This window comes from Pinus tabuliformis, chromosome 2_2, assembly GCF_031772625.1.
Source record: "Pinus tabuliformis cultivar Carrire ecotype Pingquan chromosome 2_2, CPIR1, whole genome shotgun sequence".
NCBI lineage: Eukaryota > Viridiplantae > Streptophyta > Pinopsida > Pinales > Pinaceae > Pinus > Pinus tabuliformis.
This window is the reverse complement of record NC_142300.1, coordinates 803,898,966-803,950,640: the sequence shown is the minus strand read 5'-3', so window position 1 is coordinate 803,950,640 and position 51,675 is coordinate 803,898,966. Positions and strand designations below refer to the sequence as shown.

Below are 51,675 nucleotides of genomic sequence, written 5' to 3'. Positions count from 1 at the left end.
CATCTCGTATGAGGGTGCACCTGCCCAGCTCGGGCAAGGAACTTGGTTGGCACACGGAGGTGTTGCCTATTTGTAAAATTGGCTGAGTATGAAACTTGGTGTTTTCCAAGTATACTTGTAAAGCCTTGTAAACATTGTAGAGCTTAATAATATATTGTATTCGGGTAGACTCATTGACCAGGGATTTGCCCCTCCCTTTATACTGTGCAATTGTGTTCTTCATGTATAATTGCTGATGATAATGAATGTGTATGGGTGTTCATTGGTATAAAGGAAACATAATAATACTTGGTTGAGAAAACAAACTAAGTAGACTAATGGTTAGGCGTAGTCCATGAACATAAGTATTGGTGAAAAGAAAGTGTTCGATGGCACCGCACCTAGCCAGTATGGCTGAAAGACTATTGTAGGGCTGGGGGCGTGACACGCAGGGTTCACATGTCTCTCGCACCATGTTGGGCATGGAACACGCCCCTTGATACCTACACGATGGGCAAGCCACCGATGGAAGGCGCGCGAGCGACCCTTGTTGCGTGCTTGGATAAAAGAGGTGACCATGGGCGGACGAGTTAGGATGCGGGCAGGTGTGCGACGAGTGGCGACGAGTGTAATCAGCGAGGTGTTGGAGCCGACCCATGGGTGCCACGGTGCACACGAAGGGACGCGATGGTTCGTTGGAATGGGGCATGTCGAGGTTATGTGGCAGGTCAGCTGGGCATGCATGTTGATGGAGCCGACCCTTTTTATCCTCGAGAGACACGGCCCTTGGGTGAAAGGATGCGTATAAGTAAGGAGGATGACGTTCGATGAAGGGACATCGAACTCAGACTTCCACATCGCAGAACAAGTGCGAAGGAAGGAGTTGGGCGAAAACGGAAGGAAGAGAAGGACACAGGTAAGAGGGCCACACCAGCGGGCAGATTACAGAGGGCGGGTCGGGCTTGGTAGTGCGGATAGGCAAAGTGGGGCGGGTTACCATCTTGGTAAGTAGGCCGCACTGCATGTGGGCCATGCGCCCTCACTGTGGACCGCACCGACAGGCAGAGTTTGGGCGCTGCGGAAGGGAAAGTCGGGCGAACAGGTTCCCAGTTCAGGTGTGGAGTTGTGTCGTGCAGGCCGCGGGCCAGTGTAGCACGACCACACGACACGACAGGTTGAAAGAATAATTGAAGAAGATAAATTTATGGTAAGTTATTTTCACTGCATTGTTAAGAACACTTATTGGAAAATTGACCGAGTTTTGAAGTAGGCGCAGACCGTGTACTCAAGTATTGGTAAAAGCAAAAAGTACGGCGGTGCCACACCCGCTTATGCATGGTTGAAATATGACCACTAGGATAGGAGCGTGACATGGGGTCTCCCAGTCCCTCCTCAACAAAGGTTGCCAAATTGTGGGGAACCCGGGGATTCCATGTCTCGCCTTGTCGAAAGCATCCCAAGTGCGGGAAATTTGGGGTTTCAATGTCTCCTCGCGATGGAAATCGCCCCAGGTGTAGTAAACTTGGTGTACATCAAGCCTGCAACCTCACATCAAGAAAAAGTCTCGGTTGGTGGAAATAATGAAATTTTCTTCATTGGTAAAGGATCTCGCTAAGGATCAAAGGTTGGAGTCTCTTCTAGAGCTAGTCCACCATGGACTATCAAAAGTTGAAAGAAGGACAAAGTGTCGGGGAACGAAGCACTGAAGAAACAAAGTGCAGAGAGGAGGAAGGACTCGACTTGTGCTTGGGGGATATTATTGTCAAGGGTCTAGGGCTTCAAAATGACCAATAAGAAGCTTACGAAAGGGTTTTCCTCTCTGAGAGAGAGAGAGGTTTTTCCCTGGCAGATAGCCAACATCTTGTTTTCTTGTTCTTATGTTTTTGGCACCAGTTTGATGAAAGTAAACAAACATGCATTAATAAGAAGAGAAGAATATTAAGATAACACAATAAATTGCAAAAGAGCTTCACAAATTGTTATCAAGTCTAGAAGAATCCCGCTATACCCCATTGCCCCAGATTCTTCAACGCGATATCGCAGCTAAGGTGACACATCAAGGAAAGGGAATCTCAAGAACATCCGCAAGGTTGAAGCGTCAAGCCAAGAAGTCTCAATCAAATCAAGTTTAGAAGGTCTACCATCTATCATTCATCATGGAAGACTACAAAGCAAGAAGAAACGCCTTGTATAAAGGCACCTACAAGAAGAACAAATAAAAGAGGGACCTACGTCAAGCTACACCATCTTGAAGAATGAAAGGAACTACAAGTCAAGTCATCAAGCAAGTCCATTTGAAGAAACCAAGTTGAACAACATCAAGATCTAAGGAAGGCAAGCCATCAAGTCTTCAAGAAGAAAGCAAGTTCACTACATCTCAAACTCTATCAAGTAAGTATATGTCCCCTTCTGAGTATACCTCAGTGTCTTTTTGCAAGGAAAGTAACAAATTGGTTGGGACCACTACATGCCCAAAGTCCAACGGTTTGGATGCCAAGAGTATGGATGCTACAAAAGGGATTGTCCTAAACTTAAGAAGGACAAAAACAACAAGAGACAAAGGGAAGAATCTCATGTAACTAAAGAAGTGAAAGAAGATGACAAGAAGAAAAAGAAGGAAGATCCTCCTATGATTAAGTCAACCTCTTTCAAAGGGGGTAGAGGTCTCATTGGGGGTCCCATTTATGGGATTCAAGACAGGATGATATACAGGGGAGAGCAGATAAAGCAAGAAAGGATACACCAATCGAGGAGAACTATCAAATAAAGTCGTGATGATAAAAGCATAATCAAGATGAGGTATGTATGCATCAAAGTTTAAGTCATGTCATCATATATATTGATTGGGTCATGGGAAAAATTCTAGAATAAGAGGATCTATTTCGCCAACGACATGCTCAGAGGCATGTGCTATAGTGGAGTAAAGGTCAATCAATCCAATAAGAAGCAAATGAATAACATCGCGGTCACAAAGAATAACTATTTGACAAGATTCCTCAACATCTCTCGAAAGAAGGCACGACAACTCTGACAAAGGAAGAAAAAGATAAAGGACCCTTGACACCTACGAAGGCCTTGGAGATAGTAAGGTGCAGATAACCAATTCAACTCTACAAATATGTCATGATGAATTCATGAAGGGCCACTAATTCAAAGTACGAGAACAAGCGAGTACAACTAAGCATCCATGTGATAAGTGTTATGAAGGATAGACAAGGTGACAAAGGAGTAGCTAGACGAAAAATAGGACCTGATATATATTAAGAAGGCCACTTTCCACAAAGGGAGCAATGACATGAAAAACTAGGGGGGAATGTGATCGATGGCCGGTACCCTGCCAAGAAGAAGTTCAAACAAAACTTCATGACATCGAAGGAAAGAAGGAGATCAAGCGGCTGAAGGACCCATGAAAAAGATGTTGTTGATGAATGGACAAGTCCCTAGCTAAGAGGAAGTTCTAACAAGTTCCCAACTACAAAGGAGCTTGGGCAAGTTCCTTGTCAGAGGAAACTTGGGCATGTCTTCCCCAATCAAGGGGAAGAGATAGACACACCATTATTGTCTTCACTTGGCAAGAAATAACGGGAGGATTGGGAAATCATTTGGCATCTGATGCTCTTTGAGGATGTGTAGGTCACCCAAGACAAGAGTAGGCAAGAGGAGAGATATTCTTTGAGGGCTAGGAAACCAAGAAAGGAATTGTCCTGGAAGGTCATACTCAGGGAACACCTGGGTGAGTATGTACCTTTAGAGACAAAGACCAAGGTGTTTATAAGCCATTGGCCTCGCTAACATTGTGCTTTGATCTTATGAGAGATAAAGCTGTTAGTCAAGGCCTTGCTATGAACAATGTTGGCTAATATGATGCTATAACAGATGGGTTTCCAATCCGGTTTCTCTTATGTGAATTATTGAAGATTCAAAAATAGCCAAACACCTTGTAATGATTTACGAATACCTCCCTAGTTAAGAGGGGGTGTTGGAGAAAGTGTAACTGGGTTCGGTCTTCATAAATGTACTTTTGATATTTGTATTTATTCAAGAAAATAAATAAATAAATTAATTAATTAATTAATTAATATATATATATATATATTATATTTTTCATTGCGTTTCTTGCTCATTGAAATAGGCCTAGCACATGTTAAAGTGTTATAAAGAGTCAAAAGAAAATGTTGAAGACCTTAAGGGCATGTTACCCGAGGTATATTTATGTATTAGAGTCAAAGATATTCCTACCCTCGTGCCGTCGTTCGGGTCGTGCGCCCATTCAAACCCCAAATTTCCTTGGGGCGGGCTGGGTCATCTCATGCCGTCCCGTGTGGGGGGGTGTGTGGGCACACGTGGGCGTGCCGAAAATGCTAAGTCATGACTACTCGTGTGCCTTCTTTGTTCGGGCCGTGCACACATGGAAACCCCAAATTCCATTCGGGCGGTTCGGGTCGTGTCGTGTGTGGGTGCCCGTGCAAATGTGTTCGGGTGAGTCGAGTCGGGTCGGGACATGTCGTGTCATGCATGGGTGCTTGGGAACATGTGGTTGTGCAAAAAATGTTAGGGCGTGACCACTCCTGTGCCTCCTACATGTTCGCGCGACCCGTTTTCTCGATGCTCTGGCATACCTTCGATTGGGCGGGTCGATCGTGCCGTGCGTGGGTGCTTGGGCACATGTGGCAGTGCCAAAAATGCTAAGTCATTACCCCCCATGTGCCTTCAACACGTTCGTGCGGCCCGTTTGCTCGATGTTGCCTTGTGCCTTCGTTCAAGTCGCGCACCCATGGAAACCCCAAATTTCGTACGGGTTGTGCATACAAGGAAACCCCAAATTTTGTTCGGGTCGGGCCGTGTCGTGTCATGTGTGGGTGCCTGTGCAAACGCGTTCGGGCGGGTCGGGTCGACTCGCACAAGGCCAGTCGGGCCGTGTTGTGCCGTGTGTGGGTGCCTACGCACATGTGGCCATGCCAAAAATGCTAAGTCGTGACCGCCGGTGTGTCTTCTGCACGTTCGTGTGGCCCATTTGCCTCATGCTCCCCTGTGCCTTCGTTCGGGTTGTGCGCCCACAGAAACCCCAAAATTTCGTTTCAGTCGTGCGCCCATGGAAACCCAAAATTTCGTTTGGGCGGGTTGGGACGTGTCATGTGTGGGTGCCCGTGCAAACGGATCAGGTCAGGTCGGGTCGTGTCATGCTGTGCCGTTTGACGACACCCAGAGCACATGTGGCGATATAAAAAATGCTAAGTTGTGACCAAGGTTGGGCTTTGTGCACGATCGTGTTGCCCGTTTGCCCGAATCTCCCTTGTGACTTCATTTTGGTCGTGTGTCGGAGCCCATGTAAACTCATTCGAGCGGTTCATTTTCCATGTAAACACTCATTCAGGCAATTCGTTTGAGGGTGCCCGTGTGAACTTGTTATGGCAGGTCGGGCGAGGTCATCCATGCAAAAATGTTCGGGCGGGTCGGGCGAGGGTGTCCGTGCAAACCCGTTCGGGTGGGTCATTTAGGCAGGTTGGGTGAGGGCGTCCGTGCAAACTCGTTCGGATGGGTTGGGCAAGGGCATCCATGAAAACCTGCTCGAGCGGGTCGTTCGACCGAGGGCGTCCGTGCAAACTCGTTCGGGCGGGTCGGGCGAGGGCGTCCGTGTCAACTCGTTCAGGTGGGTCATTTGAGGGCGTCCGTGTGAACTCGTTCAGGCGGGTCATTTGAGGGTGTCTGTGTGAACTCGTTTGGGCGGGTCGTTCAGGCGAGGGCACGCCCAGGCGAACGAGCACGTATCAAAAATGCTAAGTTGTGACCTGAGGTTGGCTTTGTGCACGCTCATGCAGCTCATTTGCCCAGCTCTCCCTTGTCGCTTTGTTTCGGTTATGCGGGCGGCCACGCAAATTTGTTTGGGTTGGTCGTTTGAGGGCGTGTGAACTCGTTCGGGCGGGTTTTTCGGGTGAGGGCATGCTCAGGAAAACAAGCCCGTATCAAAAATGCTAAGTTGTGACCCGAGGTTGGCTTTGTGCACGTTCGTGCAGCTCATTTTCCCGGCTCTCTCATGTCGCTTCGTTTCGGTCGTTCGGGCACCCATGAAAAATCATTCGAGCGGGTTGTTTGAGGGCGTTTGTGTGAACTCGTTCGGGCGGGTCATTTGGGCGTGGGTGCACACGAGTGAATGAGCCCGTATCAAAAAATGCTAAGATGTGACCCGAGGTTGGCTTTATGCACGTTCGTGCAGCTCGTTTGCCCGGCTCTCGCTTGTCGCTTCGTTTCGATCATTTGGGCGGGTCCTTTGAGGGCATTTGTGTGAACTCGTTCGGGTGGGTCATTCGGGAGACGACGCGCCCGGGTGAACGAAACCGTATCAAAAAATGCTAAGTTGTGACCCGAGGTTGGCTTTGTGCACGTTCATTCAGCTCATTTGCCTTACTCTCCCTTGTCGCTTCATTTTGGTTGTTCCGGCGACCAAGCAAAATCGTTCGGGCGGGTCGTTTGAGGGCTCCCATGTGAACTCGTTCAGGTGGGTTGTTCGGGCGAGGGCGCACCCGAGCGAACGATCCCGTATCAAAAAATGCTAAGTTGTGACCCGAGGTTGGCTTTGTGCACCGTCGTGTAGCTCGTTTGCCCGGCTCTCCCTTGTCGCTTCGTTTTGGTTGTTCGGGCACCCATGCAAAATCGTTCGGGTGGGTCGTTTGAGGGCATCCATGTGAACTCATTCGAGCAGTTGATTCGAGTGAGGGTGCGCCCGGGAAAACGAGCCCGTATCAAAAAATTCTAAGTTGTGACCCGAGGTTGGCTTTGTGCACATTCGTGTAGCTCGTTTTCCTGGCTCTCCCTTGTCACTTCGTTTCGGTCGTTCGGGCGGGTCGTTTTAGGGCATCTATGTGAACTCGCTCGGGCAGGTCATTCGAGCGAGGGCGTGCCGTGAAAACGAGCCCGTATCAAAAATGCTAAGATGTGACCCGAGGTTGGCTTTTTGCACGTTCGTGCAGCTCTTTTGCCCAGCACTCCCTTGTTGCTTCGTTTCGGTTGTTCGGGCACCCATGCAAAATCGTTCAGGCGGGTCGTTTGAGGGCGTCTGTGTGAACTCATTCGTGTGGGTCGATTGGGCGAGGGCATGCACAGGCAAACGAGCCTGTGTCAAAAAATGCTAAGTTGTGACCCAATGTTGGCTTTGTGCACGTTCGTGCAGCTCGTTTTCTCGGCTCTCCCTTGTCACTTCGTTTCGGTCGTGTGGGTGTCCATGCAAAATCGTTCGGGTGGGTCATTTGAGGGCGTCCGTGTGAACTCGTTCAGGCGGGTCGATCGGGTGAGGGCGCGCCCGGGCAAATGAGCCTATATCAAAAAATGCTAAGTTGTGACCCGAGGTTGGCTTTGTGCATGTTCGTGCAGCACTTTTGCCCGGCTCTCCCTTGTCGCTTCGTTTCGGTCGTTCGGGCGCTCATGCAAAATCGTTCGAGCACGTCGTTTGAGGGCATTCGTGTGAACTCGTTCGGGCGGGTCGTTCGAGCAAGGGCATGCTTGGGCGAACGTGCCCGTATCAAAAAATGCTAAGTTGTGACCCGAGGTTGGCTTTGTGCACGTTTGTGCAGTGCTTTTGCCCGGCTCTCCCTTGTCGCTTCGTTTTGGTCGTTCGGGCGCCCATGCGAAATCGTTCGGGTGGGTCGTTTGAGGGCGTCCGTGTGAACTCATTGGGCAGGGTCGTTCAGGCGAGGGCACGCCTGGGCGAACAAGCCCGTATCAAAAAATGTTAAGTTGTGACATGAGGTTGGCTTTGTTCACATTCGCGCAACTCTTTTTCTCGGCTCTCTCTTGTCGCCTCGTTTCGGTCGTTCGGGCACGCATGCAAAATCGTTCGGGTGAGTCATTTGATGGCGTCCATGTGAACGCGTTCGGGCAGGTCGTTCGAGCGAAGGCGCACCCGGGGGAACAAGCCCGTGTCAAAAAATTCTAAGTTGTGACCCTAGGTTGGCTTTGTGCACGTTCGTGCAGCTCGTTTTCCTGGCTCTCCCTTGTCGCTTCGTTTCGGTCGATCGGGCGCCCATGAAAAATCATTCTGGCGGGTCGTTTGAGGGCATCCATGTGAACTAGTTCAGGCGAGGGCGCCCCTGAGCGAACAAGCCTGTATGAAAAAATGCTAAGTTGTGACCCAAGGTTGGCTTTGTGCACGTTCATGCAGCTTGCTTGCCCGGCTCTTCCTTGTCGTTCCGTTTCGGTCATGCGGGTGCCCATGCAAATTCGTTGAGGGCATCCGTGTGATCTCGTTCGGGTGAGGGTGCTCTCGGGTGACGAGCCAATATCAAAAAATTCTAAGTTGTGACCCGAGGTTGGCTTTGTGCATGTTCCTGCAGCTCGTTTGCCCGGTTCTCCCTTGTCGCTTCGTTTCGGTCATTCGGGCGCCCTTGTAAAATCATTCAGGCGGGTTGTTTGAGGGCGTCTTGTGAACTCGTTTGGGCAAGTCGTTCGAGCGAGGGCGCGCCTGAGCGAATGAGCGCGTATCAAAAAATGCTAAGTTGTGACCCGAGGTTGGCTTTGTGCATGTTTGTGCAGTGTGTTTGCCTGGCTCTCCCTTGTCACTTCGTTTCGATCGTTCGAGTGGGTCGTTTGAGGGCGTCCGTGTGAACTCGTTTGGGCAGGTCGTTCAGGCGAAGGCATGCCCGGGCAAATGAGCCCATATCAAAAAATGTTAAGTTGTGACCCGAGGTTGGCTTTGTGCACATTCGTGTAGCTCGTTTTCTTGGCTCTCCCTTGTCACTTCGTTTCGATCGTTCGAGCGACCATGCAAAATCGTTCGGGTGGGTCATTTGAGGGCGTTTGTCTGAACTCGTTCGGGCGGGTCATTCGGGCGAGGGCACGCCCGGATGAACGAGCCCGTTTCAAAAATGCTAAGTTGTGACCCGAGGTTGGCTTTGTGCACGTTCATGCAGCTCGTTTTCCCGGCTCTCCCTTGTCGCTTCGTTTCAGTCATTAGGGTGAGTCGTTTGAGGGCGTCCATGTGAACTCATTCGGGCAGTTCATTCGAGCGAGGGTGCACCAGAGAGAATGAGCCCGTATCAAAATTGCTAAGTTGTGACCCGAGGTTGGCTTTGTGCACGTTCATGCAACTTGTTTGCCCGGCTCTCCCTTGTCGCTTTGTTACAGTCATTCAGGCGTGTCATTTGAGGGCGTCCGTGTGAACTCTTTCAGGCGAGGGCACGCCCCAGCGAACAAGCCTGTATCAAAAAATGCTAAGTTGTGACCCGAGGTTGGCTTTTTGCACATTCGTACAGCTCATTTTCTTGGCTCTCCCTTGTCGCTTCCTTTCGGTCGTTCGGGCGCCCATGCAAAATCGTTTGGGCGGGTCGTTTGAGGGCTTCCATTTGAACTCGTTCGGGCGGGTCGTTCGGGTGAGGGCGCACCCGGGCGAACGAGTCCGTATCATAAATGCTAAGTTGTGACATGAGGTTGTCTTTGTGCGCATTCGTGCAGCTCGTTTCCCCGGCTCTCCCTTGTCGCTTCGTTTCGGTCGTTCAGGCAGGACGTTTGAGGGCGTCTGTGTGAACTCGTTCGGGCGAGGGCGTGCCCAGGCGAACGAGCCTATATCAAAAATGCTAAGTTGTGACCCGAGGTTGGCTTTGTGCATGTTCTTGCAGCTTGTTTTCCCGGCTCTCCCTTGTCACTTTGTCGTGCGGGCACCCATGCAAATTCGTTCGGGAGGGTCGTTTGAGGGAGTCTATGTCAACTCGTTCGGGAGGGTCGTTTGAGGGAGTCTATGTCAACTCGTTTGGGCGGGTCATTCGGGCGAGGGTGCGCACGGGCCAACGAGCACATATCAAAAATGCTAAGTTGTGACCTGAGGTTGGCTTTGTGCATGTTCGTGCTGCTCGTTTGCCTGGCTCTCCCTTGTTGCTTTGTTTCAGTCATGCGGGCACCCATGCAAATTCTCGATAATCCGGGCGACAAGTTTTCTTTCCATGTGAAAGGTGGGTTGGTAATCGAGTTGTGTTTTCAGGTTTTCCTGAACGATGGCCTTGGATCATTTGTAGGGTAGCCGATTTTCATCTTCTCTCCATCCCCACTCGGTAGCACATGAGTAGTAATGTTGGCCATGCTCGTCTTAGGAGGCATATGTGAACAATAACCCTTTTGCTCTCTAAGTTCTTGGAGCTGTATGGGCTATTGTGGTGTGGCTCCTTGGCTTGTCCTGGTCCCCCTCGTGCCCCTCCAGATGATACAAGCGACAGGTTTTCTTTCCATGTGAAAGGTGGGTTGGTAATCGAGTTGTGTTTTTGGGTTTGCCTGAATGGTGGCCATGGGTCGTTTTTAGGTCGGCTAATTATCATCTTCTCTCCATCCCCACTCGGTAGCGCATGAGTAGTAATGTTGGCCATGCTTGTCCTGGGAGGCATATGTGAACAATTCCCCTTTCGCTCTCCAAGTTCTTGGAGCTGTATGGGCTGTTGTGGTGTGGCTCCTTGGCTCGTCTTGGTCCCCGCATGCCCCTCCAGATGATACCAACGAGAGGTTTTATTTCCATGTGAAAGGTGGGTTGGTAATCGAGCTGTGTTTTCGGGTTTTCCAGAACGATGGCCTTGGGTCGTTTGTAGGGTGGCCAATTTTTATCTTCTCTCCATCCCCACTCGGTAGGGCATGAGCGGTAATGTTGGCCATGCTCGTCCTAGGAGGCATATGTGAACAATTCCCCTTCCACTCTCAAAGTTATTGGAGCTGTATGGGCTGTTGTGGTGTGGCTCCCTGGCTTGTCCTAGCCCCCTCATCCCCCTCTAGATGATACCAGCGACAGGTCTTCTTTCCATGTGAAAGGTGGGTTGGTAATCGAGTTGTGTTTTTCGGTTTTCCTGAACGATGGCCTTGGGTCATCTGTAGGGTGGTCGATTTTCATCCTCTCTCCATCCCCACTCGGTAGCGCATGAGTGGTAATGTTGGCTATGCTCTTCCTGGGAGGAATATGTGAACAATTCCCCTTCGGCCCTCCAAGTTCTGGGAGTTGCATGGGCTATTGTGGTGTGGCTCCTCAGCTTGTCTTGGTCCCCGCATGCCCCTCTAGATGATACCAGTGACAGGTTTTCTTTCCGTGTGAAAGGTGGGTTCGTAATTGAGTTGTGTTTTCGGGTTTGCCTAAATGATGGCCTTGGGTCATTTGTAGGGTGGCCGATTTACATCTCCTCTCCATCTCCACTCGGTAGCGCATGAGTGGTAATGTTGGTCAGGCTCATCCTGGGACGCATATGTGAACAATTCCCCTTCCGCTCTCCAAGTTCTTGGAGCTATATGGGCTATTGTGGTGTGGCTCCCTGGCTCGTCCTGGTCCCCTCGTGCCCCTCCAGATGATAACAGTGATGGGTTTTCTTTCCGTGTGAAAGGTGGGTTGGTAATTGAGTTATGTTTTAATGTTTGCTTGAATGATGGCCTTGGGTCGTCTGTAGGGCGACTGATTTTCATCTTCTCTCCATCCCCACTCGATAGCGCATGAGCGGTAATGTTGGCCATGCTCGTCCTAGCAGGCATATGTGAACAATTCCCCTTCTGCTCTCCAAGTTCTTGGAGCTGTATGGGCTATTGTGGTGTGGCTCCCTGGCTCGTTCTGGCCCCCTCGTGCCCCTCCAGATGATACCAGTGACAGGTTTTCTTTCCGTGTGTAAGGTGGGTTGGTAATCGAGTTGTGTTTTCGTGTTTGCTTGAACGATGGCCTTGGGTCGTCTGTAGGGCGGCCGATTTTCATCTTCTCTCCATCCCCACTCGGTAGCGCATGAGCGGTAATGTTGGCCAGGCTCGTCCTAGGAGGCATATGTGAACAATTCCCCTTCTGCTCTCCAAGTTCTTGGAGCTGTATGGGTTGTTGTGGCATGGCTCCCTGGCTCGTCCTGGTCCCCCTCGTGCCCCACCAGATGATACCAGCGACAGGTTTTCTTTCCATGTGAAAGGTGGGTTGGTAATCGAGTTGTGTTTTCACGTTTTCCTGAACGATGGCCTTGGGTTGTTTGTAGGGTGGCCGATTTTAATCTTCTCTCCATCCCCACTGTGTAGTGCATGAGTGGTAATGTTGCCCATGCTCATCCCGGGAGGCATATGTGGAAAATTTCTCTCTAAGTTCTTGGAGTTGTAGGGGCTATTGTGGTTTGAATCCCTGGATCGTCTTGGTCTCCTTATGCCCCTCCAGATGATACTAGCGACAGGTTTTCTTTCTGTGTGAAAGGTGGGTTGGTAATCGAGTTGTGTTTTTTGGTTTGCCTGAACGATGGCCTTGGGTCATTTGTAGGGTGTCATATTTTCATCATCTCTCCATCCCCACTCGGTAGCACATGAGCGGTAATGTTGGCCATGCTCGTCCTGGGAGGCATATGTGAACAATTCCCCTTCTGCTATCCAAGTTCTTGGAGTTGCATGGGTTGTTGTGGTGTGGTTCCTTGGCTCGTCCTGGTCCCTCCTGTGCCCCTCCAGAAGATACCGGTGATAGGTTTTCTTTCAGTGTGGAAGGTGGGTTGGTAATTGAGTTGCTTTGTTGGGTTTGCCCGAATGATGGCCTTGGGTCATTTGTAGGGCGGCCGATTTTCATCCTCTCTCCATCCCCACTCAGTAGCACATGAGCGGTAATGTGGGCCATGCTCATCCCCATCCCTCTTTCCCATCCCAACCATAAGAATGTTGAAAGTTTTCTCAGTGCTCCTTTGATCCTTCGTTGTTGTCATCCCAGATGGAAGCCCCAAAACTCTGTCATGCCTATGTCGCTATCGTGCCCCTCGGTTGTTGCAAATAGAGAATTTTGATTGGGCTGGGCAGCCATTTTTGGCTCCATTGAAATTGGCTCCTCATTAAATTGTTCACCTCCTCCCTATTTGGTGTGGAGGGTTTTGCTTTTCGTGTGAAAGGTGGGTTGGTAATTGAGTTGGTTTTTTGGGTTTGCCTCAAGAATGGTCTTGGGTTGTTTGTAGGGTGTCCAATTTTCATCTGCTCTCCATACCCACTCGGTAGCGCATGAGCGGTAATGTTGGCCATGCTTGTTCCCGGAGGCATATGTGAACAATTCCCCTTCTGCTACAAGTTTTGGGATTTGTATGGGTTGTTGTGGTGTGGCTCCTTGTGATGGTTAGCCTCTTCATTGTTCGGCTGTTTATGGTGTCAGTGTCTTGTGCTTGTACTCTTTCCATGTTGGCATTGTCGGTTGAGATGCATACATTTAAGAGGGACGTGGAACGGTTTTGGTTGTAAGCCACCTACCCTCCATCTTGCTTGCTTTTTCCGTCGGGCGATGTAAGGCATTGTTCTCCTTATTGTAAAGTCAAGGGTTGGTATTCCTTTCAAAGTGCACATCATTTATGGTTGGATTGGCTTTGAGGTTTTGATAGATGTGTTGGCCCATATGTTTGATCGAGGGGTTGGCTTTTCCCTTGCATCTTACGTGCGTGGCAGGATTTTGTGGTTGGAAATGTCAAGTCATAATGTTTATTGGAATTTTTTGTTTCGATTGTGTATGCACTCCTAGTCCAATGGGGAGGAGGCTTGCTATGTTGATGGTGGGGGCTATCTGGAAGAAGGATTTCGTGGTGGAATGCTTCCACCTCCCTCCTTTGCGTGGAGGTGGCCGTAGGGGAAAATTATTCATCTTCCAGTCGGTAAAGTTGTGGGAAATCTCCTTGGTTGCCTGTATGTAGGGTGCGTGGGGTGTGGAGCTGCCCGATCCCTCCTCCTGTTCGGATATGTGTTCTTGTATTGTGTAGCGACCCTCTTGATTTGCATTTATTTCCTTCCTTTGCCTTCATATCGTGGTTACCATAGGTGGTCAAGTGATCGAGGTCCACCATTGCTGCTGTCATGGGTGGACTCCTAGGTGGCCTCGGTGTGTGGCGTGGAGGGTCGGGGGGCATTTCTAAGAGAGGTTGTGGGCTTGGTTGGTCTTGTTTTATTTCCTTCCATTTCCTCTCTGCATTGAGGCTGCCGCAGGCGATCATGTGATCGAGGTCCATCGTTGCTGCTATCTGGGTGGACTCCTAGGTGGCCTCTCTGTGGGGAGGGTTGGGGGGCACTTGTTGTTTCAATTGTGTATGCACTCGTGGTCCAATGGGGAGGAGGCTTGCTACTATAGTCATCGATGGTGGGGCTATCTGGAAGAAGGATTTTGAGGTGGAACACTTCGACCTCCCTCCTTTTCATGGAGGTGGCGGTTGGGGAAAATTATTCATCGTCCGGTCGGTAAAGCTGTGGGAAATATCCTAGGTTGCCTGTACGTAGGGTGCGTGTGGTGCAGAGTTGCCCGATCCCTCCTCCTGTTCGGATATGTGTTCTTGTATTGTGTAGCGACCCTCTTGATTTTCATTTATTTCCTTCCTTTGCCTTCGCATCGTGGTTGCCACAGGCGGTCAAGTGATCGAGGTCCACTATTGCTGCTGTCACGGGTGGACTCCTAGGTGGCCTTGGTGTGTGGCGTGGAGGGTCGGGGGAATTCTAAGGGAGGTTGTGGGCTTGGTTTGTCTTGTTTTATTTCCTTCCATTTCCTCTCTGCATTGAGGCTGCTGTAGGCGATCATGCGATCGAGGTCCATCATTGTTGTTGTCCGGGTGGACTCCTAGGTTGCCTGCCTGCAGGGAGGGTTGGGGGGCACTTTTTGTTTCAATTTTGTATGCGCTCGTGGTCCAATGGGGAGGAGGTTTGCTACTATAATCATCGACGGTGGGGGCTCTCTGGAAGAAGGATTTCGAGGTGGAACACTTCGACTCCCTCCTTTACATGGAGGTGGGCGTAGGGGAAAATTATTCATTGTCCGATTGGTAAAGTTGTGGGAAATCTCCTAGGTTACCTGTACGTAGGGTGCGTGGGGTGTGGAGCTGCCCAATCCCTCCTCCTGTTCGGATATGTGTTCTTGTATTGTGTAGCGACCCTCTTGATTTACATTTATTTCCTTCCTTTGCCTTCGCATCATGGTTGCCACAGGCGGTCATGTGATCGAGGTCCACCGTTGCTGCTATCGCGGGTGGACTCCTAGGTGGCCTCGGTGCACGGTGTGGAGGGTCGGGGGGCATTTCTAAGAGAGGTTGTGGGCTCAGTTGGTCTTATTTTATTTCCTTCCATTTCCTCTCTGCAATGAGGCTTTCGCAGGCGATCATGCGATCGAAGTCCATCATCGCTGCTGTCTGGGTGGACTCCTAGGTGGCCCCTGTTCGGGGAGGGGAGGGGTGGGTTGGGGGGAATTTCTAAGGGAGGTTGCGAGCTCGGTTTGTCTTGTATGATTTCCTTCCCTTGCCTTTGTGTTGAGGCTACCGTAGGCGAACATCCGATCGAGGTCCACTGTTGCTGCTTTCCGGGTGGACTCCCAAGTGGCATCGGTGCGGGGCAGGGAGGTTTGTATGGCCTATCTATGATAGGATTTGTGTGGTCGATCATCCTCTTTTTATTTCCTTCCTTTTCCTTCGAATCGAGGCTGCCACAGGTGGTCGGGAGATCGAGGTCCATCGTCGCTGTTGTCTGGGTGGACTCCTAGGTGGCCTCGGTGCGGGGCATGGAGGCCTCTGGAGGCATTTCTAAGGGAGTGGGTGAGTGATCGCTCATTTTCTTGTTGGTTAGGCCGTGGCTACAAACTCCAGAGTGGCCTTGGTGCATTTTGGCTTGGAAGGTCTGCCCATTTGTTTGCCATGTCCTTGGCATGTTGCATGTGCTTCCTTCTTGGGATGCAAGAGGTGCAAGGCATAAAAGTTTTACATGATATCTTGACATCTCTTTGACTTGATGGGTGTTCAGGTTGGCTCTCGGTAAGGGAGCACCCGAAATGCCCTTTGAAGTGGGAGAGTGATACCTGGTTGATCCTTCCAGTAGTCATATGCTTGTCTCAAAGATTAAGCCATGCATGTCTAAGTATGAACTAATTCAGACTGTGAAACTGCGGATGGCTCATTAAATCAGTTATAGTTTTTTTGATGGTACCATACTACTTGGATAATTGTACTAATTCTAGAGCTAATACGAGCACTAAGTCCTGACTCTTTGGAAGGGATGCATTTTTTAGATAAAAGTCCAGAGTGGGCTTGCCCGCTTCTCCGGTGAATCATGATAACTCGACGGATCACACAGCCCTTGTGCTGGCGATGCTTCATTCAAATTTTTGCCCTATCAACTTTCGAGGGTAGGATAGAGGCCTACCATGGTGGTGACGGGTGACGGAGAATTAGGTTTGGATTCCGAAGAGGGAGCTTGAGAAATGGCTACCACATCCAAGGAAGGCAGCAAGCGCGCAAATTACCCAATCCTGACATGGGAAGGTAGTGACAATAATAACAATACTGGGCTCATCGAGTCTGGTAATTGGAATGAGTACAATCTAAATCCCTTAAAGAGGATCCATTGTAGGGCAAGTCTGGTGCCAGCAACCGTGGTAATTCTAACTCCAATAGCGTATATTTAAGTTGTTGCAGTTAAAAAGCTCGTAGTTGGATCTTCGGTCGTAAAGGTCGGTCCGCCTACTCGGTGTGCACCTGCCCTTCCATCCCTTTTGTCAGCGGCATGCTCGTGACCTTAATTGGCTAGGTCGTGGTTTCAGCGTTGTTACTTTGAAAAAATTAGAGTGCTCAAAGCAAGCTTATGTTATGAATACATTAGCATGGAATAACATGATAGGAGTTGGGTCCTATTGTGTTGGCCTTTAGGACCAGATTAATGATTAATAGGGACTGTCGGGGGCATTCATATTTCATTGTCAGAGGTGAAATTATTGGATTTATGAAAGACAGACCACTGCGAAAGCATTTTCCAAGGATGTTTTCATTAATCAAGAAAGAAAGTTGGGGTCTCGAAGACAATCAAATACCTCCTAGTCTCAACCATAAACGATGCTGACCAGGGATCGACAGATGTTGCTCTAAGGACTCCGCCAACACCTTCTGAGAAATTAGAGTGTTTGGGTTCCTGGGGGAGTATGGTCGCAAGGCTGAAACTTAAAGGAATTGATGTAAGGGCACCACCAGGAGTGGAGCCTGCGGCTTAATTTGACTCAACACGGGGAAACTTACCAGGTCCAAACATAGTGAGGATTGACAAATTGAGAGCTCTTTCTTGATTCTATGGGTGATGGTGCATGGCCATTATTAGTTGGTGGAGCGATTTGTCTGGTTAATTCTGATAACGAATGAGACCTCGGCCTGCTAACTAGCTATGCGGAGGTTCCCCTTCGCGGCCAGCTTCTTAGAGGGACTATGGCCATTTAGGCCATGGAAGTTTGAGGCAATAACAGGTCTGTGATGCCCTTAGATGTTCTAGGCTGCACGCACGCTACACTGATGCAGCCAACAAGTTTTTATTCCTGGCTCGAGAGGATCAGGAAATCTTCTCAAATTGCATCATGATGGGGATAGACCACTGCAATTATTGGTCTTCAACGAGGAATTCCTAGTAAGCGCATGTCATCAACTCGTAATGACTATGTCCCTACCCTTTGTACACACCACTCGTTGCTCCTACCTATTGAATGATCCAGTGAAGTGTTCAGATTGCGTCGACGATGGAAGTTTGCCACCATCGACGTCGTGAGAAGTTCATTGAACCTTATCATTTAGAGGAAGGAGAAGTCATAACGAGGTTACTATAGGTGAACCTGCGGAAGGATCATTGGTAGCAGGGGTTTTCTTTTTTGGTTCGGGTTGGTTGGGCGTCGATAGCAATGTGGGACTTTGTGGTGCGTCTCTAGGGGAGCGGGTTTGGTGTTTGGCAGGAAAATTGTTGGTTGCTTGTCTCGAGGTAACGCTTGTTTTTTCGTGTGTGCTTGCAAGCCATGCTTGTGCTTGTCCCACCCATCCTTTATTTTTTTTCCCCCCAATGTGTTTCTGCAGGGGGTTCGGAAGCTTGTTTCTTGGGAGCCTTCCGACGATCTGTTCGATCGGGCATGGTTGCTGCAGAGTTGAGGTGCTTGGTAGATATGATGGATAAATTTGGACTCATTTGTAGTGGCGGTGCTCGATCTTTTGTTTATTGGAAGGCATGGTCCAAGGGTGCGGGCTTCCATAGTTGGTTCTCTCGAAAAGGCGGCGGCGGTTGATGTGTTGCTTGGGTGAGCTTTTTTCTGGTGGTTGGGTCGAGGGAGTGGTTGCGCATGCGATTGGCAGCTCAAACCTTCTGTGAGGGGAGATTGTCGGGGTGTGGTCAGTATGGGATGGATGAAGAGCGGTTCAACTCATTGGGCTGGCCACCCTAGTCCCTCCCGATCGTTCCCTGACATGCCCTCGTGAAAGGGTTGGGTGTCTAGGTAATGAAAAACCCATCCCTCGGTCTGAGATCCTTCGAGATTGCAATTTTCCCTGCCAACAGGCATGAGGGTGGCAATCTTATCTCGTGCCTTTGCCATTGAGGGAATTCCTTGTCCTCTTGTGAGCCACTCCCCTTCTGAGGGAAAAAGAAGTAGTGGGTTGTGTCTTTGTTCCTCCCTTTGGATTGTGGGTTTTTTTTGGGACTTGCATCATTTCTTCGTTTTGTGGTGTGCGCTTTGCGAACATCCTTCTCTCTAGTGGCCTTGCACCATCGATGCATTTGTGGCCCACGGCTTTCTCCAGAGTTGAGTGTCATCCCGTGACAACTCCTCTTTGGAGTTTGATTCTTTGACCCTTGTTGACTCTCTCACTGGAAAGGTTGTTGGGTGTTTTGTACATGGAGGGGTGTAATAGTTGGATGGGTTTGTGTTATGGGCAGCAGTCTATTTGTCGTTTGAAGCCTTGTGCCGTTGGGTTGGGGGGTTGTTTGCCTCTCAGTGATGTGCTCCAGACATTGGTCTTATCATGGCCCTCGTCTTTTCTATTGGTCAATTTTGGGTTGTGATTTATTTGCTTGGTTGTTTGCTATGTTGTAAAGCTAGAAAGGGTGTTGTGCTGAATGCATGTGGGAGGGTGTGAAGAGGTGGGGCGCTTTTTTGATTGGGTGCCTTGTTTGATTTCTTTTTGGTTAGTGGACATCTGCTTGGCATGCTGTTGAGCTTCTCTCTTTTCTTGGGATCTTTGTTTCTTTGGTGTTGTTTTCTTCCCTTATTCCTTTTTCCCCTACCCTTACAGAGGAGAGGTGGGATTGTTGTGGATTGGTGTTCGGGAAGGACAAAAAGCAGTGCGAGTTCCCAGGGTGGCCACCCTAGTCCTTCTCGATCGTTGTCCCCTGCAATTCCCCCCTTTTTCCGAAGGTGTAGGGTTTTGGAAGCTCGTTATCTGTTTGAGCCTTCCCTTGTGAGCCGGTGCCACGTTTGATATCTCTTTCTTTCCTGTTGTTTTCTTCCCTTCTTTCTTTTGGCCCCTTAGCTTTACGGAGAAAATGTGGGATTGTTGTGGATTGGTGTTCAGGAAGGACAAAAAGTAGTACGAGTTCTGAGGGTGGCCACCCTAGTCCTTCTCAATCTTTGTACCCTACAGCTCCCCCCCTTTTTGCGAAGGCACAGGGGTGGGGATGCTTGTTCTCTGTTTGAGCCTCCCCCTGTGAGCCGGTGGACGTGTTTGATATCTCTCTTTCTTTCATGTTGTTTTCTTCCCTTCTTCCTTTCTGCCCCTCACTTTACGGAGAAAAGGTGGGATTGTTGTGGATTGGTGTTTGGGAAGGACGAAAAGTAGTGTGAGTTCCCAGGGTGGCCACCCTAGTCCTTCTCGATTGTCGTCCCCTCCAATTACCCCCTTTTTGCGAAGGCACAGGGTTGGGGAAGCTTGTTCTCTATTTGAAGCCTCCCCTTGTGAGCCGGTAGCCACGGTTGATATATCCCTTTCTCTCTTGTTTTCTTCCCTTCTTCCTCGTGGCCCCTAGCGTTACGAAGAAAAGGTGGGATTGTTGTGGATTGGTGTTCTGGAAGGATGAAACACAGTGCAAGCTCCCTGGGTGGCCACCCTCATCCTTCTCGATCGTCGTCCCCTTCAATTCCCCCCTTTTTCCGAAGGCACAAGGCTTGGGAGGCTTGTGCTTTGTTTTCTACCCTTTTCCTCCTTGCGGTCCCTAGCTCTACTGAGAAAAGGGGGAATTGTTGTGGGCTAGTGTTGGGGAAGGGCTAAAAGCAGTGCGAGCTCCCGAGGTGGCCACCCTAGTCCTTCTCGATCGATGTTCCATGCATTTCCCCCCTTTTTATGAGGGTGTGGGGCTAGGGGAGATTGTCCAGTGTTCGAGCCTCCCCCTGTCAGGGGGTTAGACACCTTTGTTTCTCTTTCTCTCATGCGTTATTCCTCCTTTTGCCCCTTGGCCTTACATTTGTTGTGGGGGGTGCTCCTATTTAGTTTTGTGGCTGATTTTTCAGTAATACGTGGAAACGACTCTTGGCAACGGATATCTCGGCTCTTGTTATGATGAAGAACGTAGCAAAATGTGATACTTAGTGTGAATTGCAGAATCCCATGAATCATCGAGTTTTTGAATGCAATTTGCACCCGAGGCCTCGGTCGAGGGCATGTCTGTCTGGGTATCGCATCCCATTCAAACGAGCTCCCTGCAATATGCTAGGGAGCAGCAGAGCTGGTCGTCCATGCCCCATGCAGTGCGGTCGGCTGAAATACCTCAAGCAATGTTTCGTGGCGTGCGTCGACGAGTGATGATCTTGTCCCCTTAGATGGGCAGTCGGCGTTAGCCGATGCGGACTTTGTGTGGCATCACTCAAACTTGCTTTGCTCTCCCTTGTCCTCCCATGGGATAGGGCAGATTTAGCTCCAACTTTGTGACCTCAGCTCAGGCGAGAACACCCACTGAGTTTAAGCATATAATTAAGCGGAGGAAAAGAAACTTACAAGGATTTCCCTAGTAGCGGCGAGCGAACCGGGAAGAGCCCAGCATGAAAATTGGGCGGCGGCACCGCCTAAATTGTAGTCTGTAGAAGCGTCCTCAGCAGCGGACCTGGGCCAAGTCCCTTGGAAGGGGGCACCTGAGAGGGTGACAGCCCCGTCAGACCGAGACCCTGCCGCATCACGAGGCATTTTCGGCGAGTTGGGTTGTTTGGGAATGCAGCCCTAATTGGGTGGTAAATTCCGTCCAAGGCTAAATACGGGCGAGAGACCGATAGCGAACAAGTACCAGGAGGGAAAGATTAAAAGGAATTTGAAAATAAAGTTAAAGAGTGCTTGAAATTGCTGGGAGGGAAGTGGATGGAGGCTGTCGATGCGTCTCGGTCGGATGTGGAATGGCTCAGGCTGGTTTGCCGCTCTACTTGAGGTGCAAACCAACACAGGCTTGTTATAGACATTTTTGGGCACTGCAACCCCAAGAATGAAATGTCCATAAAACAAATACTCCTAAGTCCCTAAAAGTTTTGTTCTAACCCCTAAAGGAGCAAGGTCAACTGATTACAGCTTCTCCCAGAAGTTCTCCATGAAAAACTGCTCAAAACTGGTCAAAATAGGATCATTTCAGCTACTCCATAGGCAAAGTGCGTTGCATCTCACCTAAATACACTGTGTGGGTGCGTTGCATTTCAAAAAGCCCTTATATGGGGTGCGATGGGCAAGAAGTGACAAATGGTAGTGTCATTCCGTGAGGTGGAGAGGCATGGAGTCTTCCAGAAACTTCTCCTGTGACACTTGCCTCTCTGAATTCGACCAAGGATGAGTAAGAGATCATCAATCTCCAAGTGGAAGAAAGAACTATCAGAGTGAAGACATTAATCAAATCACAAGCTGACTCATATCCCTTACATATATCTATATATCGATCCCTCATCCCAGAGATCTAGAGGCTGGAATTTTGCATATTGTAAGGAATTGATGTTGGTTTCTTGATACAACATCATAGTGTTGGGTGATCTAAGCTTTGTATGAGGTGAAGAAGGGCTTACTTGCTGAGAGGATGATGTTGGGTCAGAACAAATGGTTGTAACTCCCTTGGCTCTTTTTTGTTTATCAATAAAATCTATTCTTGTATAGTGTCATGCTACTGTGATCCTACAGGTACTCTGTGAAGCTGGGCACACAAGGGAGCAAGTGGCGAAAGGCTATCAAGAGAGAGAGGAACCGAACTAGGAGATTAGCGCAAGACAGAGGTTGGTCTTCTTTGTTCTTCTCTCATCTATATTTCATAAAGGAAAAATGAAAGTAGCTTTACTTTGTTTGTTTCTAAGGTAGCTACCACACCTTAGTGGGATAAGCAGTTCTGTGTAGACACTTTTCCCGGTAACAAAATGGTGACTCCGCTGGGGACGAATTAGTTTGTTTGTTTATCTTCCTCGTTGCTTATTTTATAAAATTACAGACGGAGCCTAAAGTTGAGCCAGGTAGCTTTCGAACTGCATTTTCTATGCAATTGCAAAGTAGATAAATGTCGCTTCAGTCAATCTCTGGGATTTGTTTATGAATTAAACAACTGATTTACAAACTCTCTAATTGCCCCTGTGGTAGCTCCAGTAACCTCCTTAGATCTACCCCTGATTGTTGGTTTACTGATTACCATTTGCTCGGCCAAAGCCCCTAAACTGAACTGCAAACCGTGACCCGAAACCCAATCAAAGTCTCGTCTCTGGCCCAATGTAGGTTCTGCTTTGTGAATCTGAAATTCAACACACTTCCTGAGTGTAGTAGGTGCACTGCATTTTAAGTTCACTGTGTTGTAGGTGTGCTGATCAGACTAGGCATTATTCAGTATTGGTTTCTGTGATTCATTCTTTGTCAATTCTATTCATGAATTTTGCTGCCTGTAATAAATATATCTCTGTTTGAAACCCCTTTTCCTTGTTGTTATTCCGCCTCCAGTGTGCAAAAGAACTGTAAATATTTTTGTGTATTTGTTGAGTAATTTTCAGTTCTCCTTTGCAAAAAGTAACATAATTGTACTGTCGTCCCTTGATTTGAAAGTGTCGCAAGTGTCGTTTTCAGTCATAGGAAAGAGTTTGGTTGCTATTGGTAGTCGATTACCCTATTACTGTTGTATTTGGTCTGAATTTGTGGTTTTTCTAGTGTCGAAAGCAAGTATTCATTTCCAAATCGTAAAGTGTTGTGATTGTCTCCATTTTTTATTTTGAAAAGAAAACTTGTTAGTAATTGTCGCTTGAAAAGTAATTCATATTTGCGCATTAACTTTCTTTTTGTCATTCACATACTAAGAAAGCTGAAAACAAATACATGCATGTGCATTTGCATTTAGACTGTTTGATTTGTTTGATTTAGGACAGTGCATCTAGTGTGTACTCTTTGATCTTTGTGAAAGAATATTGTCTCTCTTTCCCTAGTAGCTAGGATTTTCATTGCACAAAGAAGATAAAAGACTGTTTATCATCTTAGATTGCATTTTAGGTATTATACATCTACATCTCGTGGTGAACTTGAAAGGAAAATTTCTTAAGCAAGATCAATTATAAAATAAATTTAATGAATCTAACAACGCTTTGGAACCTAACACACAACATCTAGAAGTCTAGGCTAGAGACGTATTCCGGTGTCGTAAAGCCTGGTAACTATTGTTCTCACTGATGGTTGGGTGATTCCTCCACTTTGAGACGATAAGTGCCAGTACGAACTTGTGCTCCCACGTACCGTCGAGTATATTTTGGGATACCACAATAGGCTTAATCCTTTATCCATAGGAAGTCGTGTCTACCGCCCTATCGATCACAATGCACTGAACACAACATTCGAGAAGATTGACTGCCGTACTGTAAAAGGTATTCTACAGTTTTGAAATTGGTTTGGTAATCCCTCTACATAGATTTCCAGAGGAGTCCCTTTCATTCCTTTTCAGACTCCTTAACGAAAAAGGTCCATTTGAGCACTTCTCACCTCAGGCTCATTAAAAATCGAAGGTGACTAGAGTCATCTTTTGTTTTTTCTTGACTCTTTAAAATTGAAAAAACAAGTTGTGTCAAAGCATCTAAAATTTATTTTAATCAGAATAACGTCACTGTTCCCTCGTTGGTCTTAGAAGTTAGTCTCCGTTCATCGCAAGTTCCTGTAGAATTGCTAGGAAATCTTTTGGATAAGACTAGATATGTCTGAACAATCGTCGACATCCGGGAATGTGTCATCCGAAGTAGTAGTGGCAGTGCCTCCTGCTACTACTCCAATGATGTTCTCTGGTATACCATCTGTCCCGGCAAGTTATGAACAACAAGTCAGATTCCAATCAGGGACTGTTTCGACAACATGGTCAGTTCCTATTTCTTCATCTGGTTTATCATCTGGTATTTCTTATGTTGAAGCTCAACAAATTGATCCAATGTGTCTTCAAAGGAAAATCTACCCTTTAAGTACTGGATTGCCACCATATGGAGGACAATATGCCTTTTCATTGTTCCCTCCCGGAGAACAACCATATGGGAGTTTACAACAAAGTTCAGGTCAAACTGGAATTACATCCAGCGGTTGGGTACCAATACTGCCTCAGCAACCAAGGGTTGTATATTCAATGCAACCATTCCACCCTGTGTTGAATATTCCCACTATACCTGCTATGGTGACTACGTCGCAAGCACAAGCGCTACCCGTTGCATGTCAACCCCAAGTTTCTTAGGTTGCAATACAACAACCTCTTGTCTCAACAACTCAATCACAACCTCAGGTTAGTGCCTCCTTATCTGGAGTGACTCAGGCTCAAACGAGTACTATGACTTCTCATCTTGGTCAATCATCCAGTATTGGGCAACAGAAAATGGTCCAGCAACCATGGCTAATTCAATCTCAACAACCGCCATTCCAGCAATCATATCAAGGACCTGAGCAACAAGTCTTTGTAAGTAATGGGCAACCGCATTTCCACAGCAGTTATCAACAACCATATTATAATGGTTATGCCCATCAACCTTGTCAAAGTTGCCAGCATCAAATACATTATGTTGGTATGCAAAGACCCACTGCTCAGGCGATTCCATCTTATCCTGGGTATGCTTCGCCTAACCTGAATCAACAGTTTCCCTTTGTAGCAACTCTGGAATTACCAGATCTAAACCGGTTGATGAATGATCCAATTTCTTATGCCCCTTGGTGGCCAGCGATTCCGCATAAACTTCCATTAGATATTTCTAAATTTAATGGAAATCTGGGTGAATATTCGTCAAATCATGTGATGACCTTTCATCTGTGGTGTTCATCAAACACCCTAAACGATGATTCAATTAGGCTTCGCCTTTTTTAGAGGATGTTAACTGGTCCAACAGCAAAATGGTATATCGAATTACCCAGAGCTTCATTTGACAACTTCAGTACCCTAGCCACAACCTTTTTAACCCATTTTCAGTTACCGATAAGGTACGAAATAGGAACAAAACTCCTTATCAATTTCAAGCAAACAATGACCACTCACATATCTGATCATATTCATGAGTGACAACGTCGTCGTAGAATGGTAAAAATGTATGTTCCTGATCAGCTTTTGGCTGAATGGTTTGTTAAGTCTTTGTTACCTTCCACTACAGAAAATGTGGCAAAATGGGGAGTCATCACCGAAGAGCAAGTTATTGCTCGTGCGCAATATTTGGACTTGATTTACACTCAGTCTGGCACGCTCTATGATAAAATACCTGACACTACCAGACTGGAATTTTCAGTCCCTCCTCCTCCTAAATCAGACAATGACTCTCATGTCGGCGATGGTGTGATTGGCGCGATAGACATGAAATCGACAAAGGCTACATATAAAAAGGCCCGTAAGATTTCCAGTCAAAATGCAAAAGAATAACTTCTTGCCTCGGAAGTAAATGTCGTCTCGACAGACAAGGGCAAACAACTGAAGCAACTAGGGGGCAAGAAGAAAAAGAAAGGAAGAAAAAGAAGCAGGATGAGTCATCTCCTGAAAAACCTTCTGCAAACCCTTCTGGGCAAAGGAAACCCCCTGCGAGGTGTCACATATGCGATGAGGATCATCGGAAGGGAGATTGTCCACATAAAGTTGAAGTTAAGAAACTCTTTAAGAGTTCAAAAACCTCAGCAGTATTGACTGATCCGTTTCCAAACCCGGGAACCAAACTGGTTGCTAATCAAAATGCTTCCTAGTCCCAAGTGCTTATGTTGTCTATCTCAAAGCAGCAAAATGATGCTTTGACAAGGAATAAAGATTACGGGAATCCACAGTTGTCGAATAACAAGGCTAATGAACAACCTCGTAGTTTGACAACAACTTTGACCAAAGTTGTGCCACCCATCATTCCTGAACCAATGATAAAGCCACCAAAGGGAGTAGTACACAAATCGACATTTAATCCTTGTGCCAAAGTAGCACAGAATTATAATATAGTAGAGGACCTGGCCCAATCATCATCCGCTATGTCGACACTTGAGGTAATGCAAAATTGCCTCTCCCAAAAGTAGGATCTATTATCAGTAATAGGTGGGATTGACCCAATGGATTCCAATCTTGTATCCTTTAATCACAAAGGATATGACCCTCAGTTACCACCTCAACTAGCTTTCCTTATTAAAGTGAAATCCCTCAACAAAATTGTTCATCGAACAATTATTGATGAGGGGGCATCTACATGTATTATGTCAATGAGTTGCTGGAAAAATTTAGGCTCACCACTGTTGTCGAGATCGTCAATGACATTAAAAGCATTTGATGGACGATCATACACCCCATATGGGATTTTAAGTAACTTGCAAGTTGAACTAGGGGGAAAAATAGTAGAAATAGATGTTGAAGTAATCAACGGAAACCTTGATTACAACATCCTACTAGGAAGACCCTGGATATATGCCATGGCCGCAGTTGTGTCGACATACTTAAGGAAGATTGCATTTTCCTTTCAAGGAGGAATTACAATCATCGACCAACAAACATTTCTCCCCAACAGTTCACAAGTGACGAGAAGCATTCCAATGATCCATGGAAGCAATCATTCGCTTCAAAATATTGGAGTAGGCCTCCTAAAAGACCCTGCCTTAATGGGTACTTTTGCCCTACCACCTCCGAGTAATTTGGTGGAAGTGGCCACAGTGGAAACTTGCAATATGAAGTCTTCTATATCTAATGGATTTGGAAGATTCCTAAACATTTTGTCAGCATGGATCATCACCATTTTAGAAATATTGTAGCAATCAATTTTCTTGGCTTGGGGGGAAACCCAAATCAATGCTCATCGAGTGTTTGGATAGATAGGTCTAAGGAATATGGCACCTCTTCAGATCCTTGGTCGCATGTACATTCTACAGACGAAGGAATCATTCAATAAATGATGATAGGAGAGGCACCATGGGAAGATTACCACCATCGCTCCCATCTTCCGAACTACCACGAAGATTATTCCAGCAACCTTAATCATCCATCAGTTTTTTATTTTATATCAAATACTGTAAATATGGTGGATTTCGAGGATGGTTCTTATATTGTGTCGACCTCGTTAAAAAATGAAACAAGGAGTCATGAGGATAGTTCTTTTACTATGTCAACCTCATTAAAAAATGAAACAAATCCCCTTTCCAAATCTCAAAGGTAAACCTTCATTCCAACCACCGAGTTGAATGAAATGAAGCTTGGGGGGCATGCACCTCGATTTTCGTTATTATGCTAGGGGCATGCAAACTTATCACGAGCAGTGTTACTGCAGGGTTCAAGCTCGTTAAAAAATAAACCCGCCACGAGCAGTGTTACCGCAGGGTTCAAGCTCGTTAAAAAATAAACCCTCCTCGATCAGTTTTAGCACATAGTTCAAGCTCGTTAAAAAATAAACATAATTCATGAGCAAATGTTTCTTCCCGCGTTTAAGCTCATTAAAAAATGAACTATTTCCCGGTAAATAACCATCGTGAATGTAGTACTTCAGCCTTTAAAACATTGGTCGTGTTCTCATCATCACCTCCACTCTGTATTGGCTGATCATTCACCTCCATTTGATTGTTTACCCCTTTTTGAGGAACAGATACGAAGAGTGATCCCACTGGCCATCCTTGTAACACTACCGTGATTGGAAAATTCCAAACCTTACCTGGAATCAGCTGCTACCCAAGTTTATCACTCTTTCCTCAAAAGACGAGTCTCCTTTAAGCTCTTTTCAGTTGACTCGTAAAATATGAAAAGATTGCCGAGCCATTGGCCTCTCTAGCTCGTTAAAGGGACCGGAAGTGCTATCCCTCCTTTAGATTTTAATCTTTTTGGACCTGAGGGATTATTACACAAAAAGATCGAGCGCTTATTTTGTTCGGCTCGTTAACAGTATCAAAAATTCATCCCTTCTGTATTGTTTTATACTTTTTCGGACTTAAGGGATTAGATGACGAAAAAGGAATTTTAGAGTTTCCTTTACATTCCTTTTTAGACTCTCTAAAATTGAAAAAGGACCAAGTTATCTTTGTCGTTAAAACTTAATAGCGACAAACTTGTCCATAGTAGACAAGAACAAGTTTCACTATCGCTAGGCTCGTTAAAACATAGCGATGGGTTTGCCCGAAGGGAAAATTATAGAACAAGCATATGTTATCCTCCTCAAGCTTGACAAAAATAAATAGGTACTGGTCAGCAATGACTGGGAAAAAATTGGGAAGAAAGCTTGAAGAAACTTTGTTGGTAGAAAGTCGCTCTTGAACATGACACTTTCGCTCCGCATCCAAGTCGGGTTGGGTTATTTCATTCGCCGGTCACATCACCATGGTCCCATCACACCATCCACATTTGGGGTTAATGCTACCAATCCATCACGTCAATGTCGCCGATATGTTCAAGAGAAGTCATACAAAGAATTCACCTGTGTCTCACCCACTACAATACATTTTCACTCCATTCTTTCATGACAGCCACCCTGAACCTTATGTCATGAGATCATTTTCACCTCCATTAAAATCATTTGCTCCGTTCCGTGTCATTGATGTGGGATTCATTAAGGCCCCCCTGTGACGGATCGCTTCTTGTCGACATCAGCTCATTATCCAAGAAGTCGATCTAGGAACACCCCGTTCAGTACTTTGAAGCTTGCATGCCTCAATGGTAAGTTTCTCACTTCCTACGATAGGTTTACATCAATGACCTTCGACTGAAAGATTTTGCGTGGTGTTTGACACCAAGTTCTTTATTCACACGACGTGAATTGTACTGCAGCACCTTGAAGGTCATTATCATTATCGATCATTCCTCTCGCACCTGTTAACATCTTACATCATTGGCTTGTAATCTGGTGATGTCTTTCCATGTTCGACTCCAGAACATCTCTCACATGGATCGACTTGTACTTCGAGTGAAGATCAAACGAGATTGAAGACCCCGGACCTAGTTTCATCCATCCGGGTTGCAATATATATTCAGTGAAATAAAGACATCAAATGTACATCATTGTTGCACAGATAATCATCCAATCAAAGGGATGATGGCTCTACCAGAATCATCAGTCTACACTCAGACAATTTTATGTCCTATGTACATGAAAATGAATTTATAAAGTTGAGCATGGGAATGCCCGCCTTAGCCAGATCATGAAAATATTATGAAGATAATGTATTGTATTTTATCTTATTACAGGTCTCCTTCCAGCTTGAAAGAAATTCGGACCCTCATAATAAAGCATTTCACCTGACATCAAAAGATTAACGACCTCATGCTTTAGGGGGCAACTGTTATAGACATTTTTGGGCACTGCAACCCCAAGCATCAAATTTCCATAAACCAAGGGCTCCTAAGTCCCTAAAAGTGTTTTTCTAACCCCTAAAGGAACAAGGTTAACTGATTACAGCTTCTCCCAGAATTTCTCCATGAAAAACTGCTCAAAACTGGTCAAAACAGGACCATTTCAGCTGCTCCATAGGCAAAGTGCGTTGCATCTCACCTAAATACACTATGTGGGTGCGTTTCATTTCAAAAAGCCCTTCTATGGGGTGCGATGGGCGAGAAGTGACAAATGGCAGTGTCATTCCGCGAGGTGGAGAGGCATGGAATCTTCCAGAAACTTCTCCTGTGACACTTGCCTCTCTGAATTCGACCAAGGATGAGTAAGAGATCATCAATCTCCAAGTGGAAGCAAGAACTATCAGAGGGAAGACACTAATCAAATCACAAGCTGACTCATCTCCCTTACAGATATCTATATATGGATCCCTCATCCCAGAGATCCAGAGGCTGGAATTTTGCATATTGTAAGGAATTGTTGTTGGTTTCTTGAGACAACATCATAGTGTTGGGTGATCTAAGCTTTGTATGAGGTGAAGAAGGGCTTACTTGCTGAGAGGATGATGCTGGATCAGAACAACTGGTTGTAACTCCCTTGGCTCTCTCTTGTTTATCAATAAAAGCTATTCAAGTTTTCCTCCATACTCTTGTGTCGTTTATGTTTTATGCATTTGTATGGTCAATTTACATCTGATCCTAGATTGTTTATGATTATAGATCCATGTTCTTGTATAGTGTCATGCTACTGTGATCCTACAGGTACTATGTGAAGCTAGGCGTACAAGGGAGCAAGTGGCGAAAGGCTATCAAGAGAGAGAGGAATCGAACTAGGAGATTAGCGCAAGACAAAGGTTGGTCTTCTTTGTTCTTCTCTCATCTATATTTCATAAAGGAAAAATGAAAGTAGCTTTACTTTGTTTGTTTCTAAGGTAGCTACCACACCTTAGTGGGATAAGCAGTTCTGTGTAGACACTTTTCCCTGTAACAAAATGGCGACTCCACTGGGGACGAATTAGTTTGTTTGTTTATCTTCCTTGTTGCTTATTTTATAAACTTACAGACGGAGCCTGAAGTTGAGCCAGGTAGCTTTCAAACTGCATTTGCTATGCAAATGCAAAGTAGATAAATGTCGCTTCAGTCAATCTTCGGGATTTGTTTATGAATTAAACAACTAATTTACAAACTCTCTAATTGCCCCTGTGGTAGCTCCAGTAACCTCCTTAGATCTACCCCTGATTGTTGGTTTACTGATTACCATTTGCTCAGCCAAAACCCCTGAACTGAATTGCAAATCGTGACCCGAAACCCAAGCAAAGTCTCGTCTATGGCCCAACACAGGTATTGCTCTGTGAATCTGAAATTCAGCACACTTCCCGAGTGTAGTAGGTGTGTTGCATTTCAAGTTCACTGTGTTGCAGGTGCGCTGATCAGACTAGGCATTGTTCAGTTTTGGTTTCTGTGATTCATTCTTTTCAGTTCTATTCATGAATTTTGCTGCCTGTAATAAATATATCTCTATTTGAAACCCCTTTTCCTTGTTTTTATTCCGCCTCCAGTGTGCAAAAGAACTGTAAATGTTTTTGTGTATTTGTTGAGTCATTTTCAGTTCTCCTTTGCAAAAAGTAACGTAATTGTACTGTCTTCCCTTGATTTGAAAGTGTTGCAAGTGTCGTTTTCAGTCATAGGAAAGAGTTTGGTTGCTATTGGTAGTCGATTACCCTGTTACTATTATATTTGGTCATTTCCAAATCGTAAAGTTTTGTGATTGTCTCCATTTTTTATTTTGAAAAGAAAACTTGTTAGTAATTGTCGCTTGAAAATTAATTCAGATTTGCGCATTAGCTTTCTTTTTGTCATTCACATACTAAGAAAGGTGAAAACAAATACATGCATGTGCATTTGCATTTAGACTGTTTGATTGGTTTGATTTAGGACAGTGCATCTAGTGTGTACTCTTTGCTCTTTGTGAAAGAATATTGTCTCTCCTTCCTTAGTAGCTAGGATAAAAGACTGTTTATCATCTTAGATTGCATTTTAGGAATTATACATGTACATATTGCAGTGAACCTGAAAGGAAAATTTCTTAAGCAAGATCAAGTATAAAATAAATTTAATGAATCTAACAACTTTTTGGAACCTAACACACAACATCTAGAAGTCTACATTAGAGACGTATTCCGACGTCGTAAAGCCTGGTAACTATTGTTCTCACTAATGGTTGGGTGATTCCTCCACTTTGAGATGATAAGTGTCAGTATAGACTTGTGCTCCCACGTACCGTCGAGTATATTTTGGGAGACCACAACAGGCTTAATCCTTTATCCATAGGAATCTGTGTCTGCCGCCCTATCGATCACAATGCAATGAACACAACATTCGGGAAGATTGACTGCCGTACCGTAAAAGGTATTCTGCAGTTTTGCAATTGGATTGGTAATCCCTCTACCTAGATTTCCAGAGCAGTCCCTTTCATTCCTTTTCAGACTCCTTAACCGAAAAGGTCCATCTGAGCACTTGTCACTTCAGGCTCATTAAAAATCGAAGGTGACTAGAGTCATCTTTTGTTTTTTCTCGACTCTTTAAAATTGAAAACACAAGTTATGTCAAAGCGTCTAAAATTTATTTTAATCGGAATAACATCATTGTTCCCTCGTTGGTCTTAGAAGTTAGTCTCCCTTCATCGCAAGTTCATGTAGAATTGTTAGGAAATCTTTTGGATAAGACTAGATATGTATGAAAAACCGTCGACATCTGGGAATGTGTCATCTGACGCAGCAGTGGCAGAGCCTCCTGCTGCTACTCCAACGATGTTCGCTGGTATACCATCTGCCCCGGCAAGTTATCAACAACAAGCCGGATAAGCAGTTTGTTTGTTTCTAAGGTAGCTACCACACCTTAGTGGGATAAGCAGTTTTGTGTAGACACTTTTTCTTGTAACATTGCTGCTGCATCGTCACAAGCGTGGGTGGATTACTGCCTGTCATTTTTCCACTGTGGTGGTCGAGGAATGAAGCGTGTGCCCTTGTGGCGGTCCATGTGCACTTGCGCGCTCGTGATGTTGGTTGGCGAACTTTCCATTCGACTCGTCTTGAAACATGGACCAAGGAGTCTAACATGTGTGCGAGTCAGCGGGTTTGAAAACCTACGAGGTGCAAGGAAGCTGACGGGTGAGATCCCCTCTCTGGGGGGGTGCATCGTCGACCGAACTTGAGCTTATGAGAAGGGTTCGAGTGCGAGCACACCTGTTGGGACCCAAAATATGGTAAACTGTGCCTGAGCAGGGCGAAGCTAGAGGAAACTCTGGTGGAGGCTCGTAGTGATACTGATGTGCAAATCGTTCGTCTAACTTGGGTATAGGGGCAAAAGACTAATCGAACCATCTAGTAGTTGGTTTCCTCTGAAGTTTCCCTCAGGATAGGTGGAGCTCACGCGCGATTTTTATCAGGTAAAGCAAATGATTAGAGGCGTCGGGGGCGTAACGTCCTCGACATATTCTCAAACTTTAAAAAGGTAAGAGGGTGCGGCTACTCCACTGATCCACGCCATGGAATCTAGAGCTCCAAGTGGGCCATTTTTGGTAAGTAGTACTGGTGATGCGAGATGAATCAAAAGTCGAGTTACGGGTCCGAATTGCGTGCTAACCTAGATCCCACAAAGGGTGTTGGTTGATTAAGGTAGCAGGACGGTGGTCATGGAAGTCGAAATCTGCTAAGGAGTGTGTAACAACTCACCTGCCAAATCAACTAGCCCCGAAAATGGATGGCGCTAAAGCGCGCAACCTATACGCGACCGTCAGAGCAATTGCCTGGCTCCGATGAGTAGGAGGACGTGGGGGTCGTTGAGAAACCTCGGGCGTGAGCTTGGGTGGATCAGCCCCTAGTGCAGATCTTGGTGGCAGTAGCAAATAGTCAAATGAGAACTTTGAAGACTGAAGTGGGGAAAGGTTCCATGTGAACAACACTTGGACATGGGTTAGTCAATCCTAAGAGATGGGAAAGCCTTGTATGAAGGGGGCACTCTGCACGAGCATCAAAAGGGAATCGGGTTAATATTCCCAAACCGGGACATGGTGGCGGGCGGCAACGTTAGGAAATATGGAGACGTCGTCGGGGGCCCTAGGAAGAGTTATCTTTTCTTTTTAACAACTTGCCCACCCTGGAATCGGTTCACCCGGAGATAGGGTCCAGCAGCTAGAAGAGCACCGCACGTTGTTGTGGGGAAAAGTATCCAATGCGGATGACACTAACCCTTTCTAAAGGTGACAGACTTTAGCAACAACTGAATGACAAAGTTTTCATGTTCATCTTTATGAAAGCACAGAGAGAATAGAAAGAGGATCAACCAACCTGGTGTCTTGCGCTTAGTCGATCCTTGTCCTTCTCGCTTTGTATCCCGTTCCCAGCTCTTTACTCTCCAAGCCGATCCAGCTACACACAGAATCTGCACAACAAAAGGGAGCAAACTACGAGATACAAGCAATCATAATTGAAGCATGGATTAGGATGCATCAAATATACATGTAAACACAAAAACATCTATGTAAAACAAGTATATAGAAGAACATGCAAACTTTATTGATAGAAAGTAACAGGGTTCCAGAGGAAGTTACAACCAATGATGTTGGCCCCAATCCAGCAGCACCTCCTCGGCAGCAAGAACTCTCTTCTTCACCTCTACTAAAACAATCACCCAATAATCCTGGCAGTATACCAACAGCACCTCCTTGCTTATACAAAATTCCAGCCTCCTTAGACCTCATAGAAGAGCTCTATATATAGGAGAGAAGAAGAGAGGATGAGTCAACTTGAGGCTGGCATAGAGCTGACTAGTGTCCTCTCCCTCTTCAGTTAATCTTCAGTTCTTGAGTCCACTTGGAGATCCTTGGTTACACATGGTGATCAAGTACCTCTTACTCATCACAAGGCGAATCTGATGAACCAAGTGTCAGTTTGGAAGCTTCCTGGGCAATTGACACCTTGCAGGAGGACTGTGCCACTTGGCCAATCTCGCCCAGCGCAGGTAGCCTTCATTGTTTTTGACTTCCAGCGCAGGTACAGAGTGGGACAGTTGCAATACAGCGCAGAAGCTCAGTTAAGCAGCTGACATGATCCAAAATAAGCCTGTTCTGAAGTGTTTTCAGGTGGAGAACTGATTGGAAGTGCTGTTGATTGATGACCTTGTTCTTTTAGGGGTAAGAACAACATGTTTAGGGACTGAGGATCCCTGTAATTATCGACATTTCCTGCTCCTTGACGCGAGGCACAAAAATATCTATAACAGTTGCCCCCTAAAGTATGAGGCCGTTAATCGGGTGAAATGCTTTAGCTAGAGGGTCCGAAGTTCGTTCCAGTGCTGAGGAGAGTGCCCTGTAATACAATACAATACAATACATTATCTTTCATTCATCATTATTCTCATGATCTAGCTGAGGCGGGTATTCCCATGCTCAGCTTTCTATAAATACATTTTGGTACATATGACAGACGATCGTCTGAAGACAGACTGATAATCTTCCGCTAAAATTATCATCCTTTGAGGAGGATGATCATCTGCTGCAATGATGTACATGGTAAATGCTTTTATATTTCCTGAATATATATCGCAGCCCGGATGGATGAAACTAGATCCGGGGTCTTCAAACTCGTTCGATCTTTACTCTAAGTACAAGTCGATCCATGTGAGAATTACGCTGAAGTCGAACATGGAAAGACATCGCTTGATTACCGGTCAATAATGAAAACCGTTAACAAGCGCGAGAGGAATCACCAATAAGGACGATGACCCTCAAGGTACGGCAGTACAATTCACGTGGCGTGAATAAAGGACTTGGTGTCGAACGCCACGCAAAATCTTCTGGTCGAAGGTCATTGATGTATACCTGTCGCCGGAAGTGAGAAACTTGCCATTGAGGCATGCAAGCTTCAAAGTACTGATGGGGGTGTTCCTAGATCGACTTCTTGGATAATGAGCTGATGTCGACAAGAAGCGATCCGTCAAAGGAGGGCCTTAATGAATCCCACATCAATGACACGGAACGGAGCTAATGATTTAGTGGAGGTGGAAACAAACTGTGACATATGATTCAGGGTGGCGATCGTGAAATGGATGAAGGATAATGTATGGTAGTGGATGGGACACGGTTGACACTTTCTGAATGACCCCTCTTGAACATATAACGACACTGATGCGATGGATCGGTAGCATTACCCCGAATGGATGGTGTGGCGAGGACCATGGTGATGAAACCGGTGAATGAGACAACCCAACCCGATGTGATACGGAGGAAAAGTGTCATGTTCAAGAGTGACTTGCTACCTCTAAACTTTGATGTTCTCCCAATTTTTCCCCAGTCATTTCTGACCAGTACCTCTTTATTTTTGTCAAGCTTGAGGAGGATAACATATGCTTGTTCTATAACCTGCCCTTCGGGCAAGCCCATCGCTAAGATTTAACGAGCCTAGCGATAGGGAAACTCGTTCTCGTCTAAAGACAAGTTTGTCGCTATTTAATCATTTTAACGAGTCTAACGACAAGGAAAACTCGGTCCTTTTCATTTTTAGAGAGTCTAAAAAGGTACAGAAAGTCAACTCCATAATTCCTTTTTCGTCAGCTAATCCCTTAAGTCCGAAAAAGTATAAAACAATACAGAAGGGATGGCTGTTCGGTATTTTTAACGAGCTGAACCAGGCAAGCGCTCGATCCTTTTGTGCAATAATCCCTCAAGTCCAAAAAGATTAAAATTTAGAGGAGGGATAGCGTTTCGGTCATTTTAACGAGCTGGAAGGCCAAAACTCGGCAAACTTTTCATATTTTACGAGTCAGTGAAAAGAGCTGAAAGAAGACTCGTCTTTTGAGGAACGAGTGATAAACAGGGATAGCTACAGATTCCAGGTACAGGTTGGAATTTCCAATCACGGCAGTGTCACAAGGATGGCTAGGTGAAATCACTCTTCGCAGCTGTTTCTCAAAAGAGGTAAACACACCAATGGAAGTGAATGATCGGCCAAATGAACGGTGGAGGTGGTGGATGAAAACACGATCAAGGTTCTTATGGCTAATGAATTTACGATCTCAAAAGGTTATTTACCGGTTCATTTTTTCCATGAGCTTGAACTCTGGGGGAAACATTTGCTCACACTTTTCTATTTTTTAACGAGCATAAATTCAGGCCTAAAACTGCTCGAATTTCGCGTTTATTTTTTAACGAGCATGAACTATATGCTAAAACTGCTCGATATACCAGTCATAAGAATGCCTCCTATAAGGACCAATTTTTATAGAGCTTATGCCTTACTACAGCTATGCTCTTATTTTGGCAAATTTTACTTCTGCCCCACAGGCTTTCTTTCATGCAAGTTTGGAAACGGCTAATCTTAAAACCAGATAAATAACCGCCCCTAGCTTGCACTCCAGAAAGTTTGCATGCCCCCAGGTATAGGATAGAATTTCGAGGTTGCCCCTCCTCTCTCCTACTTCTGCTTTTCTTTGGGTGTTCACAGTTATTTGTCATCTTGCTAATCTAATGCTAACGATACTTGTCTTCTCGTTATTTCAAGGGGTCTTATGCAGTACTCAGACTTCCTGTCGGCCCACTTTTAACAAACAGCTATTGTGACAATAGAAGAACACTACTCAAAGATAAAACATTGGTATTATCGAGGGAGGCTTGCCTCTTTCTTATTATCCGAAGAGTGGTTCTATTCGCTGCCGCAAATCAATCTCTTTCTTCGGCGGTGTCTATCATTGGGTTGTCCAAAGATGGTTACCCTCTGTCACAACAATACGGTCTCCTTCTTAGTTTACTGCCCCTGCTTATCCTTCAAAACATATGTTTCGATGGGCGAGGCTTGAATTTAAAGATGGTGACTACTTGTTACAATAAGGGAATTCCTACTTGGGCATTGCCCACTTTTTTAGACAAAGGTGAATGATTCCCAAACACATAACTTTAACAAAAGATCATTATTCCAGAACAACCCCACTTCCTTCGGACGGGGTACGGACTAGTCATGTTCTCCTGCGGAAATTCTTCCTTATACCCGGAGTTTCTTCTGCCCGAAGCAGACCAGGGTGCATGCCCCCTGGGTCCTAGTCTTTCTTTCCGAATTACTCGTGCTCATCGGGAAGGAGGACTAGGGGCGGAGGTGAATCTTGAGTGAACAGACCATTTAGGATTGGTATTTGACTATTTGCGATGCGAGATCCCGGAAATGAAAGCTGGTCTACGAGCTTGACCACCCTTCCTTCGTGTGGAAAACACATTACTCTAAAGAGTGAGGAGACTATCGCTCCCATGCAATAAATATAGTCGCGTCCAAGGAGTAGGTTATAATCCAAGGGTCCTTGAACTACCAACACGTTCATCCTGACGGTCTTCCCCTTCAATGTAACAGGTACATCGGGGAGGATTCCTAATGGTCGACTGGTTCCTTTATCAAAACCTGAGAGATTTCTCAACTCAGGTAAAAGCGCTGGGGAACCCAGTGCTTTCCAAGCAATAGAGGAAAGGATACTCACAGACGCCCTTTCATCAATGATAGTACCAGCCATAACCATTCTATAGATCTAGACAATGATTCTAAATGGTGTACTGGCTGGTAACCGGGGTCTGCCTAGTTGATTCCAATCAAAGGATACAACCAGGTTGCTTGGTGGTGGGACCGAATATACGGCCGGATACGACTCAGATGATGTTCCTTCCTGCGATAAAGGAATGGGCACATTGCCCGGATGCTCGTCGGAGTCGGTGCTGATAAAGAGAACCTGGATGGTGTCATCCTTGTTCTCATCAGTGAGGGTGTCACATGAAGACGACACTTCGGTGACGGTGTCATTTGAAGACGGGTCTTCAATGACGGAGTCATTGGACGATAGAACCTTTGAAGGAAGAACCGGGTCAACTGCCGTTTCGACCTTTAGACTTTCGTCTGGTCTAGATTCGGTAGGTTCATTCTCAATGACTGACACATCAGCTGACCACTTGAGTGGTTCAACTGGATTTTCAACTATCGAGGGATTAGGCGCGAGTTTTCGGTATCCAGGCGGAAGTTGCACCGGTGACACCGGGCGATCTTCCAAAACTCTCTTTGCCTCATCTAAGAATGGACATTTGTGGATGGCATGGTGACCTTCACACAATAGACAGGGTGATCTTGGTCCCCTTCTTCGTCCTTCACTCTCGCTAGTTGAGGGAATGCAATCAACTTGACAACCAGAGGTTGATGCTACCGGATTGTGCAACCTCGGGGACCAGTCCCTTAGTATCCGGGGAATACAAGGACAATCACGATGGAAATGGATCCCTTTGCAAATGACACATGGCGATTTAGGCCCGGTCGGTGCAGTGTGTGGGTTTTTGTCAGTTTTCTTCTGCTTGCCCCCAGTCGCCTTCGCCAGAGGCTCCTTCTGCTTCTTCCCTTTCTTCTTCTTTTCCTTCTTCTCCTTGGGAGGCTGACTTTTGCCGGCTCTACCCTGCGAAGATGAAGGATCAGAGGAAGTATCACAAGAGGTAGAAGGCTGGTGGGTAGTTCTAGATTGTTCTGACAGTTGATTCGACTGCTCAGGATTAGTGGCGATTTGGACAACATTAGTTGAAAAGAGCCAAACAGGAAGGCCGATTGTCAATCCTGGAAGTGACAATGTAGCCATATGAGGCGCACCAACATCTCCCCAAGAGGAGAAGGGATTTGGACTTCCGCCAAGGTTACTTCCTTGGTTGGTGGGCTCCATACTTTTCAACTGAAAGATCAACGTGGGAATAACAGGTGATTATGTTCCGCTTTAAAATAAGTTTTATTTACGACGCTTTTAGACACAAACTTGCTTTTTCATGTTTTAAGAGTCGAGAAAAAGCTAAAGATGACTCTAGTCGCCTTCGATGTATTAACGAGCCCGAAGTGACAAATGCTCGGTTGGACCTTTTCAGTTATAGAGTTTGAAAAGGGCCAAAAGAAACTGCTCTGGAGATCTAGGCAGAGGGTGTGCCAAACCTTTCGCGAAACCACAGAATACGTTTTACGGTACGGGTGGTTGATCTTCGTGAATGCTGTGTTCACTGCATCGCGATCAGTAGGGCGGCCGACACGGTTTCCTAAGGATAAAGGATAAAAGCCTATAGGGGTCTCCCAATATACGCGACGGTACGCGGGAGCTCAAATCCGTGTTAGTGCCACCGACTCTCAGGAGGAATCACCCACCTTCGTAGAGATCGACAGTCACTATGTTTAACGACGCCGGAACACGTCTCTACCTAGACCTCTAGATGTTTGCGTTAAATTCCAAAGCGTTGTTATGTAAATTGAGTTTATTTTAATGTTGATCTTCCTTAACAGTTTGCCTTTCAGGTTCGCCACGAGATGTATATATACAACTTCCTATATGCAATCTAAGAATGAGAAGCAAAATCTTTTCAATCTTTCAACTTTGAAAACCTTAATCTACTTGAGGAAAGAGCAAGACACAACTTTTTCCACAGATCAAAGAACACACACTAAAATGCACATTTTCCTAAATCGTCAAGCATACAGTCAAATGCAAAATGCACAATGCATGTATTTCTTTTCGTTATCCTTAATGTTGATGCTTAACAAAAGGAAACTGTTGTATGATTTTTGAATCAACTTTCAAGTAGAAATAAACAAGCTTGTCCACAATCAAAAGAACACCTTATGAAAGACTTGTTTTAAATACAGGAAAAGTATAGATTCAAACCATAAAGTGAGAAGCAAACCAATCCAAAACAGCTATGAACAACAATAACACTAACTCATAAGATCGCAATCTAAGAGGCCACAGCTACTAGGTTCGCTTTTCACAATGGGAAATTGTAACTGAAACAAGAAATACTGAAAGAACGTTTACAATTTCATCACACAACTGAGGCGGAATAATGTCAAGGAGAAGTGGTCTACAACAAATACAATAACCAGCAAGCAATCAGCCAAAAACAAGTGCAAACAGGGCCAAGACACAAAGGAAGAGCTGAGCTAGACTAAGGCCAACTGGACCAGCGCAGGCACTGGTCTGCCAGTTTCACTCTCAGCGCAGTTCCCGAAGGGAGCACCTGCGCTGTAATGCAGACTGCCTGTGGACAGCCTGCACTGACTTACGAGAGTTACGTCTGCTAAGAATTCCGGGTCATAAAAAGCTCAAAAATGTATTGTTTTGACTGAAATAAAATGCTATGGGTTAAGTACAGGCTAAGGGATGATCAAGAGGATAAAGATCTATCACTAAGAGTAAGGATTCATCTGTAGATTATCTCTTTAAATCTTGAATTTGCTCAGCAAAGGAGCAAGAGTAGCAAAACCCTCTACTTCGCTTTTGATAGAGTCAAAAGCTTTTCGATTCGGTACTCCTTTCTTCAAGAAATGAATAGCAAAATACTACAACAACAAGATACTAGGATCTCCCCAGCGGAGTCGCCAGTTTGTTGTGGGGAAAAGTATCCGATGCGGATGACACTAACCCTTTCTAAAGGTGACAGACTTTAGCAACAACTGAATGACAAAGTTTTCATGTTCATCTTTATGAAAGCACAGAGAGAATAGAAAGAGGATCAACCAACCTGGTGTCTTGCGCTTAGTCGATCCTTGTCCTTCTCGCTTTGTATCCCGTTCCCAGCTCTTTACTCTCCAAGCCGATCCAGCTACACACAGAATCTGCACAACAAAAGGGAGCAAACTACGAGATACAAGCAATCATAATTGAAGCATGGATTAGGATGCATCAAATATACATGTAAACACAAAAACATCTATGTAAAACAAGTATATAGAAGAACATGCAAACTTTATTGATAGAAAGTAACAGGGTTCCAGAGGAAGTTACAACCAATGATGTTGGCCCCAATCCAGCAGCACCTCCTCGGCAGCAAGAACTCTCTTCTTCACCTCTAGTAAAACAATCACCCAATAATCCTGGTAGTATACCAACAGCACCTCCTTGCTTATACAAAATTCCAGCCTCCTTAGACCTCATAGAAGAGCTCTATATATAGGAGAGAAGAAGAGAGGATGAGTCAACTTGAGGCTGGCATAGAGCTGACTAGTGTCCTCTCCCTCTTCAGTTAATCTTCAGTTCTTGAGTCCACTTGGAGATCCTTGGTTACACATGGTGATCAAGTACCTCTTACTCATCACAAGGCGAATCTGATGAACCAAGTGTCAGTTTGGAAGCTTCCTGGGCAATTGACACCTTGCAGGAGGACTGTGCCACTTGGCCAATCTCGCCCAGCGCAGGTAGCCTTCATTGTTTTTGACTTCCAGCGCAGGTACAGAGTGGGACAGTTGCAATACAGCGCAGAAGCTCAGTTAAGCAGCTGACATGATCCAAAATAAGCCTGTTCTGAAGTGTTTTCAGGTGGAGAACTGATTGGAAGTGCTGTTGATTGATGACCTTGTTCTTTTAGGGGTAAGAACAACATGTTTAGGGACTGAGGATCCCTGTAATTATCGACATTTCCTGCTCCTTGACGCGAGGCACAAAAATATCTATAACACACGTCTTGCGGTGTCTGGTGTGCCCTCGGTGGCCCTTGAAAATCTAGAGGACCGAGTACCGTTCATGCCTGGTCATACTCATAACAGCATCAGGTCTCCAAGGTGAACAACCTCTGGTCAATAGAATAATGTAGGTAAGGGAAGTCGGCAAAATGGATCCATAACTTCAGGAAAAGGATTCGCTCTAAGGGCTAGGCCTAACGGTTTGTGCCCTCAACTTGTGGGTTGTCGATAGTCTTCCCGAGCTGTTCTCGCGGCGAGAGCAGGCAGTCGCGTGCCGATTGGGCTACGGGCATAGAATGCCCCCTGCCGGGGGCTTTTCCCTAGGCGTCGAAAAATCGACTTAGAACTGGTACGGACAAGGGGAATCTGATTGTTTAATTAAAACAAAGCATTGTGATGGTCCCTATGGATGCTGATGCAATGTGATTTTTGCCTAGTGCTCTGAATGTCAAAGTGAAGAAATTCAACCAAGCGCGGGTAAATGGCAGGAGTAACTATGACTCTCTTAAGGTAGCCAAATGCCTCGTCATCTAATTAGTGACACACATGAATGGATTAATGAGATTCCCACTGTCCCTATCTACTATCTACCGAAACCACAGCCAAGGGAATGGGCTTGGCAAAATCAGCGTGGAAAGAAGACCATGTTGAGCTTGACTCTAGTCCGACTTTGTGAAATGACTTGAGAGGTGTAGAATAAGTGGGAGCCTTTTTCAGCGCAAGTGAAATACCACTACTTTTAACATTATTTTACTTATTTCGTGGGGCGGAGACGGGGCACTGCCCCCGTTTTTGGCCTTAAGGCACGTTTCGGCGGGTCGACCCGGGCAGAAGACATTGTCAAGTGGGGAGTTTGGCTGGGGCAGCACATCTGTTAAAAGATAACGTAGGTGTCCTAAGATGAGCTCAACGAGAACAGAAATCTCGTGTGGAACAAAACGGTAAAATCTCATTTGATTTTGATTTTCAGTACGAATATAAACTGTGAAAGCGTGGCCTATCGATCCTTTAGATTTTCAGAATTTGAAGCTAGAGGTGTCAGAAAAGTTACGACAGGGATAACTGGCTTGTGGTAGCCAAGCATTCATAGTGACGTTGCTTTTTGATCCTTCGATGTCAGCTCTTCCTATCATTGTGAAGCAGAATTCATCAACTGTTGGATTGTTCACCCACCAATAGGGAACGTGAGCTGGGTTTAGACCGTCGTGAGACAGGTTAGTTTTACATATTGATAAACCCCACCGCAATAGTAATTCAACTTAGTACGAGAGGAACCGTTGATTCACACAATTGGTCATCGCGCTTGGTTGAAAAGCCAGCGGTGCGAAGCTATCGTGTGTTGGATTATGACTGAACGCCTCTAAGTCAGAATCCACGCTAGAAGCGGTGCATGTCACTCTTCGACTGTATCTCGACCTGAAGTAGGGGCATCGCTTTGTCACCCCCAGGGGCCCGTGTCATTTGCAAACCGTGACCACGAAGCATCTCGGTCGGGGAAGCTTTGAAGTTCAATTCCAAAGGGTCGTTGAGAAGAATCCTTTGTAGACGACTTAAATACACGACGGGGTATTGTAAGTGGCAGAGTGGCCTTGCTACCACGATCCACTGAGATTCAGCCCTTGGTCGCCTCAATTTAGAGCTTTTCTCTTGTCACAAAAAAAATTCGGGCAACCCTCTCGCGCCTCTGCCTCTTCCTCCAGATGATAATTTTTCATTCCTTGGGGGCGGGAAATTTGGGGTTTCCACGCCGTGATGGAAAAGGCACCGAAGCTCAGGAACGCTCGGGTTTCCATGTCGCGCCAAGACGCCCAAAATTTGGGGTTTCCATGCCGCGACCTGGTGCCCAAAATTTGGGGTTTCCCCCTAGCGCCCAAAATTTGGGGCTTCCATGTCTCGCCAAGAATTTGGGGTTTCCACCCAGCGCCTAAAATTTTGGGTTTCCATTGGGCACCCAAAATTCGGGGCTTCCATGTCGCGCCAAAATTTAGGGCTTCCATGTCTCGCCAAAAATTTGGGGTTTCCACCCGGCGCCTAAAATTTTGGGCTTCCATCAGGCGCCTAAAATTTGGGGCTTCCATGTCGCGCCAAAAATTTGGGGTTTCAACGCGGCACCTAAAATTTGGGGGTTTCGCCCGGCGTAGAAAAAAATTGGGGTTTCCATGTCGTGTCTAAAATTTTGGGTTTCCGCCCAACGCAAATTTTTTTGGGGTTTACAAGTCGCGCCTAAGGCTGGGGAAACTTGGGGTTTCCATGTTGCACCTCGACCGAAACCGGCGGCGCCCAAGCCTTGGAAACTTGGGTTTTCCATGTCGCGCCCCGACCGAAACCGGCAGCGCCCAAGCATGGGGAAACTTGGGGTTTCTGAGTCGCGCCCCGATGCCCAAGCCTAGGGAAACTTGGGGTTTCTGAGTCATGCCACGACCGAAACCGGTGGCGCCCAAGCCTGCAGAAACTGAGGGTATCCATGTCACGCCCCGGCGCCCAGGCCTGGGGAAATTTGGGGTTTCCATGTCGTGGCACGACCGAAGATGGCAACGCCCAAGCCTGAAGAGACTCGGGGTTTTCCATGTCACGCCCTAGCGCCCAAGCCTGGGAGACTTGGGGTTTCCATGTCCCACCCTTGATGGAACCACGGGTTTCCACATTTTACGGCACGAGGGAAATGCGGGGAACTTTGGGTTTCCATGACAATGCAAACCAACTCACAAGTCTCAGGAACTTGGGGTGTTTCGAAACCGCTGCCCAAGTCTGGGGAACTCGCTGTTTCCATGTCGCAGCACACCCTGAATCACCCGAGAGTCTGTGGAACTTCAGATTTCCATGTCGTGGGGCCACGAAAAGCCGCCAAAGTCCAGGGAACTCGGGGTGTCCATTTCGCGTCACAACAAAAATTGCTACCCAAGTCTGGGCAACGCAGTGTAAGGACCTGTGGTTCGGTTTCTCCCCATTGGTGCGAAGTGAAAACTCTACGACCAAAATGTGCGAAGGGACATAAGTATAATATGCCCATTAGAGGTGGAGCGATGGTTGGTTTATAGTGTGGGAGTGTTTGGCATAACCCACAGGATGACTTACATATTGGGGCGACTTGAACAAAGGATTGTTTGCCAACCAACAATCAGATGGCAATTTTGTAACGTGTAATGGGCGTTTTGGCACATGGTGGTCGAGTTGGCCTGGGCAGTGACTCGCCTAACCGCTCATATAAATATGGAAAGGCATTAGAGCATTTGGCTTTCATTCGAAGATGGACATTCAAACCTGAGCCTTCGATGATCAAGAAAAAAGTGCGAAGTAGTGGAGCAGGTTTCAAAAGAGGCGCGGGCATATATGCGGCCGCTCTTGGGCAAGCACACACGATACGCAAAGGTTTCAGTTATCAGGTGAGGGCGTGGGTAAGGAAGGCACCCGCTGTTCGGTGCGACACGGGGTGTCTTGGGTGACTTGGGTAAGTCGCTTGCCCGTCGTGCAAAAGGAAACGCGAAGTGACTCAGGTGAGGTCGCCCGTCCTTCGTGCAGCGGTAAACGAGGTTCGGTCGAGGAGTATGGTTGGCAGCTCGTGTGAGGGCGCGCCCACCCAGCTCGGGCAAGGAACTCGGTTGGCACATGGAGGTGTTGCCTATTTGTAAAATTGGCTGAGTATAAAACTTGGTGTTTCCAAAGTATACTTGTAAAGCCTCGTAAACATTGTAGAGTTGAATAATATATTGTATTCGGGCATACTCATTGTTCAGGGATTTGCCCCTCCCTTTATACTATGCAATTGTGTTCTTCATGTATAATTGCTGATGATAGTGAATGTGTAAGGGTGTTTATTGGTATAAAGGAAACATAATAATACTTGGTTGTGAAAAACAAACTAAGTAGAGTAATGGTTAGGCGTAGTCCATGAACATAAGTATTAGTGAAAAGAAAGTGTTTAGTGACACCGCACCTCGCCAAGTATGGATGAAAGACTACTGTAGGTCTGTGGGCATGATACGCGGGGTTCCCATGTCACTCGCACTGTGTTGGGCATGGCGCACGCCCCTTGATACTTGCACGATGGGCGAGCCACTAACGGAAGGCACGCGGGCGACCGTTGTTGCGTGCCCGGATGAAAGAGGTGACCATAAGCGAATGAGTTAGGATGCAGGCAGGTGTGCAATGTGCGGCGATAGGTGTAATCGGCGAGGTTTTGGAGCCGACCCATGGGTGCAACGTTGCACACGAAGGGACGTAGCAATTCATTGGAATGGGGCGTGTCGAGGTTATGTGGTAGGTCAGCCAAGCATGCATGTTGATGGAGCTGACCCTTGTTATCCTCGAGAGACACGACCCTTGGGCGAAAGGATGCGTATAAGTAAAGAGGATGGCGTTCGACGAAGGGACATCAATCTCAAACTTCCACATCACAGAACAAGTGCGAAGGAAGGAGTTGAGCAAAAACGGAAGGAAGAGAAGGACGGGGTTAAGAGGGCCGCACCTACGGGTAGATTACAGAGGGTGGGTCAGGCTTGGTAGCGCAGACAGGTAGAGCGGGGCGGGTTACCATCTGGGCAGGCAGGCCGCACTACATGCGGGCCATGTGCCCTCACTGTGGACCGCAGCGACGGGTAGAGTTTGGAAAGTTGGGCAGACAGGTTCGCAGTTCAGGTTTGGAGTTGTGTCGTGCAGGCTGTGGGCTAGTGTAGCACGACCACACGACACGACAAGTTGAAAGAATAATTGAAGAAGATAAATTTATGCTAAGTTATTTTTGCTACATTGTTAAGAACACTTATTGGAAAATTGATTGAGTGTTGAAGTAGGCGCAGACCGTGTACTCAAGTATTGGTAAAAGGAAAAAGTACGGCGGTGCCACACCCTCTTATATGTGTTTGAAATACTACCACTAGGATAGGAGCGTGACATGGGGTCTCCCAGTCCCTCCTCGAAAAAGGTCGCCAAATTTTGGGGAACCCAGGGATTCCATGTCTTGCCTTGTCGAAAGCATCCCAAGTGTGGGAAATTTGGGGTTTCCATGTCTCGTCGCGATGGAAATCGCCCTAGGTGCAGTAAACTTGGTGTACATTGAGCCTGCAACCTCACATCAAGAAAAGGCTCGGTTGTTTAAGAGAATGAAGGTTTCTTCATTGGTAAAGGATCTCGCTAAGGATCAAAGGTTGGAGTCTCTTCTAGAGCTAGTCCACCATGGACTATCAAAAGTTGAAAGAAGGACAGAGTGCCGGGGAACGAAGCACCGAAGAAACAAAGTGCAGAGAGGAGGAAGGATTCAACTTGTGCTTGGGGGATATTATTGTCAAGGGTCTAGGGCTTCGCAATGACCAATAAGAAGCTCACGAAAGGGTTTTCCTCTCTGAGAGAGAGAGAGGTTTTTCCCTGGCAGATAGCCAACATCTTGTGTTCTTGTTCTTATGTTTTTGGCACCAGTTTGATGAAAGTAAACACACATGCATTAATAAGAAGAGAAGAAGATTAAGATAACATGATAAATTGCAAAAGAGCTTCAAAAATTGTTATCAAGTCTAGAACAATCCAGCTATACCCCATTGCCCCAGATTCTTCAACGCGATATCGGAGCTAAGGTGACACATCAAGGAAAGGGAATCTCAAGAACATCCACAAGGTTGAAGCGTCAAGCCAAGAAGTCTCAATCACATCAAGGACAAGAAGGTCTACCATCTATCATTCATCATGGAAGACTACAAAGCAAGAAGAAACGCCTTGTATAAAGGCACCTACAAGAAGAACAAATCAAAGAGGGACCTACATCAAGCTACACCATCTTGAAGAATGAAAGGCACTATGAGTCAAGTCATCAAGCAAGTCCATTTGAAGAAAGCAACTTGAACAACATCAAGATCTAAGGAAGGAAAGCCATCAAGTCTTCAAGAAGAAAGCAAGTTCACTACATCTCAAACTCTATCAAGTAAGTATATGTCCCCTTCTGAGTATACCTCAGTGTCTTTTTTCAAGGAAAGTAACAAATTGGTTGGGACCACTACATGCCCAAAGTCCAACGGTTTGGATGCCAAGAGCATGGATGCTACAAAAGGGATTGTCCTAAACTTAAGAAGGACAACAACAACAAGAGAAAAAGGGAAGAAGCTCATGTAACTCAAGAAGTGAAAGAAGATGACAAGAAGCAAAAGAAGGAAGATCCTCCTATGACTAAGTCAACCTCTTTGCTTAAAGTCTTCTTTCAAAGGGGGTATAGGTCTCATTGGGGGTCCCATTTATGGGATTCAAGAGAGGATGATATACAGGCGAGATCAGATGAAGCAAGAAAGGCTACACCAATCGAGGAGAACTATCAAATAAAGCCGCAATGATAAAAGCATAATCAAGATGAGGTATGTATGCATCAAAGTTTAAGTCATGTCATCATATATATTGATTGGGTCATGGGAAAAGTTCTAGAATAAAAGGATCTCGTTCGGCAACAACATGCTCGGAGGCATGTGCTACAGTGGAGTAAAGGTCAATCAATCCAATAAGAAGAAAATGAAGAACATCGCAGTCACAAAGAATAACTATTTGACAAGATTCCTCAACATCTCTCGAAAGAAGGCACGACAACTCTAACAAAGGAAGAAAAAGATAAAGGACCCTTGACACCTACGAAGGCCTTGGAGATAGTAAGGTGCAGATAACCGATTCAACTCTACAAATATGTCATGATGAAGAGCAATATCACGATGAAGTCATGAAGGGGCACTAAATCAAAGTACGAGAACAAGCGAGTACAACTAAGCATCCATGTGATAAGTGTTATGAAGGAGAGACAAGGGGACAAAGGAGTAGCTAGATGACAAAAAGGACCTGATATATATCAAGAAGGCAACTTTCCACAAAGGGATCAATGACATGACAAACCAGGGGGAAAGTGATCGATGGCCGGTACCCTGCCAAGAAGAAGTTCAAACAAAGACTTCATGACATCGAAGGAAAGAAGGAGATCAAGCGGCTGAGGACCCACGAAGAAGACATTGTTGATGAATGGACAAGTCACTAGCTAAGAGGGAGTTCTAACAAGTTCCCAACTACAAAGGAGCTTGGGCAAGTTCCTTGTCAGAGGAAACTTGGGCATGTCTTCCCAAATCAAGGGGAAGAGATAGACACAACATTCTTGTCTTCACTTGGCAAGAAATAATGGGAGGATTGGGCAATCATTTGGCATCTGATGCTCTTGGAGGATGTGTAGGGCACCCAAGACAAGAGTAGGCAAGAGGAGTGATATTCTTTGAGGGCTGGGAACCCCAAATTTCGTTCGGGTGATTCGGGTTGGCTCGCCTAGGGCGGGTCGGGTCATGTCGTGCCGTGTGTGGGTGCCCCGGCACACGTGGCCATGCTAAAAATTCTAAGTCATCACCGCCTATGTGTCTTCTGCATAATTGTGTGGCCCGTTTGCCCGACGCTCCCTCGGGCCTTCGTTCAGGTCGTGCACCCATGGAAACCCTAAATTTTGTTCGGGCCGTGCACACATGGAAACCCCAAATTCCGTTCGGGCGGGTCGGGTCGTGTCGTGTGTGGGTGTCGTGCAAACGTATTCAGGCGAGTCGAGTCGAGTCGGGTCGTGCCGTGTCATGCATGGGTGTTCGAGAACATGTGGTCATGCAAAAAATGTTAGGGCATGACCACTCGTGTACCTCCTGCACGTACGCGCGACTCGTTTGCCCGACGCTCCATCGTGCCTTCGTTCGGGTGGGTTGGGTCGTGCCATGCGTGGGTGCTCAGGCACACGTGGCAGTGCCAAAAATGCTAAGTCATGACCCCCCGTGTGCCTTCTACATGTTCGTGTGGCCCATTTTCCCGACGTTGCCTTGTGTCTTCGCTCGGGTCGCGCACCCATGGAAACCCCAAATTTCGTTCGGGTTGTGCATACAAGGACACCCCAAATTTTGTTCAGGTCGGGTCGTGTCGTGACGTGTGTGGGTGCCCGTGCAAATGCATTCGGGCGGGTCAAGTCGGCTCGCACAAGGCCGATCGGGCCGTGTCGTGTTGTGTGTGGGAGTCTAGGCACTCGTGGTCATGCCAAAAATGCTAAGTCGTGACTGCCCATGTGTCTTCTACACATTCGTGTGGCCCATTTTCCTGATGCTCCCCCATGCCTTCGTTCGGGTCGTGCGCCCATAGAAATCCCAAAATTTCGTTTGGGTCATGCGCCCAAGGAAACCCCAAATTTCGTTCGGGCGGGTCGAGACGTGTCGTGTGTGGGTGCCCGTGCAAATGGGTCGGGTCGGGTCAGGTCGTGTCGTGTGACAGCGCCCAGAGCACACGTGGCTATATAAAAAATGCTAAGTTGTGATCGAGGGTGGGCTTTGTGCACGATCGTGCTGCACGTTTGCCCAATCTCCCTTGTGACTTCGTTTTGGTGGTGTGTCGGAGCCCATGTAAACTCATTCGAGCGGGTCATTTTCCATGTAAACACTTGTTTGGGCGGGTCGTTTTCCATGTAAACTCATTCGGGCGGGTCGTTTGAGCGTGCCCGTGTGAACTCGTTCGGGCGGGTCGGGTGAGGTCGTCGATGCAAAAATGTTCCGGTGGGTCGGGCGAGGGCGTCCGTGCAAACCCGTTTGGGCGGGTCAGGCGAGGGCGTCCGTGCAAACCCATTTGGGCGAGTCAGGCGAGGGCATCCGTGCAAAGACGTTCGGGCGGGTCGGGCGAGGGCGTCCGTGCAAACTTGTTCGGGCGGGTCGTTCGGGCAAGGGCATCCGTGCAAACTAGTTTGGGCGGGTCGGCCGAGGGCATTTGTGTCAACTCATTCGGGCGGGTCGTTCGAGGGCGTCCATGTGAACTCGTTCGGGCGGGTCGTTTGAGGGCGTCTGTGTGAAGTCATTCGGGTAGGTCGTTTGGGCGAGGGCGCACCCAGGCGAACATGCCCGTATAAAAAATGATAAGTTGTGAACCAAGGTTGGCTTTGTGCACGTTCGTGTAGCTCGTTTGCCCAGCTCTCCCTTGTCACTTCATTTTGATCGTCTGGGCGGCCACGCAAATTCGTTCGGGCGGGTCATTTAAGGGCCTTCATGTGAACTCGTTCGGGCGGGTCCTTCGGGCGAGGGTGCGCCTGGGCGAACGAGCCCGTACCAAAAATGCTAAGTTGTGACCCGAGGTTGGCTTTATGCTTGTTTGCCCAGCTCTCCCTTGTCGCTTCGTTTCAGTCGTGTGGGCGGCCACGCAAATTCGTTCGGGCGGGTCATTTGAGGGCGTTCGTTTGAACTCGTTCGGGCGGGTCGTTCAGGCGAGGGCACGCCCAGGCGAATGAGCCCATATCAAAAATGCTAAGTTGTGACCCAAGGTTGGCTTTGTGCACGTTCATGCAGCTTGTTTGCCCGACTCTCCCTTGTCACTTCGTTTCGGTCGTTCGAGAGGGTCATTTGAGGGCGTCCGTGTGAACTCATTCGGACGAGGGTGAACCCGGGCGAACAAGCCTATATAAAAAATGCTAAGTTGTGACCCAAGGTTGTCTTTGTGCATGTTCGTGCAGCTTGTTTGCCGTGCTCTCCCTTGTCGCTTCATTTCAATCGTTCGGGTGGGTCGTTTGAGGGCGTCCATGTGAACTCGTTACGGCGATTCGTTCGGGCGAGGGTGTGCCCGGGCGAACGAGCCCGTATCAAAAAATGCTAAGTTGTGACCTGAGGTTGGCTTTGTGCACGTTTGTGTAGCTTGTTTGCCCAGCTTTCCCTTGTCGCTTCATTTCTGTCGTTCGAGTGCCCATGCAAAATCGTTTGGGCGGGTCGTT

The 51,675-nt window shown here is 46.7% G+C and overlaps 1 non-coding gene and 3 pseudogenes across 1 annotated transcript; all 4 read left to right on the top strand.

Annotated features, from left to right (window-relative positions):
- The first annotated feature begins 15,739 nt into the window (after positions 1-15,739).
- On the top strand, positions 15,740-17,550 carry LOC149195385 (18S ribosomal RNA; annotated as a pseudogene).
- A 2,652-nt stretch (positions 17,551-20,202) lies between these two features.
- Positions 20,203-20,356, top strand: LOC149195384 (5.8S ribosomal RNA). The gene has a single exon (XR_016255245.1). It is a non-coding gene; the product is annotated as a 5.8S ribosomal RNA (ribosomal RNA).
- A 12,191-nt stretch (positions 20,357-32,547) lies between these two features.
- LOC149195383 (25S ribosomal RNA) lies at positions 32,548-33,753 on the top strand (annotated as a pseudogene).
- An 8,314-nt stretch (positions 33,754-42,067) lies between these two features.
- LOC149195382 (25S ribosomal RNA) lies at positions 42,068-43,586 on the top strand (annotated as a pseudogene).
- Positions 43,587-51,675: the final 8,089 nt, after the last annotated feature.